The 72,089-nt window shown below is 34.7% G+C and overlaps 3 protein-coding genes and 1 long non-coding RNA gene across 5 annotated transcripts; all 4 read left to right on the top strand.

Annotated features, from left to right (window-relative positions):
- Nucleotides 1–11,808: 11,808 nt before the first annotated feature.
- LOC110724308 lies at nucleotides 11,809–16,687 on the top strand. Its single transcript, XR_002511950.1, has 3 exons — nucleotides 11,809–12,254; nucleotides 12,401–12,922; nucleotides 15,662–16,687. It is a non-coding gene; the product is annotated as an uncharacterized LOC110724308 (long non-coding RNA).
- An 11,248-nt stretch (nucleotides 16,688–27,935) lies between these two features.
- Nucleotides 27,936–32,429, top strand: LOC110724307. Of its 2 annotated transcripts, none has more exons than XM_021903730.1 (5): nucleotides 27,936–28,223; nucleotides 29,356–29,595; nucleotides 29,697–29,778; nucleotides 31,817–31,895; nucleotides 32,030–32,429. In XM_021903730.1, exons 1-5 carry the CDS (start codon nucleotides 28,206–28,208, stop codon nucleotides 32,094–32,096), a joined length of 486 nt encoding a protein of 161 aa, XP_021759422.1. In that variant the 5' UTR covers nucleotides 27,936–28,205; the 3' UTR covers nucleotides 32,097–32,429. The 2 variants fall into 2 exon arrangements, with proteins under 2 accessions (XP_021759422.1, XP_021759423.1); XM_021903731.1 differs by having other exon boundaries at nucleotides 27,943–28,220.
- A 532-nt stretch (nucleotides 32,430–32,961) lies between these two features.
- Nucleotides 32,962–39,022, top strand: LOC110724306 (nucleotide pyrophosphatase/phosphodiesterase-like). Its single transcript, XM_021903728.1, has 13 exons — nucleotides 32,962–33,258; nucleotides 34,008–34,094; nucleotides 35,273–35,367; nucleotides 35,627–35,699; nucleotides 35,915–36,037; nucleotides 36,145–36,240; nucleotides 36,636–36,765; nucleotides 36,977–37,058; nucleotides 37,184–37,319; nucleotides 37,465–37,670; nucleotides 37,786–37,911; nucleotides 38,028–38,337; nucleotides 38,430–39,022. The coding sequence occupies exons 1-13, from the start codon at nucleotides 33,037–33,039 to the stop codon at nucleotides 38,739–38,741; spliced, it is 1,998 nt and encodes a 665-aa protein (XP_021759420.1). The 5' UTR covers nucleotides 32,962–33,036; the 3' UTR covers nucleotides 38,742–39,022.
- Nucleotides 39,023–51,371: 12,349 nt separating this feature from the next.
- Nucleotides 51,372–56,273, top strand: LOC110724305 (probable inactive purple acid phosphatase 27). Its single transcript, XM_021903727.1, has 12 exons — nucleotides 51,372–51,638; nucleotides 52,530–52,621; nucleotides 53,252–53,324; nucleotides 53,416–53,538; nucleotides 53,628–53,720; nucleotides 54,076–54,205; nucleotides 54,371–54,452; nucleotides 54,562–54,694; nucleotides 54,821–55,026; nucleotides 55,151–55,276; nucleotides 55,383–55,692; nucleotides 55,815–56,273. The coding sequence occupies exons 1-12, from the start codon at nucleotides 51,438–51,440 to the stop codon at nucleotides 56,118–56,120; spliced, it is 1,875 nt and encodes a 624-aa protein (XP_021759419.1). The 5' UTR covers nucleotides 51,372–51,437; the 3' UTR covers nucleotides 56,121–56,273.
- The last annotated feature ends 15,816 nt before the right edge of the window (nucleotides 56,274–72,089 follow it).

The following is a 72,089-nucleotide window of genomic DNA, read 5'->3' as shown; positions in this document are numbered from 1 at the left end:
CATCCTTCAACCTCCAACACTTCTCAGTATTATGACCCTTGCCTTGATGAAACTTGCAATAAGCATTGGGATCATAGCTAGCGGTCCTATTCTCTGGTCGAGGTTCTGGAAATGGTCCAATTGGCATAATCAATCCTTGACCATGCAAACGGTCATAAGAAGCATCATAAGTCATTCCTAAAGGCGTTTAAACCCTCCTTTGCCTTTGGAATCTTTGAGGAGGAGCATTAAGGGCCAACACATCATTGATATTGATATTGTTGGTAGCATTATTGGGCTTGGAAGACGAAGAAGAAGGAGTGTCGTTCTTCTTGTTTTTCCAAGTGCTATTATTACTGTTGCTACCAACAGTCTTCATTATATCGTCCTCGATTTTGATTCCAATATCGTATACAACTTCAAAGGTACTCAAACGCAGAAACTTCAAATGTTGCTTGTACTTATGAGTCAGATTGGAAATGAACAAGCGAACCATCTCCTTTTCCTTGGGGGGATCCACCAAGAGCGCGACTGTTTCCCTCCACCTGCTTAGGTATGTGGTGAAGCCTTCATTCTCTTTCTGTTTGAGAATGGAGAGTTCACGTTCAGAATTCTTGGCCTGAATGTTACACTTGTAACGATTCATAAAGCTTTCAGCAACATCCTCCCAGGTCGCGACATGTTTTGATTCCAAAGAGTAAAACCATTGTTGACAGGCATGCTCCAAGGAAAGAGGAAACACTGTAGGGAAGAGTGTCACATCTACTCCCTTAAGAGCCATAGTCGTAGAAAAAGCCTTCAAATGGAAAAGCGGATTATCAGTAGGCTTGAATTTGGGAATATCAGCAGTGGAAAACTTCTTAGGAAGCTTGTCCCTTATGGACGAAGAGGTGACAGGTTGTTCCACTTAGGTGAATTCTTCAAAAATTTTGCTCATCTGTTCCTTAATCTTGTCCATTGCAACAGTAGTGACATTGTTTTGACTGTCTTGCTCTATCGTGCTAACTCTAGTGGTGAGTGTCTGCATCATGTTAGATAACTTTTCAATTGTCTTGTTGAGGTTCTCGATGTCTACCTTAGTAGCCATTGGTTGAAAGTAGACTGGAGATGGATCTTGTGGAGATGATTGAGGTGGTTTCCTTGTACGCCTCTTTGGTATAAGAGGTTGTTGAGGTATTGACTCGAACCGTAACAATCTACCCTTGCTTCTTGACCAAGTGTTGTGACACCGAAACAAACACACCTTTCATGACCAAACTTAACCTTAACCCATCCGGAATGAATTTTAAAAAAAAAATACTATAATTTTGAAATTCTTATTTGTTTATATTTTTTTAAAAAAAAACATATGGGAGGATACTATCCGACTTACTCCGAAAAAAAAATGACACAAAAAACAAGACTATCCTAAAATTCGGTCAAAAAGTAGTGCACGACTAAAGAAAAAAAGTGTGTGAATACGATATGTGAGTGATTAAGTGAGGTTATGGACACGTGTTTTGACCGTATAGCTAGACGTGACACCAAACTGGACACGGCAACCACATACGTACGCACAAAAACCGAAAAAAGACTGATAAGACACTTTTCCTGGGCACCGTGTCACGGTGCTGACTGTCATGACACAGTGCAGTCTACCGTCAGACGGTAAAAAGCCCCGTGTCACGGCACTGTTCATCGTGGCGCGACAGAACATGCCGTGACACGGTGCACAGTTCCAGGTCAGTTTTGTGATTTTTCCAGATTTTAATCGATTTTAGATCCATACTAATTACTATGTGAAAATAAATACCCTCGGTCATGGGTTAAACAAAAGAGTAAACACATGAAGGTTAGCACCAAATAATCACATTGCATTTAGGCACGATGATGTAAAAAAAGTTCGCAACCAAGAGTCAAGATCTTTGTTCAACTATTGGTCAAGCCTTGGGTGTCAAAAGGGTACCATGGTTACGAGTTTGGACGCGTTAGCAAGGCAGCCTCCCTTGAGGGTGTATGCCAACAGGCGGCTCCGCGAGTTTGTGATGAAATCAAACTCGACTCCATGGTTTGGGTGGATTTAATGACTCGGATGAACCCTTATTTCCATGAGCGTTTTTGGGTTGATAGAGCTTAAATCCCCCGGGGCTAAGACGCATGTAGAACACATAAGTTTTTTCAGAAAAATCGAAGGAAGTTGATTGTGAGAAGAGAAAATAAGCCACCGGACTGATTTTAGGACTGCCGTGACACGGTAAAAATTCCCGTGCCACGGTACTGTGCACCGTCAGACGGTGCACTGTATCGTGACACAGCAGATTTTTCCGTGGCATGACAGTCAGAAGATTTGACTGGTGCCCTGTTTTCCTTCGTGTGCAACCAAGTTAATCAATTTTTCCTACGGGACAGACCTGAATGCGACGTTAATATGCAGATGCAAAAATGCCAAATTAATCACAGGAATATATTTTCAAGAATCTTTCAAGTCTCATCCACTCATCTTAATTAAATATCAATCACTCAAATCGATAAATAACCAAGAATCCTCCCCAGTGGAGTCGCTAAATTGTAGGCGTCGCTCGAAGTGCGCCTACGTTAAAAGCATGTGTGAATATGCTTAGCACTCATACGAAGTGGGAATTGACATATACGATTAGGGACAAGGAAAGTAGGGAGCCGCCAACAAGTTTTTAAGGAACTTGTAAACCGTTCACGGATCATAAAAAGGCAACCACGATAAGGGACAACGATAGGCAACAACGATTGACCCGTGAAGGTTACACCCCATTCATAATCCATGAGATTACTAACTCCATATGGTTCGGAACCAAGAAAGGAGGATCGAGGATGATGGTACGAAGTGAGTCATGGAGTCACATTCGCCCGTATTGGCCTCAACTCGATTCTTATAGTGAAAAGTGATTCCTGCGATCTCAAAGGCATACAAATAAAATAATCAATTCGCTCCAAACTATTATTAGGCTAAATTGGTTGAATATTAATGCAACATATAATTCTAAAATATTAGTGATCACTTGATTAAATAACAAGATTAAAAAGGAACCTAAACCGGTTGTCCAAATTATCTTATTAGGCGTGATTTTCAATTACATATTCCCTTTAAACATGCAATATGGTGATCATAACAAAAATAGAATAAATATTAATATTGGAAGCAATTTAGCCATAATTCCAACAATATAAAATCTTTAGAAAAATAATAGAAATAAAAGGAACATAATTATTACTTTGATTCTGTTTGTTTGCAACTACAAAATAATAAACGAGTTAGTAACTTCAAGGAAATAATAATAAAACAATAATTAAATTAAATTAAATTAAGTAGAGTTGATTTGGGGCCAAACCCTCCAACAGTTCTACCTTTCACGCCTTGGCTTAAGGACGGAACCACGAGTAAAGTATGGACTCCTTGGAGTACTTGAAGAAGGAATTTTGAAATAAGAAGGGTAGGCTAGTGTTTAGGCTAAAGCATAGAAGAGAGAAAAATAAACTAGAGAATTAATTGATGCCCCGTACATCAGAAATGAGGGGGTATTTATAGAGAAAATGTGCTGAGGGAGCACACGGAACCCTAAAATGATAAAAACCCTAAAAAAGTATCCCGCGACACGGAAAACTGTACCGTGACACGGGAAGTCCCACCGTCAGACGGGAAACATTCCCGTGACACGGTGCATTTTTAGTGTGACGCGGGAAATTTTCAGTAAACGGGGAAGAAAACGCGTTAAGGGTTTACGCGGAAAAGACACGGAATTTCCCGTGTCACGGAAGATTTCCCGTGTCACGGGAAATCCCACCATCTCACGGGAATTATTCCTGGACACGGTGGGTACCTTCCGTGGCGCGGGAATTCCCAACCCTCTTTTCCGTCTAAATACATTTTTAACCCTAATTTCATTCGGCATTTTAAGTGCCAATTGATAATTTCGGGCCTTTTCTGACTTATTATTATTTGGGCTAAAATAAGAAAATAATTAAATAAAATAAATAAAACGTTTGGGCTAAAATTAAATAATAAATTTGGGCTGAAATTAAAACTATGCTTTTACCAAACATCAAGACTAATCCACGGACTGTTCAAAAATATGAATTTAATCAAATACGTTTTTTTAAGCACTCCCGGGATTAAATACTGAACCCGACCAATAGTGGCGGTGAAAGGTTGTTCATCATCGGGTTTGGTTTTGGGGAGACATTTTTAGGTGTGTACAACTCCCAAGCTCAAAAGTAGCCGTTTTAACCACTTTAACTCCATTGTGGTAGCGCACATACACCGATATTCTGCCTCCGAAGAACTTGTAGAGACAGTCTTCTGCTTTTTGGTCTTCCAAGAAATAGGAGACTTACCAAGAAATATAAGCCACCCTGTCAAAGATCTACGTGTCAAGGGACACGCGGCCCAGTCCGAGTCACACCAACCCTGCAAGGTTAATTCACTGTCTGAACGTAACAAAATACCTTGACTAAGAGTGCCTTTTAAATATCTGACAACTCGCAGAGCTGCCTCCCAGTGCTTAGATCTTGGAGCATGCATGAACTGAGACAAAATGTGAATCAAGTAGGCTAAATCCGGCCTAGTGACGGCAAGGTAAATTAACCTACCAACAAGTCTGTGATACGGTTCTAGATCATCAAGGAGAGGACCACTTGCCAAGCCTAGCCTATGATTCTGCTCCATAGGAAAACCGGCTGGCTTCGATCATAATAATCCTGCTTCTGAAATGATGTCAAGAGTATATTTTCTCTGGCATAGGAACAAGCCCGAAGTACTACGAGCCACTTCAATTCCCAAAAAATATTTTAGAGTACCAAGATCTTTCATATGAAAACAATCGCTAAGATATGCCTTAAAAGCCCTTAACGCAGCGAAATTATTTCCAGAAATAATGAGATCATCCACATATACAAGGACATTAATTTGCACAACACCCGTTGTATAAGTAAACAAAGAATAATCCGAGTACGATTGTCGAAAACCGTATGCCTTCAAAGATGACGTTAGTTTGGCAAACCAACATCGAGGGGCCTGTTTTGGACCATACAAAGATTTCCGAAGGCGACATACCTTATTCGGATGAGATGATTCAAAACCCGGGGGAAGTTTCATATATACTTCCTCTGCAAGATCACCATGAAGAAAGGCATTATGGACATCCATCTGATGTAGCTCCCAATTTTCAGAAGCTGCAATAGCAAGAAAAGCTCTTACTGTGACCATTTTAGCCACCGGAGCAAATGCTTCGGTATAATCAATACCTTCCTTTTGATGATTACCAAAGACGACTAATCTAGATTTAGCCGCTCAATGCTTCCATCGGATTTATATGTGATTTTATACACCCACTGACTTCCTAGAGGGCGTTTCCCGGGAGGGAGATCTTCCATTGTCCATGTGCGATTTTTTTCGAGAGTTTGAATCTCATTTTGCATTGATCGTCTCCAACCTGCATCTTTCATTGCCTCCTTAAAGGACCTTGGATCTTTGCCGAAAGTAATAGCTGCAATATAATTTCTGTAATGTGGAGAAAAACTGTCACAATTAATATAATGTGCTATAGGATAAGGAGTACCTGAGGGATGTCCTGGAGACGAAGTGTTAGAGGGAGATGGACTATTTGTGATAATTGTATGCATAACATAGTCTCGCAATTTGACTGAGGGGATTTTTGGTCGCATACCCCGGCCTAACTCTTCCTGTTGCTCGGTGTTTGAAGGACCCTGGAATGCATCTTGATGCTGCCGTGACGCCATAGTGGGATCCGTGCCCCCCCTTCGATCAGCAGGCACCAACCACGGGCTTCCTGTGGTCTGGTCTGCCTGGGCAGCTTGCTGTCGCAACGAGGCAGAGGACGCCGCGCCCTCCTCGCGGCTAGCAGGCTCCAGCCGCGGCTTGCTAGCGGACTGGTCTGCCTGGCCGTGATTACCCGCAGCTGATTGCTGTGTTGGTGGCTGCTCGTAGTCATGCTGCGGGTTTGGATTAAGAAACGGAAAAACATCTTCAAAGAATTTAACATCACGAGACACAAAAAATTCCTTTGAATCAAGATCAAATAATCTCCAACCTTATTTCCCAAACGGATAACCAACATAAACACATTTACGACTTCGACTTGCAAATTTATCACCCTTAGCTTTTTGATTATGAGCAAAGAAAAGACACCCAAAGGTACGGATTGTAGAGTAAGATGGGTGTGTGTCAAATAAAATTTCATAGGGAGATTTATTGTGCAAGAGAGGGGAGGGTGTACGGTTTATTAGGTGTGCTGCTGCAAGGACACTCTCACCCCTAAAATACAAAGGCAAATTAGCTTGAAATCTCAAAGCTTTACCTACATTTAAAATGTGTTTATGTTTCCTCTCAACTCGACCATTTTGTTGTGGGGTTCCAACACATGATGTTTGAAATAAGATGCCAGTTGCATTAAAAAAAATCACGCAAACAATTAAATTCGGTGCCATTATCACTTTGAACAATTTTAATTGTTTGAGAAAATTGTCTATCCACCATTGCCAAAAAAGACATAAACATACGGAAAACCTCCGTTTTATCAACTAGCAAATAAATCCAAATCGCACGAGAGTAATCATCAACTATAGTTAAAAAATAACGAGCACCACAAGACGATGCATGTTTATAAGAACCCCATAAATCACAATGAATTTTTTCAAATATTCTAGAGACTTTATTGTCACTTAAAGGAAAACTAAATCTAGGGTGTTTAGCACGAAAACAAACTTCACATGCTTTTTTTAAACTACCCTTACAATTATGAACAGGAGGAAGAAGTTTTACGACTTTTTCAGATGGAAGACCCATACGCTTGTGCCATAACTCTTACAATGCTGAAGATTCAGAGACAGCCACATGTTGCACCGAAGCCCGTCCTTCGAAATAAAACAGTCCATCCCGCCTAACACTCGTTCCAATCAGCTCCCTCGACTGGTCCTGTAACACAAATCAGGTACAAATAACACATGGTGAAGAACAATTTTCGATGATAATCAAACCGATCCTTCTTTTGTGGTGTTTATTGTTTTGCCGTTAGGAAGTCCCACCGGACAATGAGAGATGGTTCGAGTATCAAATAACCACTTGTCATTGCTTGTGACGTGTCTAGATGCACCTGTATCAACAATCCACAAATCGTTGTCAAACTCACCATTCAAGCGATCATCGGGAATTTTTGTATTACCGAGGAAACCGACAATTGCTCTCCATTGTTCCGCGGTAAATGTTTGTGATGAACCACCTGAAGAGTCCATACTGCTCGAATTAGAAGATCCTGTTGATGTTGCATTTGCCCGAGCTTGAGGTCTCCCTTTGACGCCGGATTGTGACTTACCACGTATTAGAGGGATTTGGCCACCACTCCGGGTAGCCCTTCAATTCGAAACACCCCGAAACAAAGTGGCCCTGTTTCTTGCAGTAGGTACACAACATGCCTGATTTATCAGGCTTGTCATCTTTGGCTGCGGACTTGGGTTTCCCTGTGCTTGTGCGAAGAGCAAAGCCTACGGCTTCAGGGGGCTGTTCGGCAGGTACCTGCTTAGCCAGCCTGACCCGCTCATCTTGCGAGACCAATTGGTATGCTCGATCATGAGATGGGGCGTGGGGGTCTTGTGACAAGATGTTAGTTCGAGTCTGAGCATAGAAGTCCGTATATAAACCCATTAGAAACTCATGAAGACGAGTTTCCTGCCGACGTTTTTCATGTTCCAATCCTGCATTACAATTCTGACAGCAAGAACAAGTAATTATCGGCTCATGATTATTCAATTCCTCCCATAAGGCAGTCAATTTACCGAAGTAAGAGGCTACTGTCATATCCTTCGACTGCTCACACTTCGCAAGCGAGGCCTTCAACTGTTGAATTCGAGGTCCATTGACAGTGGCAAAGCGCATCTTCAGGGTATCCCATAACCTCTTCGCATCCTTGTACTTAGATAGAGTACTTTTAACTTCGGGATCAATAGTATTCATGAGCCACGAAATCAACATAGCATGTATTGTGTTCCAATCCGTTGGAGTACACGGAGAGGATGGAGTTGTGATTGTTCCGTCAAGAAAAACAAATTTACGGCGAGCTTCCAACGCCGTTTGAACATCACTGGCCCATTCATCATAGTTCTCTCCACGAAGCCGGGTCGGAGTTATAAAATCCCCTGGTCTATCATGAGGACCAAGGTAATATGGAGAAGTTATGTCAATTTTGGGTGGCGGTGGTGGTGGTATATCATCACCGACCATGGTGGTGATTCAAGGTTTTTTTTTTTTTTTTTTTTTTTTTTTTTTTTTTTTAAAAAAAAAGTTCTCTGGAGACTGATACCATGTCAAAGTAGGGCTGAAAGCTTACCCTTGTTCATTGATTGATCCTCAAATATATAGAGTACATAGTTTCCTAAGCATAACAAATTAATATCTTCAAGATATATCTTAAGCCTATAAACTAGGAAACTAAGTATATGATAATAATCACAAATATATGATAAGATTTCCTAAATATATTCCTAACAGTCAGTGATACTAGTGTGTCAATAAGTATGATTTCTGAGTATTAGGTCCAACTGAGAATTATTCTTTCGTTTCTTGATTAATTTTCACTGTAATTGTGTGATTTAGACATATGAACATTGTAACATTGGTGTGTTAGTTATAAGATCTTAATAAAAACAGAGACTGCAATTTGTTTTTCTTTCTTTATAATTAGTAGCTTTTATCTCCATTTTCTTCTACTTTTCAATCATTACATCTCTTTACTACTATAAACACGGCCGGCTAAAAACTTATCTCACTAGATTTTTGTAAATTAAGTGTTCAACTTGAAACCGGATCAAGTTAGTATGACCAATGAAAGTTAATTGAAGAATTCTTTGATCAAAGTGTTCAACTTAAGCCGGATCAAGTGGAGTTAGTCAAGTAGTGTCGTATCGTGTCATCTTAAGTATAATTAATGTATGATGTATCTTAACCTGGAACAGACAACACTACAAATAACTTCGATATTATATCAGATCAACTGAATCAATTGGACTTAATGGTGCTTTTACTTTTGGTTTTTATACAAATTTAACTTATTGTGTTTTGTGATGTACTTCTAATGACTTGATTTTTACTAATTAAATTAAATTACTTTTACTATACTAAAATTAAATTATTTTGAGATGAAATATTATTTTCTTCAAATAAAAAGAACATGGCCTAAGCCCTAAGGTGACATGATTTTGCTATGACTTTGTTCCACTAGTAATTTGTAATGGCACATATTGACATTTGACAAGCCGTTTGATTATCAAATATTCATTTGCTTCAAAATAATCACATTAGTAGGTGTTTTATCTTATGTATAAGTATTCTTTAAAAAAAAAAAAATCTTATGTATAAGTAAATTGGTGAACTAACATTAGCATGAGAATTAAGGGCGAATTAGATTTATAATAAATTAAACATACATCAATTTCATGTTCCTTCTAATAACACATGAAACTTCTTCAAGAAACATCAACAAAATTAAATTTTACGGATCTTCTTCGATATTCAGCCGTCTTGTCCTTACCCTTATTTTTTTTTTATGCAGTACTAAACTCATTTTAAAAGTCACAAAAAATTTACGACCATCATTATAATTTTTCACAAGCTGTATGTGGTGACATTTATAATTATAAGAATACAGTCTATCATTATCAAATACGAAAAATGTATTCTTCTCAACATTGAAAATACCCGTACAAATACTTCTTGTAAGAAACGAGCAAGCCCCAATTACTCATTCTGAGTAACGAAATTTGTTACTCAAGTGGCATATATTGTAATTTTACACAAATTTTTTTTATTAATAACTTCTTTTTTAAAAAGAAACAAAACCTTCGTCTTCTTGAGAATGTTGAGTGCGCTTCAGGGCTTCACCACCACCACCAGTTTGCGCTTCACCACCATTACCCACGACCTCTGATCTTCATCCCCGTTGTCCCCCTTTTCTTCTTCCTTCCTCGATAACAATGGCTTCAAGCCCTAAACACCGCTTCGTGGCGGAACAAAACGAAACCCTCGGAACAAATAGTTTTAATTAGGGCCATATCCACCCCTTAGGGCTAGCATCTTGTTCTGGCGGAGGTGTTACTCTTGTGGAGGGAAGGAGGAAGAACGGTGGAGAAGAAGAAGGGTACTGCTAGGGCCAAGGATTACTGGTGGGAGAATGGAGGAAGAAGGAGGGTGTTGTTGAGGATGGAAGGAACTCATCCATTGCTATGAAATATGCTGTGGTCGTTTTTACCCCCAACTTAAAAGCACGAAATTACATCCGTGCCCCTTGAGTTACATTTGTTGTTACTCAGGATGAGTAACTTGTATTTCCCAGTAAGAAACCCAAGAGCTTTTTCATTTGAATCTCCGTCATACCATAGTAGCCATGATTTATTCCCACTATCCTCGACCAAAACCCATATGGAGGTACAATCCGAAGACATACCGAAAACTGCTATAGACTCACCAAGGACAAAACTAATTTTAATAACGAGCCCTGTTTGTTTAAGAGTATCAGAAAAATCCACTAAGTTAAATTCCTCTGAATCAAAATCGAACCACCCAAGCTGAGTATGTAAGCCACGAGGTTTATCCGGATCATATCCAAACCAATACACACCACCCTTAACATAAAATTTATCCCCATCTTTAAAACTAAGGCCTTGAACGTGTGCATCGATCATTTAATGAATAAACTGCGATTGAAAACTTGGGAAACTTAGGACTAACCCACCCGTGAGCAAGCAACTTATAATCCTTACTAGTTACTAGACGGAGCAAAACCAAGCCAATAACCTCTGCTATATCCCATCGATATAAAAGGACAAGGTGGAATCACAACGGACTTTCGAATACAAGGATTATAAATCATCATTTGAATGTTTTTATACTCTAAGGAATACATTAAACCCAATCCATTACAGCTCCCTATAACAGCGCAAGTGCGCAACTATCAGGAGTAGTTTCGGAAAAAACATCAATTTTCATGAATGTGTCGATACTATAAATGCTATATTCACTGAGTTTTCTTGATATTACGTACTTGTGTTTGTTGTTGCTGTAAATTTGATGATGCAAAAGAATAAAATCAAAAGAATCAATTAAAGAACACCAGGTTTTACAAACGCACCTGAATCTCATTAGGGTTTTCGCGGGTAGCCTTGCTAAGATAGTCGTCCAAAAATCCATGGATAAATCTGGCAATTTGTCCGCCATTGTATAAGAACAGGATTTGAAGGGAGAAATTGAACTTTAAATTAAAATAGGTTTACAAATTACTAATCGCATGTAGTTGCACTAGATTTAAGGGTCTTCATGTATACCTTATACTCGGTACAATATTCAAAATTTATTGGTTTATCTTATAAATATTAGGAAAATTTGCGAGGATGGTCCTTATATGAGGTCGACTTTGTGTGGAAGGTCCTTTTATGAAAAAGGTGGCAAGGAAGGTCCTTATATTAACTTTTGGTTGCCAGGAGGGTCCGTTGACCGTTCTCCGGCGTTGACTAAAATTTTCTGGCCACTTAAAACCATGTGCTAAGCACGTGAGCCCTTAACTCCCCCTTTTTTAATTATTTTTTTTCTTTCCCCTCCTTTTTCACGATTTTCCCTCTTACCCCTCAATTCCCCCTCTTTCAAACCTCTTAAACTTCTCTGATGTGACTTGCAGCTAACCATTGATGGCGAATTAATGGATTTTATGATTGTGGTTGGCGATTTACTCCAAAGGTAAGACTTTAACTTCTCCCTCTTCTGTCATTTTCATAGTAGTAAAAAATAGGGGTGTTCCTGACCCGTTTGACCCGACCCGCTAACCCACAAAGTACCCGATGAGTTTTTTTTTTCCCAATTTAGCGGGTCGGGTACCCGACCTGCCAAAATATAATATTCACAGGTCGGGTAATGGGCCGCGTTCTAAGTGTAGCGGGTACCCGTTAAATACCCTTTTTTTTGTTTTTTTCCCTCTTCTCTCTCCTCTCTCCTCTCCCATCTCTCAAACACTCACTCTCAAAGTACAAAATAGACTCGCACTTCTCAGTCGAAAAGAGGGGTTCTAAACACTCGCAAATGCCCATAGAGTGGTGCTGCCCCAGTAAGAAGTTTGTAAGGTGCTGCCATTGAATTTGCTTCATTAATAGGTTTGCGGATTCGACTTTGGCGACACCACCTTCCTCACTCCAAGCGAGCACTGCCCTCACCCTCAGGCAACCACTGCACGCACCGCAAATCACTTCGTTAGCTGCGTCATCAGGTTAGTTTTGTTTGATTTTTTGGGTTAATTTTATTTGCTGATGTTTGTTACTTTGTTTATATTTAATTTATTTTCAATTACATATTTAGGGTAAGTGATAATAGTTTTTGTTAATTTTTTTTTTTTGAATTATTTATCTTGTGTAGGGATTAAAGACTTGGTTTCAATTTGGAGCAATCAACAATTATCATTGATGAGAGTCATGAGACAATTGAAGCTTCAACTCCTCCATTTGATTTGTGGCTTTGAGATATTATTTGGAATTTGGACTTTGTAATTTATTTGGTTGTTTTGTTGTTTTAATTTGATGTAAACTCTCTGATTTAACTTTGTAGCAGGTTTTTTGTTTTTTTTTTTTATTAAAACACAGCAAAACAAACACATCAGTTTTACGGTTAAAATGGGTACCCGATAAGCGGGTACCCGCTTTTACCGGGTCGGGTAATGGGCCGCTTAAATTACTACCCGCACTTTGGGGTACCCAAAAACCCAGGTACCCGGTTATGAACACCCCTAGTACCAATTTTTTTGCCAAAAATAGCTAATCTTGCTCTGTAAAAATGGTGAAGAACAATCCAAAACGGGAAAGCTAGGAAAAAGGGAAAAGCAAGGAAAAAGGGAAAAGCAAGGCCCATATATTTTTCATTCAAGCGCATAACTAGGTGGAGGTATGTTTGTTCCACTTTTTAATTTTGTATTTTTTTGCAAATTGTGTATTAAAAAAAACTCAATGCTGGGAAAAAGCCAAACAATTTGGGTTAATTGCTTAATTAAATATTCAAATTAGTCTGTTACACTTGAATTAGTGGTAGCATGTGTTGTTACTTTGTTGAAATTTGCTCCCTTTTTTGTCTAATTTAATAAAATGCGAAACCCTCAACTTGGATTGTTGATTTAGATGCGGTTAATTGTGGAAAATTTTGTACTTAGATGCTTGTTTATGTGATTGGTTGTTCAGGTTTAATTGCCAAATTGAAGTGTTGATAATGTCAAAGCCAATTAACATAAGACTATATTATGGTGGTAATTTTGTGACTAGAAAGGGGAAAACAACTTATGAGTATGGTGACAGTGAGTTTTATGGTCTGGCATTGCACCCTAATGTAGAGGAAGTGTGTTACTTTGAATTTGTGGACTGGGTTAAGAAGGAATTAGGGTACATAGAAATGGGTGGGTTATGGTTTAGGAAGCATGGGTATAGCCTATTTACAGGGAGGGAGAGGTTTAAAGATGATAATGACAAACCAAAATTCTTGTGTGCACCTGAGAAAGATGGTTGGTATCACCTCTATTTGGTACATGTGCCTAGAATGAAGACCCTAGGAAGCTTTTGTATGGTCCAGGTGTGGGATTCTACAGTGATACAGAATCTGAGGGTGGGTCCACATCATTAGGTAGTTACATTTCTGCTGACTTGGATGCCACATCATAGAATAAGGATAGGGTATCTTTGGGGGGTGAGTCACAGTCAGGTCAAAGTGATGACATATGACAGAAAAAAGAGTGCATTAAAGGAGGGAGCACATGTTGTTGAATGAAGGACCCTAGATCTGGAAATAAAAGCCCACCCATTTCCACTTCTTCTCACAGCCCTGTCTTGAACAACAATGAAACTTCTTCCCCTCAATTGAGACACACACCCAGCCCTTCTCCAACCCAGTACAGCCAGCAACCACCTCCTTCAACCTAGAAAAAAAAAGGAAGTTAGTCCTCAAATACAGTCAACAGACACCACTATCTCTTGATTCCATTCCAGAAGTAGGTGAAGAGAGCTAGGTTCCCGATTTTCTCAGTGATGAAGAGGAGGATGATGATGTGGATTTGAGTGAAGATGATTTTGAAGATGTAAGTGATGATCATTTGTTTGCTACTTATGTTGATGAGGATATAACTGAAGAAGTAAATAGGAGTTTAGGGAGTATTCAAACTAGGCAGCAGCAGAGTGCTAGAGGTCATCATGAGAATGAGGTACAAGTGGAAGATGATGCAGAATTGAATGACAGTGAGGATGAGTTGGACAGTCCAGTGGGTTCAGATGATGAAGAAGTAAGGTACCCTGTTTTTAACCCTGATGTGGACTTCAAGAGTAAGATTAACCTTATTGTTGGCTTGAAATTTGGTTCTAATGAGGTGTTTAGAAAGGCACTTAGACACCATGGAATAGAGAATGGATACAATTACATGATTTTGCACAACAAGAAACAGAGGATAACTATATTCTGTGCCAAAAGGTGTGCATGTAATTTTGTTTCTGGGAAAATTTATGCTTGTGACTGTCCACCTAGAAGGAAATGTCTGTTTAGGATACATGCTAAAAAATTGAAAGATGAGGAGACTTTTCAAATAAATGCTTATTAAACCACAAGAAAATAGAAATCAGATAAGACTTTAAAAAAAATAAATAAATTAGAATCTTGATTGTTAATCTAGCTGAGGTTCAAGACTTATCATATGTCACAAGTCATTATGATCCAATTGCTGGATTTTTGCTCTGTTTCCTCAGTATCATAAACAACAGCCGTTTTACTGATAAGAGTTTACCCAGGGATAAGCCATCATGATTACCTCAATCATAAAGTTGGGGTGATGAGAATTGAACCTCCAACCTCTTAGTTGAGAGCGTGCGATCTCTAATTTTCTACCATCAAGTTTCCACTTGATTCTCATACCTTATTGCTGCATTCACATATTTCGTATTAAGCGTGCAACAATGTTATGCAGTTCACCAGAAAAAGCATATTTTATTGTTCCTTGAGTAAGGTTAATGTACCTAATAGTACAATGAGCTACATATACTTTAGTAATCCCTCACCAAATTGTCCTTCATGTTAGGTGTTTAACAAAGATGTTGCCTTTAGAATAAGGGTATATAAAGAATGAATTTCTTTGAAACTTTGAGGTCTCTGCAATTCTGTGAGGTTGTGTGCAATTAATCTTGCTAATAGTCTGAATTCTTATGGTGGTTGGCCTGTATGTCCTAGTTCTTATGTGAAGTCTGGTGCTTAGTTGCTCTTTCTGTGCTCAGTTGCTCGATTCTGTAGTCAGCTGCCTAACAAAGGTAATAAGCTCTTAAACCCGTATCCTAATTAGTGAAAGTGACCAGTTTCGGTCCTATGACATGCATGCATAATTCTGCAGAACAAAATTCAATGCATGGATTTGTGACTTAGTTCCTGCATCTGATCCATGTAGGGAGAGAACCTTTAGTTTGAACTTAATGCATGCAATATCAGTTAGCTAGTCATATATGAACTTTCCCTAGTAGGTATGTTTCTAGTAGCGTTAAAACATGTTTAGCATGGTGTATCAATTAAGCAAGTGTCAAATCTAGTTATTAATAATTCAATCCATGAATAATAAAATGATTACTCTCACTTGATCATTTCCTTTTTTTCATTTTTACACAGGAATTGAACAGCCCTTCATGGATGTAATGCAAGTTTGTATTCCTTGTTCCTCAATGGTGAATGAAAAACTATAGTTTTGTTCTGGCCAGTTCAATTTATAGTCTGCCAACAATGAAAATTGGACATAGTTTTGTTCTGGCCACTCTCTTTTGAGGTAAATCAAGAAGGTGGAATTAGCTATGTAAACTCTGAACATCAGGCTAATAATCTGCTTGGGGTCTGATACTCTGAAAATCTGAAAATTTGTTTGTCATCAATAATGTTTGTCAACTTGTTGTCTTGTGTGTTCTTTGTAGGAAGCAAGATCTAGATGGCAGAATATGAAAAACGTAGACAAGCAAGGATAGAACAAAATAGAAGCAAAATGAAGGATTTGGGGGTTACATCCATGGCTTATGAAATGAAAGAGTCGATGAAGGGCTCTAAATAAACGAAAAAGCACTAACTCTTAATATTGCGTTATTTCATTTTTGTTCTAGATGTTTGATATATGATGCTTTCACAAATAGGATCAAAGGGATCAAGATGAAGAATTGGGATAACAAGTGAAGATGCTACAAGAAGCACTTACTGTTACTGCTGTTTGGATGCTTTTACTGCTGGTGCTGTTTTTTGCTGCTGCTGCCGCCGCTGCTGTTTTTTGCTGTTACTGTTGTCTGTTGCTGCCCCCTGCTGTTGCTTGCTGCCCCCTACTGCTACTTGCCGCCACTGCTGCTGCTGTCTGCCGCCACTACTGTCTGCTATTTCTGTTTGCTGCTACGTAATGCTGTTTGCTGGTTTGTTACAGCTGCTGCCGTTCTGCTAGCTAGCTGCTACCGCTATTTGCTGTTATTAATGTTGTTTACTGCTATCGCTGACTGTTTTTTAGAATTTGGAAGTTTTCTTATTTCCTCACTTTTTGCAAGCCAGAGATCGTAGTTGCTTTTCATTCTGTTTGGATTATTACGAAGTATATTGTTTGGCCAAACATTAAAATTGGTGTTTATGAATTTTCTTATAAGACTTATGAAATTATTTCAATCCAAATTGTTGCCTATCATATATGTTAATTTCTTATTCATAGTTGTTGTGCATATTAATATTAATTTTATATTTAAAAAAACATTAATAATAATAATAATAATCTATTAATTAATTAGGTGCTACATTAGTTTGTAAAAAGTGATACATAATGTCGAAAAAAGTGCTATTATATGTCCAAAGATAATTGAAAAATGTTACCTAATAATCAATAAAGTGTTACATAGTTCAAAAAAGTGATAAATAATGTCGGATAAAGTGATACTATATGATTGAAAAATGGTACTAAAGATAAGTAAGTGTCCCATAAGAAATAAAAGGTATCACTTTAAAAATGATACTAATAATATAAAAAAATGTTACATAAGAGGGTTTATAGTAACACTTTTGAAGGTGTTACCATAGATTACCCAAAGTATTACATAAGACCTTAGGTAACACGGGCGGATGTATCACCCACTAAAGTGTTACATATTGTCTATAATAATACTTTTACCACTTTATGTAACACTTTTTAGGTGTTACTTAAGGTTAGTTTTGTACTAGTGTAAGTAAGATGTTAATTGATGAATCAGGATTACTTCATATGTGAATGAATACAAAACCTAAAATACAGAGAAATCTGAGTCTTTAAACACCAAGTCTAAGTAGACAAAATTCAACCAATAATAAGAATGAAAAAATAAGGTGATGAAAAGCCAGAAGAGGATGAAGAAGAAATATTAGTCCTACTAAAGAAATTAAATGAAAAATATAAAAGTAAAATAGCCTTGAAACAACCAGCAAGGCATAACATTGATATGGGATCATATTCTAATTTTGAGTTAAATGAAGATCCAAATAATCCTATTGATAGAAGGAAAGTAATTGGGTATAAAACCAAAATTGTGAGTGAACCAGTATATGAGGATGAAGTTAATATGCAAATGGAAGCTTTTAATGAAATATCCAGTATAATCCTAATAGCATCTATATTCCAATTGATATATGCATTGAGGATTACAATAAATATAAATTATGCGCATATATTGATAGTGGTTGTTCTACATGTTTTGGAAAGAGGTCATTATTTCCAGAATTCTTGTGGAAAAGGCTAAAAATCCTATGCAAGTTAGAATTGCTAATAATAGTGCCATGATGCATACGGAGATAATTGAAGATTTAAAAATAGAAATTGGAGGAGTTCACTGTGTTATTCCTATTTTATGGGCAACTGATCAGCCTAGTCATGTTATGATAAGAGGAAATAATTTTCAAAGGTTATACTCTCCATGCACTCAAACTATTGATCAAATAATCTTTACTATTAATGGTCATTCTATTCCAATACAAAAAATAACAAAGGCTTATACTCATTAGACAATGGAATTTAAGTGCAGCCAGCGTGGTGATAGGGTTAATCCTACACAACGAGAGGTTGCACTTAGAATTTCTGAGTGTGATTCATCATTAATAAATCAGATAAATAAGCAACAAGAAAAGTTATGCGAAAATTATATTCAACAAATCCTTTAGAATATTGGGAAAAGGATAAAGCATTTGCTAAGATAACTCTAACAAATCCTAATAAGATTATTAGAGTGAGACAAATGGTTTATACCTACCAAGATATTCAGGAGTTTGTTGAACAAATAAAGAAATTGATTAATAAAAGGCTAATTAGGAATAGCAAAAGTCCTCATAATAATCCAGCATTCATGGTAAGAAATCATGCAGAAAAAAAAGAGGTAAAGCTAGCAGCATTAATTATAAACAGCTAAATAATAATACTGTTTTTGATGGCTATTTCATTCCTAATAAAATTGTGTTATTTAATAGAATACAAGGAGTCACATGGTTTTCTAAAATGGATTGTAACACCGATGATCATTTACCGATGGTCAATAAAATCCATCGGTAAAAAAATAATTTACCGATGGTTTTTTCAAGCCATCGGTATTTTGAAAAATACCGATGGTTTAACCATCGGTATTTTTTTTCCGATGGTTTTCATTCATTGGTAAAATCTTATTTTTTTAAAAAAAATAATTTTTTTTACCGACGATTAAAAGCCATTGGTAAAAAATAAAGGGAAATTCTCTTTGGTAAACCTCTAATTTTTACTTTTCTTAGTGGTAAATTGCAAAAATTCTTATTATCTTTAGTAAACCTAAATTATTGGTTACCATTGATAAGTGTTATTTTAATAAAATTCTTAACTATAATTAGTTTTTATTTTTTTAATAATTAAATTATTATAAAAATATTTTATTTTAAAATAATAAAATCAAACCGGCCCTTCCCCCACCCAACCTAGCCACCGGCAGCCCCTCCCCTTGCCTACGGCCAGGCCTCGGCCAAAGTCGCCCGACCTCCCCCACCCTCATTCGGCAACGCCCAACATCCTCCGCCCCACCTTCTCCCTTTCCCCGCATCTTGAAACGTCCCATTTCACCACCTGACGGCCACCGCCGACCGCAACACTAACCAACCCGAAATCTAACCTCCTTCTCCGACGACTCCCCTCCCCTTTTCGCGCGGCCTAGGAACCTTTAACCCCACCCAAAACCAACCGAAAACCAAACTCATTTTTTAGGTTTAATTTGGATTCAATACCCTAAATGGGTATGGGCTTTTTGTGTTTTTGGGTGGGGTTTAGGATTTATGTGCCGAAGAACAAGGGAGAGGGGTCGTCGGGGAAGAGGGACGATTTTCTGGGTGGTTAGTGCGGTCGGGGAAATGGTACATTATGAGATGCGGGGAAAGAGAGAAGGTGGAAACGGGGGAGGCTATCGCCGGTTGGGGTTGGGGGAGGTTGGGCGTCGCCAGGTGGGTGGGGGAGGACGACGCACCGGCGATGGTGGGTTGGGCGCAGGCCGTGGGTAGGGGTGGCAGAGAGTTGGAGGAATTGGTGATCTTGATGATGATGATGAGTTAAGTGAGGGTATTTTAGGAATTTTTTATTTTAAAAAAATATTAACCATGGTTAAATATTAACTAAATTGCTTCATTAAGTTCACCATTGAAAAAATATAACAAATTAAAGTTTACCAAGGATAATAAGAATTTTTGCAATTTACCAGTGAGAAAAGTAAAAATTAGAGGTTTACCAAAGAGAATTTACCGATGCCTTTTTCCCCTTTTCTCTTCCTTCTTTCATTCTCTCTCCCACGCCTCTTTCCTCTTTCCTCCCTTCTCTCTCCTCTCCTATTCTCTTTCATGCGTCTCCTCCCTCCCACACCTCCTACTTCTCTCTTTCTCCTGCCTCATTTCTCTTTATTATCTTTCTCGACCTCATTCTCTTCTCTCACCTCCGATTTATTTTTCTCATGGTTTTCGTGTGATTTATCGGCGGTTTTCGTGAGATTTTTGTGCGAATTTCGGCAACATTATTGTGGTCTTTTTGATCAAATTCGACCCTACAAACTCCAGATCTGGAGTTTTTATGGTCGAATATGACCATTTAAACCTTAAGTAGATGAATTTCAACCATAAAATTGAAGGTATGTTCGTTTTCGGTTGATTTCGTGTTGAATTTGTTTTTTTATTTGATTTTGTGGGTTGTTTGAGGTAATTTCGTGGGTTTATTGAGTTGATTTTGTTTTTGTTAGTTGATTAGGTTTTTAGTATGTGGGTTGATTTTGTTTTTGGTATGTTGGTTGTTTTTTTTTTTTTTGACTATTTTCTTGATTTTCATTTTATGCTTTGATTTTGGTTACTCTTGATTTATTGTCTTTCATTTTATGGTTTGATTTTCGTTTTTTCATTGATTTTCGTTTTTTTCGTTTTCTGGGTTTATTTGCATGTAGTACGGGGACGGACGATGGTTGTGATTGTCGGTTGGTGTTAGGGGCGGCGGTCGATGGTTTTGGGTGGTGGTGGTGGGCAGTTTGGGATGTATGTGTATGGTATGGGATAGGGGCAGTGGGTGGGGTGGGTGGGTGCATAGGGGGGTGGGATATTTTTTTAATTTTTTTTTTTAAATTTTACCGATGGCTTTTCCCATCGGTAAATTGAAAATACCGATGGGTTTTTTCCATCGGTAATTAATCCTGATGGTTTAAGCTATCGGTATTTTTGAAAAAATCCGATGGTTTTGGCCATCGGTAAAACCATCGGTATCCGGTTTACCAATGTCTTTTCCATCGGTATTTTTTATTTTTCCGATGAATTGTTATCCGATGGCCAAATACCGAAGGAAGCCATCGGTAAACAGAATACCGATGGCAGCCATCGGTAAACAGAATACCGATGGCAGCCATCGGTAAACAGAATACCGATGATTTTTTTTATACTTTTACCGATGAATTTTGTCCATCGGTATTTGGATCATTTCTAGTAGTGTAAGAGTGGCTACAGGCAAATTAAAATGGAAGAAGAAAGCATTCCATTAACCGCATTTAGTGCCCCTCAAGGGCATTATGAATGGCTAGTAATGCCTTTTGGATTAAAAAATGCTCCACAAATATTTCAGAGAAGAATGGATAATATTTTTAGAGAACTTAATCATTGTTGTTTGGTCTATATAGTTGATATTATAATATTCTCAAAAGATTTAAAACAACATAAGAATGATCTTAAAGAAGTAACTAAAAAATGTGCAGAGCATGGTATGATCCTTGGAAAAGATAAATGTGTTTATGCTAAATAAGAAATTGAGTTTCTAAAATTAGAAATTAAAGCAGGACAAAGAATACTGCAAAAACATATTCTAGAAAAGATTGAAAAATTTCCTGATAAAATTGAAGATAGAAAACAGCTAGAAAGGTTTCTAGGATGTTTAACCTATGCTTCTGATTTTATAGAAAATCTTGCTTTATTAAGAAAGCCATTACAACAAAAACTCAAGAAAGAAATAATTTGGAATTGGAAGGAAAGTGATTCCAAATTAAAATTGTTCAAGATTTAAAAGCTATGTGTAAAGATCTTCCTGTACTAACACTACCTACTAGTGAAGATGATTTAATCCTTGAAACAGATGCTAGTAATGAGCACTGGAGTGTTGTGTTAAAAATAAAAGAAGGAGAAAGACTTTGCAGATATAGCAGTGGAAGTTTTAATAAAGCTGAGTTAAACTATCCTACAATGCAAAAGGAAATCCTTGTAGTTATTAGAGGGATCGAGAAGTTTTTAATCTTCTTAGCCCCTAAACAGTTCTTAATAAGAATAGATTGCAAAGGCATACTCGGTTTTGTTAAAAAGAATTTGTCTATTATGCAAGCGCAAGGGAGACTCCTGCGTTGGCAATTATGGCTTAACCAATTCTCTTTTATAGTTGAACATATACACGGAACAAAGAATTCTTTGGCAGACATCTTGACCAGAGAATTAGCTAATGTTGTCCAAGAAGCTCAAGACTACACAAACACCTCCTGCATACCAACTTTAAAAGATGGATGTAGAGAGGAAAACTCTCATTGATGAGATCGAAAAGGCAATGGAGCGGGTTTCACCCTCCAGTTGGGCCTTAATGCAAGGCTTGATCATATCAGCGAAACAACGTTCACGAGATGGTTTAATTAAGGGTTGTCATCGAGCAGTCCAAAGGTTATTGATGTTCGAAGTAACAATTATGTTATTTTAGCTCATTCTTGATTACGAAATATAATATTAAACAAAATAAGAGATAATGATTTTAGAACATGGTACGAGTTGGTGGAAACAAGGTCCAGTAAATTCTTTGATCTTCGAGATCTATGGGGAAAAGAATAGAGTTTCCCAAAAACTCTAAAGTTGCATCATTGCGAATCTACCCATATCCTCTTAATCAGAATGCTCCATTCATTAGTATACATTACAAGGCTTGGGATTATGGAATGGTACATGATTTCTATGAATTCCCTACTCATAATGACTCTTTCTTTCCAAGACTTACAAAGTTCCAACAGTACTCATTCAACAAGGTTCGGAAATATTGTGATGACAAAAAAGAAGACTTTCAGCTAGGAGCAAGAGTGCAATGTGCTAATATTGAAGTTAAAGAAGGAAAAGTTAGTCCACCGCATTACTTGATAATGTTTGGAAAAGTGAGGTGTTGCAAAGATCTCATACTAATTCGTTAGAAGACTGTTAGAAATCCAACTGAAGCCAGAGCACTGGGATTTTTCTACATTTCACAAATATCTTAACGATGTTATAAACAGGAAAGAAAATCCTCCTGTCATATTTCATGTTGGTAACACAACAATTGTGGCGCCTAACGAGATGAAAGAATATTTAGTAGATGGCATAAACAACACCGAGTCAATCTACATATATTTAGAAGATATTGAAAGTGGGAAGTTTCTGTCATTTGAAGGCCATGAGTATCTGTTTGAAGCATTCATGAGTTGGGATGAAGAATACACAGCCAAATGTGTTGTAGACCTTGGCATAGGAGAAGAGAATCCTATGTATGAAGATAGAAAAGATAGTGAGGGGAGCCTACAAGAAATGATGATGGATGAAATTATGAATGCTTGAGCCCACACCAGCAATAATTCAAGGAATCTTCACTGTAGCCACATTTGGCTACAGTGAATGCTAATTGTTGAGTATCTTTGTAAAAAGCAATGGTTGTAACTTTGCAATAATTGTAACTTTGCAATAATTGTAGCCACACCAGCAATAATTAAAATCCTATGTAACTTTGCAATAATTGTAGCCACACCAGCAATAATTAAAATCCTATGTAACTTTGCAATAATTGTAGCCACACCAGCAATAATTGTCTCACACCAGCAATAATTTTGTCTCACACCAGCAATAATTCTACACCAGCTAAATCTTCACTGTGGCCACGTTTGGCTACAACAATAATTTAAGGAATCTTCACTGTAGCCACGTTTAACTAATTGTTTCTATCTTAAAGTATCTTTGTAAAAAGCAATGGTGTAGATCAGAGTTGCTTGCTGAGTCAGAATTAAAATCCTATGTAACTTTGCTTCCTTATATAAAGGGACTTAGGCCAAGAAGTGAAGGCAGAGTTGGAAGAGTTAGCTAGAGAATTACTCTGAAAGATTTAGAGAGTCCTCTAGAGAAAAATACTCACCTTAAGAGAAAGATTGGTTCTCCATCTCTCTTAAATTAGAGAAAACTCTAGTTCAGCTTATGTCTGTTTAACCTTTCAGTTTGTGTGTTGTAATATATGAGTGTTGTAATCTTTTCAAATTAATTAAAAGTTTCGTTCAAGAAGGGAACGTTATCCCCTTGAACCTTATATATCAAATGAGTTATCTTTCTGTTTAAGATTTTCCATCATAAACACAGTAAGGGTTGTTTAATTAGAGATTACGGTCTAAGGTAGGAAATGAATTAGATCTGTGCTGAGCCTGATCTAAGGAAGACAAAGATAGAGTTAGCTACCTTGGTAAAGCCGGAAGCTCAGAACGCCAGAGGTTCCATTGTCGACTAAGTTCAGGTATTGGTCAAAACTCTCTAGTTAAAGAATTATTATTGCGAAGCATGGTGGGCTGTTAAACTGCTAAAATAATTTATTTTGATGTATAAGTAGTAGAGTTGTAATAATTAGTACCGATAAAAGTCATTAATCAAGAAACAAGTAAACAACAAATTGATATTAATATAAATAGGTTCATTGGTATCAAAGAGGTGTTCGATAGTATCAAAAGAAATACCATCTAAGAGTTTGTTGGTATCAAAGAAGAGTACCATCTAAGCTTAACTTGGTTGTTGTTGGTATACCATCGACGTTAAAATCAGTAGCAAACCACTCACAATAAAAGTGTCGGTTATAGTACATTTGGTCCCTACTTGTAGAGACCAAAGTGGTCTTAAGTAGGTAGAGACCAAGAAACGCTCAGGGTAATTTTGGAAGTACAAGGAATGATGTTAAAAAAGTAATGGTATAATAATCTTTACATACTATTCAAAAATAGTAACAAGAATAACATTTTGGATCTCCAAAATAGGAAAACATGAACTATGTTATGAGACGGAGGAAGTAGAACTTTCGATTTGTTTAATTTATTTGGATCCAAACCCTTTTATTAAGACTCAATTCGAAAATCAAATTTTTCATGAAAAAAAAAAATTGTTTCTTTTTGTAAAAAATTACTAACCAAATTACAAATTTAGTTTAGATGAATTAAAATTCAATTTTTATCCCAATAATTGACAGCTCGACACCCTATAAATATGAAGTAGTGATGGGAAGGAAACATCTATACTAATCTATTAAAAGACATTCATAAAAATGTCCATGTGCCACGTAAATCCTTTTATAATATGCCACGTTGCTTCACAAATAATTCGTGATGCCACATCACCTACTCAACATCTCTTTATGCCACATCACCACCCAATCAATCCACATTACTTCAATACTTTTATATAAAAATGTAATGTTAAGAGGATTTTAACCCCTTATCACTTATAACAAAAGTGGCTTATTAACCATCTTATCCCATTATCAAGCGTGCTATAAATATTAAAATAAAATGTACATAAGTGTAAAACACATGATTTAATTATTTAATAAAAAAACACATTCAATAATATAGATTTCATATTTCAAAATCCTTAAAAAAAATGCCCCAATTGCATGATTATAAAAGTAGCAACCCGGGGCAACACCCGGGCTACTCACTAGTTAAAACCTAAAAGTAGTGTTTTTTAAAAAAAATTTGACTCATACCATATCATGTCCAATTCTTAACACAACCAAACACTTGTTATTAAGTGTAAGTTCTAATTGTAATTATAAAAAAAAAAAAATGTGTAAGTTCCAATTTTAATTCATACTACTCTAATCTCAATCCTGATTTCAAACTCATACCTCTTTGCAAACCAACCACCTTCTACTTCATGTTAGAATAGAGTCCAGTTTGAACATTTTTATATCCTAGGGTGACTAATGCACGCACCATACGTAGTATGTTCGAGGAGCTTGTTCATCTTGACCTTATACCATAAGTTTAGTTGTTAGCAGTTAATATTAATTAGGGAAAATACAGTTAAAATTATTTTTAGAGATATTAATATTCTATCTTCACACTAATTTTAAGAGTAAAACGGTTAAAATATTTTTTAATATAGAGTCCAGTTTGAACATTTGTATATCCTAGGTGGCTAATGTGTGCACCATACGTAGCATTAGGGCTGTACACACTTTGGTCTGAACCGTAACCAAACTATACCAAACCGTATTTTATATTAGCGGTTTGGCTTGGTTTACGGTTTATAAAAATACGGTTTGGTTTCAAAATTTTTGTAAATACGGTTTACGATTTGGTTTGGTTTTTCAAAATTATGAACCAAACCAAACCGTAAACCAATAAACTGTATTTTAATGTTTGTATAATTTTTAAATAAATAAATTATTAAAAAAAATAATAATTTTTAGTTTTATTAAAAATTTGTAATACAATTTAATTCATTGGGCTAATTATTTAAACTTTATTATAAGTTAATAATGTATTATTTGGCAATTTTTTTAAAAAATGTTGTCTCAACAAAAACTGCAAACCAAACCGCACTAAGCCGTTAATGAAGTATATTATGGTTTGGTTTGATCTGGTTTCAATACTATTTGGTTGAAAAATTGACCAAATCGTATTTTTGGTTTGGTTTGGTTTGGACTCAAACCGCACCAAACTAGACCATGTTCACCCCTACCTAGCATTTTCGAGGAGCTTATTCATCTTGACCTTATACCATAGATTTAGTTATTAGCAGTTAATATTAATTAGAGAAAATACTGTAAAAAATATTTTTAGAGAAATATCCTCACACTATTGAGTTAAGGTAAAATACAATCCTTGAATTTTTGTATTTATAGCATTTTAGTCCCTCAACTTTTAAATGAGGCAAAATGGTACCTCAACCACCAATGATTCACTTTTTAGGTACAAATTAGCTAACTAAGCATGGTTTAGGGACCTCGGTGCACATGTGGCAATAAATTTAATGATTTTAATAGCAAAGTTTAGGAACCTATAGTGTGAGGTGGATAATGTAATTATTATAAACCAAAATTGAGGGACCTATAGGGTGAGGTGGTGCTCCCATACAAGAATGATTAAAATGTTTTAACCCATAAATGTAATATAGTTCTATTTTTTTGAGGGAAATGTAATATAGTTCTATTAAATTAATTTGATTTCAACAAAACCAAATTAATTTTAGTAAAAATTATTAACTTTATAAAAATATATAAGTGAAAGATATTTTAAGTGTGAAATTCTTGGTTACAATTTACTTTCTCTCACTAAAATATGTTGATAACTTTCGCTAAAATCTAGTTATAATACGGAATTTGTTTGTGAAAGAAAAATTCCTTCTTAGTTCTTACTCATTCAGCTAAACTGATTTAGTTAATAATCTAACGTAATTATTATTTTCTCCTAGAAATTGACACAAGATAAATAAAAAAAAAAACCGTAAAAATTGTCACACAAAATGTCCAGAAAAGAATTGAAAATCATTTAGAAGATAAACACGTAGGAAAAAAACAACCTTTAAAGTTGACACACAAAAACCCAAAAAAATTGAAATTCTTTTAGAAAATAGACACATGAAAAATAAATTGTCAGGTTGAAAGAAAAGAGGGTGGCATTTTTTTTATTTATTTATTCTAGTCTTCAATCTTTTCATATTTCAATTTAGTTTTATATTACGAAGTTTGGGTTTTGTCTTACTCACTCACTTTGAAAATTACATTACATATTCTGTTTTTTTTTTTTTTTTTTTTTTTTTTTTTTTTGGGGGGGGGGGGGTGTGTGTAAAATATATATAAGGGGTAAGGATCTAGGATTTGAGGATGTATGGTTAATGAGTTTAGTTGAGATATATTGTAAAAAATTTGATTATGAAAAAAATGGAAGAAGAAAAGAAATGATAGAAAATAATAAATATATCATGATTATCAAATTTTATTAGGAATTTTTATTCTTCAACTCACTTTATATTTTATTCTTGCCAACTCACTTTATAGATATATAATTGGTAAAAAAAAAAAAACTTACTTTATAAATCCCTAAGCTTTAATTTTGTTTTTATTTAATTTAATTAATTGACGTTTGATCTAACAAGTCCTTAAACTTTTGCTTAAAAAACATAAAATAAAAAATATGACACATCATATTAAATGGTCCCTAAACTTACTTAGGTGGATTAAAAGTCCCTAAACTTTGCAAACTAAACTTTTCCTCCACTAGTAATGGTGAGACTTGGGTGGTTGAGGGACCATTTTACATCATTTGAAAGTCGAGGGAGTAAAATACTACAATAACAAAATTTAGGGACTGTATTTTACCTTAGCTCTGTTTATAGAGAGGTACTACCTATAAAATTGATCCTACACAAGTGTGGTCGTACTCTCACAATATTTATAAGATTAAAACCGTTAACATTAATAAATAATGTAAATAATTAAACAAACAATTTCAGAGGGTATATATAAGCCTTTGCTTGAACTTTGTGAAGAAAAAAAAAAAAAAAACCTTGAACATTTTTACATTTCATTAATTTGGTACTCACACATTTTAGGGTTTACAAAAATCCCAAATCTTAGGATTACTTATCTATTTGTGGTGCGAGAGCATGCATGACTGAAATGAAGGTGGTTAGTTTCTCTTTTCTTCTCTCTTTATTTTGGTCTTTTTATTCATTCTTACTTATTTCTGTTTTTTATGGAATTATATGACTTTTGATGTTATTAATGGTAGTGCAACCTAATATATGAGCATTTTTCTTATAAATTTGACTAAGAAAATGTAACCTAATTTATGAGCATTTTTAGTTCAAATTTGATTAGGAAAATTGATGATTTAGGCCAATTGCAACGTCAATTTCTTGCCATTGGTTTCAAATTGGAACCTTAAATCTGCTGATTAATTTGATTGTAACAATTGTTGGCGCAATCGTTGTGATATTTATTATGGATTGGCATAATTAAGAGGGTAATTTGATATTCTAGGTATTTTATGAAAGAACTCATGTCATATTACAAAGAAATTTTATGAGTTGGGATATATGATGGGGTTAGTTGATTAGCAGTGATTGTATTCCCATTTCGTTTTCGAACACTATTAACAAGAAAATCGGAGGATATCGAACTATAACAATCAGACCGGCGCTAATCTTATTGATAATAGCTCAAATATTGTTTATGATAGCTTTTAATCATCGAGTTATTTATGGAATACACTAAATTAGTTGTTTAGAAGATCTTTTTTTTTTTTTTTTTTTTTGTTTCATTTGTAATTAAAATATACACTAGTTAAGCTATTGTGAAAATTAGTATACATGAAGGACCAAGATTATCTAAACCGATTTTCCGTGATGTAGCTACCCAAGCAAATGGAAGAAAAGGGTTCAAACTTCTTGTGTACTTACATTATACCTGCAGAAGTGCAGAGGATAAGATACAAGATTCAATTGATTCTTTGGGAACCCTGAAATTTACTGACCTTAGAGTAATTTATGACTTACCTTATATCACATGAGGAACTTTAATACATGAGGTTTTCTATTTTTCCTTTATATATGGAAGTTAGTTGATTTAGTTGCAACACTACGTTTCCTTCTAGAGCCCTCTTGACAAAATGAGAACAAGATATAAAACTTTCTTCTACCTATTAATCTATTATATTCATCCCAGACCTTATTATTAATTTACCCTCGTTCTTCTACTCTATATTTTAGTCTATATTAGCTGACTATTACTTTTATACTTTTTGGAACATTTTTTACAGGAGGATAAACAAAGTAACCGGGGTGAAAACCCAGCTCGGTTTCAACGTACAGATCAGTGGCGTCCTGTTTATTCTTGGTTGGAAGCATTGGATTTGGATGAGGTTATTAAGTCTAAAGACATTTCTGACTGGCTGGCTGCAAATCCTGAGGTCAATGAAGAGTTGGGATCAAGACATTCTCGTTATCATTTGATGCACTACATCAAAAAATGTCATATGAAGATACTAAAGAAACGGAATGTAATTATATCATTTTTTGCTTTTTTTTATCAGCTTATGCATGTGCAACCTTAAGCTATTTGCTCATGTGTGTGTACTTGTTTTTGAAATTTGTTGTATAGGGTGGGCTGCAGAAGCCTAGTGAATCAGCTTCCTTGAGTGTTGAGCATCCCAATGTGCCAAAACTGCCAGCCACGATTACTTGTATGTTTCTGCTAGTTAGCACATATGTTCTTTTAGATTGCTTCAATTATATTGTTTGAGGATGACACTGTCATGATGTTGATGTCATCCATGATTCATGTCTCTGTTTTTTTTATCAATTACTTGAGAGTTAACAGAATGAGGATGGATTGGGAACTTGTTATTCCATTTCTGATATATGCTCTTGGATTCTATGTTCCTCCCATACTTTGATCATCTCTAATAAACTAATGTTATTATAATTTATTTTTCTAATGATTTAAGATTGCAAGGAAGAGATGGATTATTTCTCCTCTGTATGTTTATCCAAACATTAAGGCATAGAGATCTGAATGCAGTAGATTATGAATGCCAATTCCCCTTTTTCATCTTCCTCAGCCCCTACAGATCAATCAATCAAAGGTTTCGAATTTAAATATAATTGAAAATTTATACAGAGCTTTCCTATAATCTTTGTTATGTCCATTTTAACACTTCTGTGGCCATTTGGGTACCATTATACATCATTATATTATGTTAACTTTTATTGTTTGCTATATTTTTCTTTTTTAGCTTGAGTAAAATTTGTTTTTCTTCTGACATCTGGTAGCAGCAGCAACCAACCTTCCAGCTATATATTTATCTAAGATATTGACTGTTGCTGCAAAGTTCTGGATAAAACTCTGGGAATTGACTCTTGTGAATCAGCATTGAAAAATTAATTTGTCTGTCAATGTGAGCAAGCTCATGGAGAGTTGTTTGTTTGTTTGTTTTGTTTTGTTTTTTTTTTTTTTTTTTTTTTTTTTTGAGAAAAGGAAATGTTTTATTAATCACACCAACAACACATTACACAGAGGCTGCTAAGCCCCTAAGCATTTACACTTAAGCCAAGCTGAATCTCTAGCCTCAGCTTTACAAGAAGCTAAACTGCTAATCCTATGATATACATCAAAACAATTTCTACTAAGTACAACTTCAGGTCCATGAATTCTAGCATTCCAAATTGCCTCATTTCTCTGTTGCCATATGCTGTACATAAGAGCTGTGCTCTGCATCACAGATTTTTGAAACCTGTTCTTAGCCTTCCAGCACCAATTATTACACTCCTCTAAGCTCAAAAACTACAACTGCACCTGAAGTCTTCCTTGCAGAAGCTGAATTAATCTCCGACTGTACACATCATGTGGAGTTGTTTTATTAGACTAAAAATTTATGTCCTTAATTAAATGTTGCTCTTGTGCTTTAAGATTTTTAATATCAAACAACTTTACTGCTGATATTATTAACTATTTAAGGTGTTTTTGGTTGTAGCTTGTAGGTTTTTTTTCACCCCCCTTTCTTTCATATAATATATTTTATATATATAGTGACAACATTCAATACAAGACATGAGCTAGATTTATATGAAATAGAAATTCTCTTCTTCCACATCTTACTGCTAGCTAACGGGCACGATTAACTTGAGACCTTTGCACTTTGTACACCCCCACTCCATTGCAGCTTCTTTGCTTGAATAAGACTAATTAATAGTCCGAGAATTATTCAAGTCTGCTGGATTTCTAAAGATGTTGATCAAATTTCTTTCATTATTGACCTTGTAGGCATTAGGCAAGCAAGAGCTTCTTATTAATTTCCTTAGACTGGTGATTGCTCAATAGCCCTTTGTTAAATGGCAATCCTTGCTTCACCTGCTGGCTGCTTGAAGATTTTTTTTTCCACGCTCACTCTTTTTAATTTTTTTGCTTGTCTGAGTCCAGGAGGCTTATAATCATCTTGCCTCTTTCTTTGGTTTGGGAGTCTGCATTAAACATCTACCAGGACTACCACTGACATCTTCTTGCTTTCTCATACTGCAACTCTGCTAAGAGGAATTATGGAAAAATTCAAACTCTAAGTTTCTATGTTGGACACAATTTGCTCATCTCTAACACCTCTGTGATAATAATAAAGTTCATCACAGTTATGAACTGGGCAAATCTAGCTAGGATTATGTACAACTGATTCTTTAAGCTTCTTCTTATCTATGCTGATTATATTTCTTCTTGTTATCATTTGACAGCTAATCCATTGACAAATGTGCCTGAACACAGTGACCTTTATCATGTGAAACGACTGGAAGCTTTGCGCAAATATGAGATGTTAGTACTGTTGCTTGTCTTGCTTGATTGTTATCATTCATGTGTCCATCTGCACAAAGTATTGTGATGTTCAGTGTATAATGCATTTTCTATACTCACCCCTTTTCTCCCTGTATATTGCAACATTTCTGCAGTCTGGTAGAATTTGAGAAGCAACTTTCTTCCATGATTGCAAAGCAGAACACTGCTCAGGAGTCTTGATCAAGCTGGATGAATCCGCATTTGTTTTCTCCTTTTGAGCACAAATTTAACGGATAACGTGGAGCGGATCCTTGGAAGTTTGTGCTCATCGGTGCTATCTGCTATGTCTGCATTCAACAATTGAGGCCTTCCTTTTCTCATGATATTTCTGTAAAAAATTATGGTGACAAAATGTGGCTGTACTAGAGTTTAGACACCTTCACCACATTCTATTTATGAGGCTAAATCCATGTATAGATTAGAATTGCCAAATTTATTTTTCTATGCTTTACTAATATACGAAGTATGTAGTATCAAAATTTACATTCTAATGACAAAAGTTGTGAGAGCTAACTTCTGCTGTTTCGATGGTAAGATAGTACAACCACCTGATTTTAGGAGATGCCAAAATTCCTAATTTTTAAAGTTGAAGCTTATCAATATAGAGTATGTGTAGTGGTGACAAAATGGTCAATTAAATTCCTAAAGTGTGATTATCTTAAAGTATGTCTAATGAAAATTCCCCAAAACCTCAGCTACATTACATACATGATACATATTAGTGAATTTTTTTTATTATTTTTTTAATTATACAGTAATTTTAAAAGAAATTCAAATTTAACAAATACATAATGTCTTAAAACCAAAAATTTCCTTCTCAGAAACTACAATTGTCAAATAAATCTTGCACGGTTAAACATGGTCGTTTAGATTGTGGATCGTAGATAGACAACATAGTACAAGATATTGACAAATTCTAGTCCACGCTTTGCACATTCCTAATTTCCTACCTACCACTAAGACACTAATCATTGTTTTATTTTTTTTGGCTCACGTGTAGGAATGAATGTTAATGGCTATCCTTTTACCACGTTGGATCACAAAACAATCATAAAACAATAGATATTTGTAGGAGTACTAAAACAAAAACAGTCCTCATATTCGAGCAAAATTGAAGAGGATGAAAATTGGAACAATAGTTCTAAAAATGGAGAATGATAATTACAAAATAATCCAAGTTTTTCTGCTGACAATCTTACTCTTGAAATCTCCAAACTATAGTTATGGTCACAAGCATGGTGACGGTGTACAACCATTGTCTCAGATTAATATTCTCGGCACAACTCTTGATCTTCACAAACAAGTTCATGTTGATGTTTCTCATGCTCTTTTGGACTCAAAGGTAACCATTTTCCTATTATTCTTAATCTTAGTATATACAAAGTACATGTTAATTATTATTACTATCTTCGTTTCTTATTATTTCCAACGATTTGATATAAAATAAAGAGAAAAAAATGTCTAATCGTGCAAATAATATGTAATGGAGTTAGTATATGAAGTTTGTCATTCCCTAGAGTAGACAGAGCAATTAAAGTTGGATATGAGGATCATGGAGTGGTTGGACGGGTTTGTACCTTCATCTCCGATCCCCCAGGGGTTAACCTGGGTTCGATGTTCACCCCACCGCTCCTGTGATAGAAGGGTAACCCAGTATCTTATTGTGTAATATAATTAAGGTTGGATATTACATGTACTTATGAACAAGTATAAAAAAGTTTGTACGGAGGAATAACCCGTGGTAGTCATTTCTTGGTTTCACCCCTACCTCGTATCGTAGTTACCGTTTGAATTAGATTTTATTATTTACGTGGGATCATTAAGTAATTGAATAATTTTTGTTTAATCCATGCCTTTTTATTTGTTATTCCTTAATATTCTAATATAATATATAGTCATATTTGCTTAGTTAATGGTATTATTATGGGTTGGTTGATCGTTGACAATTTTTCTTAAACACTTTTGTTAAGTCTCCAATGTATTCAATCATGACATTTTAGAATGGAGTAATAATTCTTTTTCTATTGAATTTAAAGAATGTAGTTTATATATTCGATCATGTAATATACTCCCAAATTTGTTTTGTCTAAGGAAAATGAGGCCGAAATTAAGTTACCGGCGGTTCAAGAAAAGGAGAAGATCAAGCTGAACGTCCTAAATTATGAAGGAGATGAAGAGGTAGTTTTGCAACTGAGATACTTCTAAATTACTATTGAGATATTCTTGACCATATACGTTTATTTTATGACATGTGTTGGGTATAATGTTGATTTTTTGAGTTTAATATATGACGGTCCAAATGGTATAACACCTTCTTATGTTGGGACATTCTGCCTAAAATTCTATAACGAGTATCTGTTTCTAAGTGAACTTTTTCCTTACTAGCAAAATACACGTGGTAAAGCAATTACACAAGGACAACTTAGATGACAACTAACTTGGTTGATTATAGTTTTGAGGATTGTAGTTATTAGTCAAAACCTGAGATCAAATCCTGTTTTCATCACGGCCTTTGATGACTATTTGTACGCTTTGAACTGTTAGGAACTCTTCGCATTTGTACACATTGGCTTATCAGCTAGCTGGACTGCAAAGCAAGATTAGACCTAGTATGACTGTATGAGTGAAGAGATTAAGCCTCTACTATAAGCATCTAAAATGAGCTGGATTGTGGGAGTAGTGTCCTTTTTCAGTTAAAAGTTCTGTACTTTTGTGTTTAATACTGTGCAGTACGAATATATATGGAAGGGTTGGAAGCTGACTTTGATGTATACACTCGTAAGATCTTAAGAAGGCTTGAGAGTTTCTCGAACAGACAGTTTAAGAAAATAAATCAGGAATCAGAATATTGTGAGTTGAAAAGAAGATTGAACCATTTTGCAAAAACTTAAGTTTCCTTCTTAACTGATTTTGATTGTTTCACCTCAGGACTATTTCAACTGTTAGTTTTTTTAATGCAATCAACTAAGAGACTTCTAACTTTCTAATCTGTTTATACTGGAGTTCTGTTGTAACATTAAGCTTATTACTAAGGTGAATAGGAATTATTAAAAAAAAGTGTAACAAATTTCAATTGATTTTTTGTAATGATTTTACACAAACTGAACTTTGAGACTTGTAGACTTGAGTTTTGAACTTGGAGCCATATCAATCATTCACGGTTACAATAGACAACTGTCCTACAAGTTCTGTTCTACTATAATACGATCTTATTGATTTAATTAAGCAATAATTTATTATCACAATAATTTGCAAATTGCAATGTAAATTGTACAACAGACTGTCCAATACTTCGTTTGTGTACTCTTAATAGCAATATATATTTCCAAATTTAATCTTTCGTTACAATTTGACAGACTTATGGCCATCTTGCGAGGGCAACTGTGAATATCAACACCGATCATCCCTCTTCAGATGATTGGGTTGCAGTTTTCTCCCCTTCAAATTTCAAGTAAGGCAACAAACATCCAACTAAAATTGGATAGAAAGTCTTATATAACAATGTAAATTTGAAACTTATTAGCTCGAGAGCACAAGATCTATGAAAATGACACTAACAAGAAGGATAAAGCTATACTTTTAATGTAATACTTTCATTTTAGTTCATATCTTCTCTGATTACAGTTTTATTTTCTTCCCAAACCAGTAATTCGATTTCCATAAGACTCGGCCTGCTTAACAATATATAATTGGTTTCTGTGTTTGGTTAGTGCATCTACATCTTGTCAAGAAGTTGGTAGCAAAAGAGCTGAGGAGCCATATATATGCACCGCGCCTATAAAGGTTAACAATATGTAATTCTACAAGCCTTGCATGAGGTACATTAACCAATAACTTATTGAGAGACATAAGATTAAGACCATAATATGTCACTGACCTCTCACAATAAGTTATTGGTAAGTTAGCCTTATACAAGATGATGCCAAATGTGTATATATTGGACTTTTTGTTGAACAAGGCGACAAAATAACAAGAGAATTAATCTCTCTATCTTTCAGTATAAATATGTAAATTACTCAAGTCCCAATTATCTCAAAACTGGAAAAGCTACTATGGATTTTGAATTGATCAATCAACGAGCTGATTTTGCATTTGCAGTGTTCTCTGGAGGATTGTCTAATGTAAGTTTAACATATACTTTTTCAATTTTTACCACTTTGCCTATCATTTTTTTGTTTGACAGATATTTTTCCTATCATACTAATGCATCAATATTTGATTTTTGAAGCCAAAACTTGTGAAGATTACAAAACCTATATCACCTTTTCCAAATCCTAAAGCGCCGCTTTACCCACGCCTTGCTATGGGAGAGACTTGGGATGTGGTAAGTTTCAATCAGCCTACTGCATTCTTGCACATATAAGGCAATCAGAATTGTTTCTATTGTCGTTGCATGGTAGTTAAAGGCAACTCGGGCTATTCATTTCACCTCAAGTACCTATGTTAGATTCTTAACATTTCAACATCAGTATGGACACTTGACACACTTTGTCTTGGACCTAAATCATGATGAAGTATGTATAATACAATAGCCAAGTTTTACATGCATACTCGATTTTTAGTAACATGGTACTACAACATGTTGTGACTTTCATTCATCACTATTGTTTGTGTGTATCAATTTCTTAGATGATTCACTCCTGTTCTGTAATTGATCTTCTCAATCTCAAGATTCAAATTTAGTCTTATACGAAGTATATCACTCTTGTATTTTTACAGATGACAGTAACATGGACAAGTGGTTATAACATAGATGAAGCAGTCCCTTTTGTGGAGTGGGGGCGTCCTGGTGGCGCTACCATGCAATCACCTGCTGGAACTTTTACATACATTCGCAGTCAAATGTGCGGTATGCAATTTTCTTCTATAACAACATCACCTTGATCTAATATCTTCTTGGTTTATACTTTGTCGTGCTAATACTGATACATAAGTTACTCATGTTTTATCACCCAACTTTTTTTGTTTAGATTTTGTCTGAGTTTTCTTATCTTGTAACATTTTCAAAATTTGTGCATTCTTATATGCTGTTACTAAGTTTTTTGGTTGTAAATGTGAAGGTTCACCTGCACGAACTGTTGGATGGCGTGATCCTGGATTTATACACACTAGCTTTCTTAAGGATTTGTGGCCAAACACAGTGTAAGAGTTGATGAATGCTATTAACTTCAGCTGAGTTATAATACTAAAAGACGTAAAAGACTAGATAAACTACCACTATCAACTCTCACCTTCACAAATGATTATGTTCATTGGTTTTATTTCAGATACACCTATAGGATGGGCCATCTCATATTATCTGATGGTTCATATGTTTGGAGCAAAAAGTATCAGTTCAAATCCCCTCCAGTTCCCGGAGAAAGCTTTTTACAACGTGTTGTTATCTTCGGTGACATGGGAAAGGTACAATACATTAGTTCAATGTAAATATAAAGTATCTAGCATAGGGATAACAGTCAGGTATAGTGGACACTTTCCTCCTCCTGCTCTAATTAAGTTAGTTGGAGTTTGATCGACGAATGAATTAACTGCATAGTTTCTGTCTTAGGGTGAACGAGATGGATCAAACGAGTATGCTAACTACCAGCCGGGAGCATTGAATACGACAGATCAACTCATCAAAGATATTGATAACATTGATGCTGTTTTCCTTATTGGAGACTTGCCTTATGCCAATGGATATGTCTCACAGTGGGATCAATTTACTGCACAAGTAGAGCCTATTGCATCCGCCGTACCCTTTATGGTTGCAAGGTTTGTGTGCTGTATCAATTGAATCTTTATATGATTTGTCATTTGAAAAAAGGTATTGTACAGAAGCATACAACAAAGAATGCATGCTAATGTGCTTGGTTCATGACTTTTTCAGTGGTAATCATGAACGCGATTCACCAGATTCAGGATCATTTTATGCAAATGATGACTCAGGTGGTGAATGTGGTGTTCCTGCAGAAACAACATTCTATGTTCCTGCTAAAAACAGGGCAAAATTTTGGTATGCGAAAATAATATAAATAGCTTTGTCACACAAGATATGGCCTATTCAAATCATTTGAAAGACTGAAATAAAGTTAGTCTGGCAACAAAATTGACACTTATGCACTCATACAGGTACTCAGCAGATTACGGAATGTTCCACTTCTGCATAGCTGACACTGAGCACGACTGGAGGGCCGGCACAGAACAATACAAATTCCTTGAGGAATGCCTTGCATCAGCAAATAGGCACAAACAGCCTTGGCTGATCTTTGCTGGTCATCGCCCCCTCGGTTACTCCTCTAATAAATGGTTTGGCCAAGAAGGCTCTTTCGAAGAGCCCATGGGTAGAGATGACCTACAAAGACTATGGCAGAAGTACAGGGTTGATATTGCATTTTGGGGTCATGTCCATAATTATGAGAGAACATGCCCTATATATCAGGTACGTAATTCTTTCTTGTTTAGCATCACATTAGTGCACACATGTTAAGAATTTAAGATGGTTTTAAAATTTCGGTCATTTGTTGAGTGCAGAACCAATGTGTGAAGAGCACAGATGAGACATCTCATTACTCAGGTGTGGTAAATGGTACCATTCATGTTGTTGCTGGTGGAGGCGGCGCTCACTTGAATGAATTTAGTCCTATAAAAACTATCTGGAGCATTTACAGAGATTACGATTTTGGATTTGTGAAGCTCACTGCATATAACTACTCGCATCTAAAATTCGAGTACAAGAAGAGCAGTGATGGCAAGGTTTATGATTCCTTCACTATATCTAGAGATTACAAAGATGTACTGTCTTGTGTTCATGATAGTTGTGCACCGTATACATTGGCTAGTTAAGATGGAAGGAAAATTCTTGGACGAAAGTTGGTTGTTACCTATATAACGATAGTCATATTAGACTATCAACGTGACAATCAATGTTAGACTTAAGAAATATGATTTCACTTCTACCATTTTGTAATTTTCTTTTGGATTGGCTCGTTTGTTAATCTATGTAGATATATTCAATGTTCAAACATTTATGTAGGTTAAACAAAGCATCACAATCAGATGTCAAAAAAAAAAAAAAAAGTATATTATTCTTAATAAACTTGCTTATGCCTTTAACTTCGATAAAACTTAAGTTATGCCTTTCACTTCGATTTAACTCTAATAGCCAATTGATAGTCAGTAATAGATGGTGCTCTTGGAAGTATATACTATATATGTACTAATGTTCAGCCAAGCATTTTTTTTTTTTTTTGACGAAAAGCCAAGCATTTTGTTGAACAAATTAGGGACCTAGTACTTCTTCTCTTCAAATTAATTTAGATACTTAGTAGATTTTGTTTAAATAAGAACTAATCACACTAGATAAAAAATATTCAGATTATAATAGAAAAATTCAGATCAAATAAAGTAGACATTTTAAACAATGATACCGTAAGAAGAATCAAACTAGATCAAACAATTTCATACCAAATCAAATCAAATCTTAGAATATTCAAACCAAATCACCTTATTTCAGGCAAAGAGAACAAGTACTTCTACGTACTTAGTACTCCCTCCGTTTTAAAATACTTGCTCCATTTCTATTTTTTGCACTATTTATTTGTCCTACTTTGACTAATGTTTGTGATTTATACATAAGAAAAAATATAGTCTTGTGGGTACTTGTTGGAATCATCTCAATAAATAAATTATTAATTTTCAATTGTTAGAATTTATATTTATTGATAATTAAAGATATTAGTAATCAAATATTAATATCGACATACATGTCTAAGAGAAATGGAGCAAGTATTTAAAAACAGAGGGAGTAAGACTTTTCACCAAAGTAGTGACAGCCTACACATTTGGTGAAACACTTGGTTGTAATAATTTGGATTATAGTGTGGGCCTCTAAAGTTGACATAGTATTTGTAAATAATTGCTGGATTTACTTTATATATACAGACACACGCAAATTGCGTGTGCAACATAAGAAATTAATATGCATGACTCGATTTTTTTTTTCCCTAAAATATTATCTACCTTATTCTAATAAAAAAAAAAAATATTAGTGGGTTTATAAATTGATGAAATCATAAAGGTTAAAAGGTAAGCTATGAGTACATTATAATGTTCATGCAAAATATGATTTCTCTAAAAAAAAAAAAAAAAAAATTAAAGGGTTGTAGTTGTTTTGTTTTATTTTTTATTTTAAATAAATGATAGTTATATTTTTTAAATTATGATAGTTTTCTTTTGAAAATTATAAAAGATGAAAGGGGTATTTTGGGGAAGTGAAATTTATCACCCAAAACCCCCTTTCACTGTATATATATATATATATATATATATATATATATATATATATATATATATATATAAATAAATAAGCATCATGGTTTGTGAATATATTAATACACATTATTGCAAAAATATCAAACTTTACTTTGATCATTACATTACACTGTGCTTTTGTCAAAGAGATCAAGTGGATATCAAGTGGATGCCCACTTTGGTCGATTGCTAGAAAAGAACAGCACCACCCTCGTGATTCATGCTATATTGCTAATTTTAGACGTATTTCATTTAGCAAGCGTTATTATGTACTTGGAAAATTTCGACAATGGAACGAATATCGCTTTCATATTGAATATCTAAAAATCAATAACGTTGCAAAAGATAAAGAGTGATTAACTGATTATGATGCTCGAAATAATAAGTTCAGAGACCAATTATAATAACTCAAATTTTCTAATCAAAATGTACGTTTTTTGTTTCAAAACTAGCTTTTTGACCCGTTCAATGCACGGGTTGTTACCTGGGTTAATTATATGAAATAATTGCTTTATTTCTAAAACTTAAAAAAAAAAAAAAAAAAAAAAGACCGTGGATGGTAAAACTGTGAAAAAAGATGAAGAAATTTATTTAGATATATATACATGAAGATTGTGAAATATGAAAAGATATATCAGTTTAAATTATATTTAAAGTCTAGGAGATGAAAAGATTATTTTATTATAATTCATATGTTTATGTAATGAGTACTAATTAATTGAACTTTATTTTATTATAGTGGAAATGGAACATTTTATTTTCTTACTTGAATATAATATATTAAGGGAGGTGACATGTGTTATATGAAGTATTGAGTGACTTGTGATGTCATGTGTCATATAAAAAAAATTATGGTTTGTGTTTTAAATACTAAGTATAGATAGATGATTGAGCTTTTATATATACTAGTTTTGTGCCCCGGGCCCGGGTTGTTTATGAAGTCGATTTAAATCTATACAACGTGGCGCGACAATCAAATTTTATTTTATTGAAAATAAAACTCTAAATTAACAATTTTATCCTAAAATTCTATCCAAATTTGATTCAAAATAGAATTCTAAACTAACAACTTTAAAAAAAATCGGGTGTACAATAATTATTATACATTCATTATAAAGATAGCTTTATAAAACTTTTTATAATGAATGTACACTTTATTAGTAAAACTTTTTATAATGAATGTACACTTTATTAGTAAAACTTTTTATAATGAATGTACACTTTATTACCTCTGAAATGAATAAAAGTTACCCTAATATGCATAAAAGTAACCCAATTTAAATAAAAATTATCTACACTTATTAGTAAAGAATTACATTTTAAATGACTAAAAATCAATTATTAATGATTGAATGTAATTAAATTACCTTTATAAAACTTTTCTTGTTGTCTATTTATATAAAAATTGTATTATGTTTAAATTACCCAAAAACAGGCAAAAAGTTACCCTAAAATTAGCTAAAAGTTACCCTTATATATACTGCTCGATGTACACTAATATTAGTGTAAATCGGATGTATACAAAAGTTTTTTTTTATCTTATGAAGTGTATTTAAATCTATCCAACGTGGCGCGACACTTGACGAAAAGTTAGAATGCCAAGTGTCGCTGCCTCATGAACTGGCTAAAAGTTTAGCTTATATATTAGTTATACGATATGATATATTTTTTTGAGGGAATAGTTATATGATATATATTATAAAGTATATTGTTGAATTGTTATTGATATAAAGTTTTATAATATTAATTTTTTATACTAGTGTTTAATTATATATATTAGGTCAAATTAGTGCATTAATATATGTGTCAAATTTGATTATATCAATTATCAAGAAACAAAAGAAGTATGTTGATATCATGAGTTCATTCATGACCATATCAATAACTCGCAATTTTTATTTTTGTGGAAATATTTATCCATCTCTAAAAATAGGTAATGAACCCGTAAAAATAGTAAAGGGTAGTGAAAAGCATTACTACAAAAAATGATATTTGTTGGAAAAAAAGGTAACTAAGAATTAAAAAAAACCCTAGCCTCCTCTCTCTACTTTCTTCTAAACTTTAGCCTCCATCGTCAATTTTGAAGGGGCTTCCATCGGATTTTACCGGTGGAAAGCCCCAATCTTTATTTTCTTTTAAGTTTTTTGTTTCTTAGGTTACAATAATGTCTCCCTCGAAAGAAAGGGTTTATCTCCTTTGAAAGACAAGGTTTTTTCGATCTCCTTCGAAAGACAAGGTTTTTCGCACTCCTTCGAAAGACAAGGTTTTATTTGCGCTTAATTTGGTCTCTGGTTGTACGGGGCTACTATTGATTATGGCTCGGATTCGGGTTACGGAATCAACACAAGAATTTAGTTTCTCACAAAATTGCGAAGCGGCGGCGGATCCACTCAAAAAGTTGTATGAGACAACCAACCGAGAATGTGCCGAATTGTTATATTTATGTATTTGGATTCTTAGCCCTTCCCCGATTAATTCTTATTTGATTTTGTTAAATTCGTTTTCATTATCGTTAATTGTCAATTGTAGATGTCGTATGGCTGTTATTAATGAAATTTAACGTCCTTTAAGACTTTTTTCAAAAAAATAATAATATACAAAATGATTTTCTTCAAAAAAAAAATAAAATAAAAAAATATATATATACAAAATGATACCACACGTTTTATATTTCTATATAAGATTAATACAAATCTAATATATATATATATATATATATATATATATATATATATATATATATATATATATATATATATATATATATATATATAAAGGGGAGTTTTTTCCCGAGTTTTTAGAGAGCCACGTAGGATCTAATTTTCTCAACGCGCCATGTAGGATTATAAATCTTAATAGTAGCCAATTAAATAAGAGATTATTAATTTCTTTTTAGAATTAAATAATTCAAATGCCATGTAAGCAAAATTGACGAATGAGATTTTTAAGTTTAAATTAATTAAATATTATATATTATCTTTTAATGTTAGGAATCTATATATTATACTAAAATACAAGTGCCTCAATGTGAGGATGACAAATGTCACTCTCTCATTGGCTTATCTTATGTATAAAATATATCTATATAATTACTGTTTACATATTTAAGCATAGTTATTTTTGTTAAACTTCAAACAATAAAAGCAAGTTTCTATACATGAATAAGATTTTCATTATTTCCTAACATAAATATTGATTTAATTTTTTATACTAAATATATACTTTCCAATACTACAAATAATCCATAAAATCTTTCCAATCTTTATTTATAGTTAACTTAAAGAATAATAACTAATTTGAACCAATATGATTAAAGTGGCATAATTAAGGAAACAAATATTTCGTATTTTGAAAGACTAATATTGTTTTTTTTTTATGAAAATTAAATAAAATCAATAATATTTAGTTTGAAGTCAATTATGAAATCAATACAAACATTTTAAAAAAAAATCAGATGTACAATAAAATATTGTACACCTATTATAAAAGCTACCCTGTAATGAATGAAAGTTATTTATGCTTTATTGATAAAAGTTACCCAAAATAATGTAAAAGTTTTTGATACAAAAGTTTTTGATAAAGATACAAAATAGTGTAAAAATTATCTTTATCGTTTTTTGTACTCCTTGACAAATACTGAATGCTGAGCCGAAATGTTGTCTTGGAAAAAATACATAATCCTGAACATAAATTTAATTTTAATCGGCCTTTCATTTTCTATACAATGTCTTTTACAATGACCTTTTGTTTTTCTTGCATAACAAAAAAAAAAAAAACAAAAAACAAAAACAAAAAAAAAAAAAAAAAACAAAAAAAACAAAAAAAAAAAAAAAACAAAACCTCTGAACCAATAACCAATCTAAACAAGAGGAATAAAAGTTAAATTGAATTAGACATTTGACGGAAAAGGGATAGATATAAAATGTATTATATCTATTACTCATGTTTTAAATTGTAATATTCGTATTAACAATGCAATTACTTATGAATTTTTTTTAGAAAAACTAACATTTTGATTTAAAAATCGTGCATTGCTCATGTACTATACTAGATATACAACAATCATGTGCAATAATTTATGTTGTTTCATATATAATAATACTTTTAACTATAATAGTATGTGTATATAATATAATATTTTTTATAATATAAAAAAGTATACGTATATAATATAATATTTTATAACATGTATCCTCCATACCAAGTGTAGTCTCAATCACCACTACACCAATTGGTTGTTGGTGTAGTGGTGATTGAGACTACACTTGGTAGGGAGGACCTGTGTGCTCCCCTGCAACAACAATCGGAAGGGAAGTGGAACCTAATAACCTAGAACTGATCCTCAAATCTGGAAAGGGTGAACCGGATAGAACACCCAAAACTCAATGCATATATGACGGGAATTAACTTATCCTTTATCTATCTTATACAAAACTCCAAAGTCTATTTTTTTTTTCAAAATATGATAATAACATTTGTAAATTTTTGTTAATATGAAAGATATAAACCTATCAAAATGTATATATAGTTAAATTGTTTAATAACTTATATCGAATGCGTAGTTTTATTAAAATTATTTGCATGTAATCATTTAATGTGTTGGATGTTGTGTAGCTATGCAATGTCCAAAACTTTAGTAAATGGCTAATAGTCTAATAAATTCTAAATAGAAAAATTAAAACAAAAGGAAATGAAAATAGTAAATGGCTTTAAATATTGAAATAAACATAACCTTTTAAATCAATTTAGCGAATTCAAGAGACAATTTTAAGGCATTTAAAATTAAATGGGGGAAAAAATATGTAAAAAGAACATTTTTAGATATATAAATGTCCATGCACTATTATAAGAGTTTTGTTAACCTTTTTATAATTAAGGTAGGGATAAATCTTAGTAATATATACTTCGTATATTTTATTTATATAAATTTATCAGTATCCATACCTATATACGAAGTATTTGTGTCGTATACTATATTTAATCAGTTGTTGGTTATATATATGACTATTATATAATATATAGTTTTTGGCACAATGCTTAACTTAGGAAAATATATGTTCTGGTAGGTCAAATATAAGGTTATTATTGTGTCTATAGATTTAATGAGTGCGACGGGTAAATAAAACATGTATATATTAGATTGATTGTAGCTACTGATGCGGATGGTATGATAAGAAAATTTTAGTTTTTTCTCAACGGGAGATATAAATAAATTAGTCCATTTCTTATATAGCTATGTGGAGTATTATTCAATTATTTTTCAATTAATAAAATAACATTATAAAAAATTAAAAGAAATTCAAATAACATAAAATACTATTCAAATATCGTTCCTTTAATTTTTTTTTTATTGACCATTAGTACAAGTCCTTTAATAGTAAATGAATTACCTTTGTTTTTATTTTTATTTTTCCTACGGGTTTATTAATTTGATTTATAATCCGTACATCGCACGGGTACTATGCTAGTTTTATCTAAATATATAACAAATTTTAGGCTCATAAATACAAAAAAAAAAAAAAAAATATTTTTAAAAAAAAATCAAACAAACCGTGCATCGCACGGGCTTCATCTAGTGTTAAATATATATATATATATAATTTTTTTTTTTAAAAGATTGAATTTAAATATTCTTGGTTAGGTAGTTGTAAAGTAGCTTAGGTTTACTCACGAGTGCGCATAAATCTTGTAAGACATGAGCCAAGAACAGGCGAAATTTGGGCGTTACAACTTATAAACAGGGTGATTTAGAACTTGTAGCAATGTGAGTCTGTGACGATCATATATGGAAGGAATGTATGTGTAATAACTAATAATAAGTTCTATTTAATCATTCTTAACCAACAGTGTGAAATTGAATAGTAAGCACGTACATGTTCTGCTCAGCTTATTTTTATTTCACTTCGACTCCAATCACTTTAGTTTCTATTTTTCATTCTCTTATAAATATTCAATTCAGTTCAGTAAATTAAAACATGCCCTAAATATAAGATTAATGAGCAACTAAACATATATAACAGCTAACAAGAACTAAATGTTGTTCACAATCTAGTGTGGTTTTTACTGTTTAGTCAAAGTCTAGGAAGGAGGTTGAGGTGTTACAGTCACAAATAATGTGTATCACACTTTTTGCTAAAGCTAATTTTATTTTAAGGGTGACAAATAATGTAGAAGAAGAAGGTCCTTAAAAGTCTTGAAAATACTTTTTTTTTAAACACATGTCATCAAAATTGATGATTAATGTTTGTTTCTTCCCCTCAAACAACTTTATTTTTATTTTTTTACTCTAGGTTAAAACAAATTACTGGTATCTTTATAGAAGTAAATATGCAAACTCTTCATCATTAAATTTTCACCCAAATATTTGTCCTTTTATTGGGAATTTTTATTTTTACAATAAAAAACAAAAATCATTTATTATAATTGATAAATAATAGCACCATATAAAAATATGTTTAAGATCAATAATGCCATTTCAATTTCCAACTTACTTATGGAAATACACAAAGTCTTATATGTGGTTGGCTAGACGGTGGTGCCATCCATCATGAGAGTTAGTACGTGGAGACTAGTGATTGCATCAATATCAAAAGTCAATAAAAACTCTTAAATAAATCAAGTGGTTCACATTAATTTATTGTGGACCAAAAGTAATATAGACACTATGGTTGTCTTTATTAATAAAAAAAAGATCACTATGCTAAAATAAAGGTTTTTATATTAAAAAATACTTTCTCTGTTTTTTTATTTTTTTATTTTTTTTCCTGTAGTTGCAATACTTTCTCTTTTCACGCTTGCTGATGCGTGTTTTGAATCGTCAATATTTTTTATTATCACTATGTGAAAATTATAAGTTTTAGATATTAAAATTGTACAAATCGAGACGAATCTAACAAGATCCTAAATGACTATATTTTTACTTATGTATAAATCGTCAAAGCTAGTCAAAGTGAAACACATGAATAGTGTAAAAGTCAAACTATTGCAACTATATAAAAACAGAGGAAGTAAAAATTATTATGTTATTATAAAGGTCTAAAGAAGTTCATTTTTTTGATGAAATTTTTACGGCTATTTCACCAAATGCCACTGAGCAATTTAAAAATTCACCAAATGCCATCGGACTTTTCAGAATTCACCAAATGCCACCTAGTTTTAAAAAAATTCACCAGGTGCCATTAATGACCAACGACCGTTAACTTCGTTAGTAATTAGGGGTTAATCATGACACGTGTCATGATATAATTGGACCATTTATCTTAATTTATTAAAATAAAAAAAAACAAAAAATTAAAAAAAAACAAAAAATTAAAAAAAAAAACCCCAAAATTTTCCCAGCCACCGCCAAACCCTAGCCCCTCCCCTCATCTCGTCGGAAAACGGTCGGCCACCACTTTAACCACCAACAATCGGCCGGTCGACCCTTAAGCTCCCCACCTGACCCACCCCGACCCCCTAAACCACCCACGCAGCTCGTCCCGACCCCAAAAACCACCCACACATCCGCCCCGACCCCAAAATACCACCGGTAAAAAGCCCCTCATCCCTTTCCCCACCCTCGAAATCGGTCGTTTCGACGGTGGGAGAAGGGAGGAGGGGCTTTTTACTGGTGGTTTTTAGGGTCGGGGCGGCTGCGTGGGTGGTTTTTGGGGTGGGCGATGCTCATGTTTGCGGTTTTATGGGGTCGGGGCAGTTTGTGAGGAAGGTTTTGGGGTCGGCGGAGGGTCAGGTGGGGAGCTAAAGGGTCGACCGACCGATTATTGGTGGTTAAGGTGGTGACCGGTCGTTTTCCGGCGAGATGAGGGGAGGGGCTAGGGTTTGGCGGTGGTGGAGGTGGCTGGGAAAATTTTGGGGTTTTTTTTTTGTATTTTTTTTAACTTTTTTTTTTAATTTTATGAATTAAGATAAATGGTCCAATTATATCATGACACGTGTCATGATTAACCCCTAATTACTAACGGAGTCAACGGTTGTTGGTCATTAATGACACCGGGTGAATTTTTTAAAAATTGGGTGACATTTGGTGAATTCTGAAAAGTCCGATGGCATTTGGTGAATTTTTAAATTGCTCAGTGGCATTTGATGAAATAGTCGAAATTTTTAATATACTAAACAATATGAATATTAAAGGTTACTATGTTAAATTAAAGGTCACTATGTTTAACATAATATAACATGTTAGGTTCACAATAATTTTAAAATTAGGCCGCACAAGTTTTAATTAAAGTTAATATAATAAAATTAAGATTACTATGTTAAAAGTAGGGTTACTATATATAATAAAACGTCAATGGTGCGAGTATGGACCTCACGTTCTTACAAGTTATTCTACCTTAAAGGGTTGAATAAGGTAGGTGGAAAGAAGTTTTCATCTTTGTAAAGTTTATATCTTTTCCTTTTTCAATTCATTCCCTTTTAACTTTTTCCGATTGTTTGCATATTACATTCCCTTTTTAATATCATTTTCAGATTGTTTGCACATTTCATGTGCTTTTTATTATTTTTATAATAGGTTTTTTACATGTGTCTTTTCTAAAGGTAGTTATTTTCATTTTAAAAAAAATAAAATAAAAAATACTACACTGAAGTTTGTATATTCGACGAGGTTCATCAAACTCTTTGATAATTAATATCTTTAATTTTAGTTGAAAATTATTAAAAAAAATTAATTTATAAAAAGTAAACATTGTGCAAACAATGTACTTCCTCTATTTTTTTTTTGGAAGTGTCTCATTATGATAAATTTAAAATTTTAGACAAAAGTGTAATTAATTTCAAGCTAGTGTAGGTGTATATTTTCAAACTGAAGTTCCAATATTACAAAATAAAGGAACATGCACCTACTTAATTTTTTTATTCATTGATACAAAAAAAAAAATAAAGAACTTGTAACCCTTTCCATTTTTATTAACAGTGTAAATTTTTTTTATATATTCTGTAATAAATTTAAATTATTTACTTAATTTTTAAATTCTTTAATTTTAATTAATTAAGACTTACTTTTTACTAATTCATCTATGCATTTAGTTTTTGAGGCTACTGATCAAATATTTTTAATTTTTTTTAATTGATGTTGCTCACAAATTCTTATGTGTAGTTGGTGTGGCAAGCTATCATGGGAGATACTTCATTATTAGTGTTATAGCAGGGATTACTCGTTCAATGTTACAGGGTTACTTCGTTATCAGTGTTATAATGGCTACTTTATCAGTGTTAAATTATATGGATTACTCGGTCAGTGTTACAGAGGAAAATCAATAAGTGTTATGTGAGTTACTTTGTTATTTTATAAGTGGTCAAAGTGCTCATTTTTGCTAAATTGAGATAATTTTAACTTATTTCACCAAAAAAAAGTTTTATAATTTTAGCTTAACTAATCTGAAATTAGTACTCCAATATTTTAATATGGAAGCAAGTTTTATATAGAGCTAGTATAGTTAACACTATAAGTACATCCAAATACTGTCTTTTAATATAAAAAAACTAGTGTGTGGCCCAGGCGATGTCTGAGGTTCTAGTTTTTAGTTCTTTAATTTGATAACTATATATGTTCTGTTGTTTGTATAGTTAGTGTGTGGTTCGGGTGTTTTATATATATATATATATATATATATATATATACTCATATGTATTTATTTTCTAATCTTGTGATATATAAATAAAAAATATAACCTCTAATTTACTTAATATGTTAAAGGAATATATAATGTTAATTATGTAAAATTTAAGACATTAATCAAAGTTGAATGAGATGGTAAATGTATGACCTTTGTATATTTTGGAAGTTACAGGTTCAATTCTCGCCCAAAACATAGTTTAATTAAATGAAATGACAAGCTTATATGGCGCGCCATGTGGCACCATTCCTTTGAAAGGTACGCCTTTTCATATATAACTATAGATAGAGATATATACAATTTAGACACTTACACAGTTACACCGTAATAAATTAATAACCGTATAATGGATGACCCATATATAACTTATCATTTGCTCTCATCAAGCTTGCTAGTTGTAAACATGTAATTGATTAGGGATTTGCCTTATAACCTTGAGGTCATAAAGTTGAATCTTTCTAATAGCATTACTTGAGGAAGATGCAGATCTCTTATAGTATTTCTCCCGCAATTTCAAGTGTCTGACCTCTAAGTATAGAACCAAAAAAATTATGAGGGTAGAGGTCAGATCATGATCATTCTCCTTAGTCCTTACCATAAAAAAAAATAAAAAAAAACAAAGAAAAAAAAACAATTGTCAATTGTAGACAGTGGCGGAATCCGGATTTTAATAATGGTAGATCAAGATTAATAAATGTTGAGTAAGGGATTAGAACCCATAACCTTTTGATAAATAAGGTAATGTGGTAAATAAGGCAATGATCCAACCACTAAGCTGGTAATAAGTTAAAATACTATTTCGTATAATACTCTCTTTGTATTCTATTTAAATAAATATTTACAAAGGAAAATTTGCAAATTGCAGCCATTTAAATTTCGTATTTTGCAAATTGCAGCCATTTAAAAATAAAATTGCAAATTGCAGCCCAAAAGTTCATATAAATTGTAAATTGCAGCCCGATTTAACTTTTTCATCGGTTTACAAGTTGAAAAATCTTTGATTAAGGTTTTAGGGGCCATTTTAGACCTTCGGGATCCGAATTGAGCTCGGAATTAGCAAAAAAATAACGCAAGTATCTCGTTTTGTGTAACAAAAATGTATCGATTTGTGGAAAACTGTAAATATGAGACACTTACGTTATTTTTTTGCTAATTCCGAGCTCAATTCGGGTCCCTAAGGGCTAAAATGACCCCTAAAACCTTAACTGAAATTTTTTCTCATGTAAACCGATGAAAAAACTGAATCAGGCTGCAATTTACAATTTAAACGAACTTTTGGACTGCAATTTGCAAAAAAAAAAATTTAAATGGCTGCAATTTACAAAATACGAACTTTAAATGACTGCAATTTGCAAATTTTCCATTTACAAACTTTATAAATTTATTACGACACGTAGTGGCTCTGCCACTAGACATAGACATAATGATTATTTAAATGTACGACAAATCTATAAGATTCACATGCACATAAAAGCATACAATTAAATTTATTTATTAACAAGAGATAGTACTTATTAAATATCTAATACAAAATGAAGGACGTGTGTATAAATAAAGCTAATAACAAGAGCTTGAACACAGCCAATTAATCACTCTATTATTATCAATAATCATGGAGAAGAGCTATTCACTAGGGAAAGCTCTACTAATTGTCACAACCATATTATTTTCTTCTTATTTTTCAAAATCTTTGGCTAAAAACCATGCTCATCATGGTGTGCAACCATTATCCAAGATTGATATTCTAAGTACAACTCTAGCTCTTCATAAGAAAGCTTCCATCAAAGTTTCTCCTTCTTTGCTAGGTTTGAAGGTATCATACATCAATCTTCTCTATATTCATGCTTTTCAAATTTTCAGCTAATAATCCATTATATATGTAAGTCCTTATATTCTTTGCACTGATCTTTATGTGCAGAATGTAATACTCTTACGTCCTAAACAAAATAATAAGGCGCGATCACTTTCATCAGATTATATTATACTTCATCCATCCTAAAATTCTAGTTATACTCACTTTTGCATAAAATTTAAGGTGATAACTTGATAAGTAGATTAATGATTTTATATGGTATCTTATTAAAAAAAAGGGTAATGCTATACATAGCCTTTAGGGCTATATATAAGCATTGAATTTACTCTTGGAAAATGTATAAAGTTAGGAATCCATGAAAAAAACACGCGCAAATCGGTGTAATTAGTGTGTTTTTGTCATGATTTTCTAAATTTAAACAATTTTCAAGAGTAAATTAAATGCTTATATGTAGCCCTTAGGGCTATGTATAACATTTTCCAAAAAAAAATAGAGATTTTATTTATTACAGTATTTTTTTTTTCACAAAAGAGATTTGATAAGAGTAATTGGAGGGAGTATATTCATAATTAAATGAGAGAGTTATTATTAAAAAAAAGAAAGGGGTTATTACAATATTGGTGGGGCCATTTCTACCGGAATCGAAGGATAACAAACCAAGTACTGTAATTTTTTGTACATAATTGTTGGATACTTGAACTAATGTATAGATTTTTTATATTAATTTTTGGTGCAAACTTTGATGCAATACTCCTTATTTGGTAAAAACTTTTATTTATAAATACAACTTCAAATTTAATTAAACCGAGTATAATTGATATTGAATAATTATTGATACTTAAATATTATTAATGCGTCGTATAATAATTAAGTGTTTCCAATTGGTTGCAGAATGAGGATATTGAATGGGTAACTGTGAAGCTCCGATCACCCAATCCGTCTTCAGATGATTGGATTGGAGTTTTTTCCCCGGCTAAGTTCAAGTATACTATAATTCTTTCTTCCCTTTAACAATGCTTTATAATATTACTTGTTTTTGTTTACATAAAACCGTTTTAATATTATGCAAACTTTTCTCACTAAATTAAGTTCAAACTTGATGATTTGTAATTTTTGTACTTAAGTTTATTATTTTCAGAGCTTAGATAGTTAAATTTTGGACTATTGAGGGAACACCTAACATATAATCTTGTTTGGACCATGTTATTTAATTTGAAAGCAAATATAAAATTAAATAAGTTGAACTAAACATAAGTTCCCGTCAAAAAAAAAAAAAAAAAAAAAAAAAAAAGTGGAAATAAATTAGAGAAACTATAATGGGGTAAAGAGATTTTGGTGATTAAAAGTCATTATAAGACGTATTCTATTACGGATCTAGAAAGAAATTATGTTTTTTATTTATAACGGAGGAAATATACTACAGAGTATTTATGTATTTTACAAAAATTTGTTTTAAATTTATAATTGTTGTAACATGAAACATATAAACTACATACTCTTTGAGATCAATTATTTTATTGAATTTGAGAAGTTTTAATTAACATGTATTGAAATGTCAAAAGCATTCTCATCTTTTTGATTTAATGATTATTTTTATTTTTAAACATGAGCAGTGCATCAGCAAATTGTGAGGAAGTTGGTAACTCAAGAGTTCTAAAACCTTTTATTTGCACTGCACCCATTAAGGTAAATAAAATATATCAAATGAAATTTTAGTTCATTAAACATTATCAAGTTTAGATTATAACTTAATCTTTTTGTTATTATTGAATTTCAGTACCAGTATGCAAATCACTCGAATTCAGATTATACAAATTCTGGAACAACCACTTTGAAGTTTCTATTGATCAATCAACGAACTGATTTTTCCTTTGCGTTATTTTCTGGTGGATTGTCTAGTGTAAGTTTCTCAATTTTAAATGATAATATGATATAGTTACATTATTGCTACTATGTGTTTATATTGATGTTATGTGTTCAATGTTGTAGCCGAAGCTAGTTGCAGTATCGAACACCATCTCATTTGCAAATCCTAAAGCCCCTGTCTATCCACGACTTGCTCTCGGAGAAACTTGGGATGTGGTATGTTTATACTTCAATGTTACATTCGTGTTATATTCGTATCATCATTTACTTAAACAATCAATCGGGTCAGTGTACTATTCTTAAAAAAAAAAATGACTATTATTCAGATATTGTAATATAGTAAGTGTGTCGTGTGACAATAACTCAATAAGTGCTGATGTATAAAATAGTATTTGTATTTTGTGATTTCATTAATTTTATCAGAGAGACTTTAACATGAATTAGCAGAATCTTAAAATTTTTGAAAGCTAATGTTCTGTAAAATTCATTTTCCTATAGTTTTTGGTACGAAATAATGTACTAAACCATTACTAGAGTGGAAGATTTAACTATCATTTCTGTAATCATGCAGATGACAGTAACATGGACAAGCGGCTATGACATAGATGAAGCAATTCCTTTTGTTGAGTGGGGTATGCCTGGTGCTCACACTACGCGATCACCAGCAGGAACTCTGACATTTACTCGTAACCAAATGTGTGGTATGGTTCTTCTTCACTTAATCACTTATAATTCAGTATATCTTTGTATTCATTTACCTAGAAAGTGCAAACATTTCAAAATCTCTTTCATGAAGTGCATGCTTAATCAATATTGTTAAATTTCACGAAATAAGTGTATAAGAAGTGTCTTTGGCTATCATGTAGCTGCACCTGCAAGAACTGTTGGTTGGCGTGATCCTGGATTCATTCACACTAGCTTCTTGAAAGATCTGTGGCCCAACATCAAGTATGCAAACATTGGTTTAGTATACACTACTATCACGATTAATGATTAATTATATGATCATTATAACAACTTTAATCCTTAAATATGTCATTGATTTTATGTTTTCCAGGTATACATATAGGTTGGGTCATCTCTTAACTAATGGTACATATGTATGGAGCAAGAAGTATCAGTTCAAGTCATCTCCATATCCCGGACAAAGCTCCTTGCAACGTGTTGTTATTTTTGGTGACATGGGGAAGGTATTACATGTATACAATGTATAAAAAGTTGGTTAAATGTTTTGAATCTACCCGTCAGAACAATACTATAAGCAACAAATAGATTTGCAGAGTGCAATGCCTGAAATCAATTTTTGCTTCTTTTAGGCTGAACGAGATGGATCAAATGAGTATGCAGATTACCAACCAGGATCATTAAACACCACAGACCAGCTAGTTAATGATATTGACAACATTGATGCCGTCTTTTTAATAGGGGATATGCCATATGCCAACGGATACATCTCTCAGTGGGATCAATACACTGCACAAGTAGAGCCAATAGCATCAGTTGTACCCTTTATGGTGGCAAGGTTTAACCTACTCTTAAAAGCAGATTTGCTATCTGCTTTTTAGTAATAATATTATTAGTGTTCTGTAAAGTTTTAGAAATATCTATAGCATATTAGTATACTAACAAATAGCTTTTTTCATCAGTGGTAATCATGAGCGCGATTCACCAGATTCAGGATCATTTTACCAAACTGATGACTCAGGAGGTGAATGCGGTGTTCCTGCAGAAACAGAGTTTTATGTTCCTGCTAAAAATAGAGCTAAGTTTTGGTAAGTACAGACGGCGCAATTTCATGGTGGCCTGGTGTTTGTTTGTTTCCTGTAATCTCTTGTAAAAGAACACTTACTCACCAACTATGCATATACATATATACAGGTACTCAGCAGATTACGGAATGTTCCATTTCTGCATAGCAGATACAGAACATGATTGGAGGGAAGGCACTGAACAATACAAATTCCTGGAAGAATGCCTAGCATCAGCAAATAGGCACAAACAACCTTGGCTTATATTTGCGGGCCATAGACCCCTAGGGTACTCTTCGAACTCATGGTACGGCCTGGAGGGATCCTTCGAAGAGCCAATGGGTAGAAGTGACCTTCAAAAGTTATGGCAGAAGTACAAAGTTGATATGGCATTCTGGGGACATGTCCATAACTATGAAAGGGTTTGCCCTATTTATCAGGTATCCATAATTTTGTTACTTCGCAAAGTATTACCACCTAAAACTGGCCTTTATAATGTCATCTGATTTATTGTATGTAGTTATTTTTGTTTACTGATTAGAACAATGATGGGTTCATGCAGAACCAATGTGTGAACAACGAGAAATCTCACTATTCAGGAGTTGTAAACGGAACAATCCATGTTGTAGCCGGAGGAGGAGGAAGTCATTTGTCGAAATTTAGTACATTAAAGACAGTGTGGAGTATATACCAAGACTATGATTATGGGTTTGTGAAGCTCACAGCGTATAACCACTCGTCTTTGCTGTTCGAATACAAGAAGAGTAGTGATGGCAAAGTCTATGATTCTTTTACCATCTCTAGAGATTACAAAGATGTTTTAGCTTGTGTTCATGATGGTTGTGAACCTTACACTTTAGCAACCTAGGAGAGATTTAATTAAGGAAAATGTTTGTACCTTGAAAAAGGATGCAAAGGTCAATAGCCGCCTCATTCAATTTGTAAAATGGGAAAAAGGAAAATGAAATAATGAATATTCAATTGGATTGATGAAATGGGAAGAGAGCCAATTAGCCCAAAACTCTGATAGTAGTTGTAACACCCTAGAAATTTTTTTCCTTCAAAGTACCTATTTTGCTCTTTTAAAAGATCAAAATAGGAAAATCTAAGACATTACCACCACCGTGAAAACGGCTAAGACAACTGTCAAATACACACAACGGAAGACTATCTTAAAAAACATTCAAAACAATTCAACTTTAAAAGTCAACCAAATGAAAGTAAAGTCAAACTAAAGTAAAACGAAGTCAACCTACAACTTGGAACCATTGTAGGCCCTTATTAAACCAAACTGTTAGTTGAGACGAACGCTACAAGAGGGGGGGTGAATTGTATGTGAGTTCCTAATGGCTACTTGTTGAAGCATAAAGGTTTTGATGATGAGGAACTTAAACTAAAGCAAACTCAACTAATAAAGGTTTTCAAGTGTGTGATTAGTTTAGGTGAAGTTGATTTTGGTGATGGAAGAAGTAACTGGAACTAAGAAGACATGACGAGATCTTTATTGAAGAGTTAAACAAATCAGAAGAAGAGTTCTCTAACAAGAACTAAGTTCCTTAACAGGAACGTTCCCTAACAGAAATGTTCCCTAAAAGAAACTTGAAGACAACAAGCTTAAGTTCTTTGGTGGAACTTAATAAGCTTGGAGCCCAAGTAACCTACCTGATCAAAAGCGCGGCGCAACAATAATATTTAGTTAAGGTTTTTATCTTATAAATTATTGTTAATATGTTAAGTAGGTTAATGCACGAAATTTATTAGAAGCATGACAAGTTTGTTTGGTAAATAAAATAATATGAAAAATTATAAAAGATAGATTTTAGGAAAAGATTATCTAAAAAGATTATTTTCTTTAAATCAGTTTGTTAAAAAGATAAACAAATACCTTTTTAATCTTATTTTCTGGAAAAGGTTTTATTCCACTTGATTTACATAAAACCGTGTTTAAGGATAAGTTAAGTTAACTTATTTATCTTTTAGAAAACCTACTTTCTATACGAGTAATACTTGTATCAATAGTAGAGAGCAAAATGGTTTTAGGTTTTTGTGAGTTTATGCGTGGAGAAATCACAGTGCTATGATTGAGGAAGTTTACCAAGCTTCTAACTTGTCACATTAGTTTCGGATTTCGTGCATTGCTTACCTATCATACTAGGTGTCATACATTTGTATTGGTTGGGTTATTTGGTTGAGTTTGTAGTTTGCTTTTTATACAGTTTTGTGTTGGCTTCTAGGTGAAGCTGCGAGTTTTGTACTTAGGTGGTACGAGTAGTTGTAATTTGGCAGTACGTGTAGTACTTTGGTGGTACGAGTGAATCTAAGTGTGGTACTTAGATTGGGTATGATAGGGTCCTATAAAGTAGCAAGTCTAATGAGGAACTTGTGAAATAAAGGTTTGTGTCTAATAGGTTGTAACTTGGTGTTTGCCCTATTATAGTGAAGTTTGTGTGTTTGAAATCCCTAAGGTAAGGTCGAGGTTTTACTTCCAGTTGGGCCCTGGAAGGTTTCTTTGTAAAATCTGTGTGTTCTTGCAAGTTCCTATATGCATTGTTTTATTATTCCACAAAAGTAGTCAATAGGAACTCAATACAATTCACCCCTCCTCTTGTATTAATCATCTAAACTAACAATTGGTATCAGAGCCTGGTTCTCACGTGTAAGCAGATAACTTTGTTGAGTAAGTTCCTAGAGAGATGAATTACAAGGAGAAACTTGAAGAAGGGTATTCCACCCAACGTCCACCCATGTTCAATGGTAAGTTTTACACCTACTGGAAGAACATGATGGAGATATATATCAAGGCTGAAAATTACCAGGTTTGGCGTGTCATTGAAACTGGTGATTTTGAAATAACTGCAACCAATGACAAGAAAGAGGTAGTTCCTAAACCTATTTCTGATTATTATAAAGAAGATTATCAGAAACTTGAATTAAATGCTTTAGCTATAAAATATTTGCACTGTGGACTTGGACCTCATGAACATAATCGTATCATGGGATGCAAGTCTGCTAAGCAAATTTGGGATCTACTAGAGATAACTCATGAAGGTACTAATGAGGTAAAACGTTCTAATATTGATCTATTGATGTCTAGATATGAAAGGTTTGAAATGCAATCAAAGGAATCTATAGAGGAAATGTTTACTAGGTTCAATGATATTATTAATAAATTGAATTCCCTTGGAAGACACATTCCTATTGATGAACAGGCTAGAAAGATCTTAAGGAGTCTACCACAAGATGAACGATGGAGATCCAAGGTTACTGCCATGCAAGAAGCCAAGGAATTCACGAAGTTTAACATGGAACAACTAGCTGGATCATTGATGACTCATGAACTACACCTGAGTTCCAACTCTGAAAGTTCCAAGAACAAGAGTCTTGCTCTTAAGGCTCAAGACTCAGAGGAATCGGAAGCTGATGAGGAAGAAATGGAAATGCTAGTTAGAAAGTTCAAAAGGATGATGAACTACAAGAAGTTTGATAGGAACAAGAAGTATGCAAGTTCCAGAAACACAACTTGTTTCAAGTGTGGGTCTAAAGATCACTTCATTAAAGATTGTCCATTACCAGATGGTGAGAAAGGAAAGACAAAGGGCAAGGAGAAATCCAAAAAGTCAAGAGTCTATAAACCTTACTTCACCAAGGACAATGTGAAGAAAGCCATGTTAGCTGCTTGGGGAGATTCAGATTCAGAGGAAGAGGAAGATCAACTATTAGAGGAAACTGCCCATCTATGCTTGATGGCAAAAATTGATGAAAAGGCCAAACTGAAGGAGCTAGAAACTGAGGTATGGTTTCTTCAAAAAGAACTTAGTCATTTCTCTAAAGAAAACCTAATATTTGCTGTTTTAGAAATTCAAGAAGAATTGAAAGAATTGCATAAAGCTAAACAGCAAAGTGATGAAGCTTTGGTTACTTTTAAAGAAAACAGTGAGGGGGTAGATAATATGAAATTTGATATTCAATATAGATTCTTTAGTTTGTTTGATGATAATAATTATTTGAAATAAACTATAGATAGGTTGAAACATGATAACATAATGTTGAATGTGGAACTATCCTTGATGAAACTCTGTCTTGATGCTCCTGATTCTGAAGTTCCTCCACTTGCTCAATATCCGAATTTTGAAAAACTAAAATATGATTTGGAAGATATAAAAGCGGATAAGGCAAGACTTGAGGGGGAACTTGAGAAAGCCAGGAAAGGCAAACAACCTATAGAATACAGAGTTCCAGATTGGATCACCAAAGCTCAAACCAAAAGAATAGAAGGTTTGGGTTTCAAAAAGAAGTTCCAAAAGGAAAAGAAGTATGTTGACCTGCCTAGTAGTATTGTTTGTTATTTCTGTGGCAATACTGGACACAAACAGGTTAAGTGTCCTAAGAAAGAAAAGAGTACACAGAAAAATGAAAAACATGTAGAACAGATTTGGATCAAGAAGAATGAACCTGCTACTGTTACACATAACCCAAGGAAACCTGGGTTCCTGACACTAACGTTTGATATCTCATGCAGGTTTCATTGAGGGGGAACAACACTTGGTACCTCGACAATGGTTGTTCTAAGCACATGACTGGAGACAAATCTAGATTTCTCTCACTAGATGCCTACTATGGGGGAACTGTGACCTTTTGTAGGGAATATTTCAAGCGTTAATCCCTAGCTTGAACCCCACTGTGATCATACACTAAAGTACGGTGGCGTCCAAAGGGAAATAAGATAGAGCAAAAGAGTTCCCAACAAGTTTTTTTTAGGAACTTGTAAACCGTTCACGAGGTGAAGGTTATACCCCTTAACGATCCATGAGATCGTCAACTCCAATAGGTCTTGAACCATGACTGGTAGTTCGGGGATGAAGGTACAAATTCAACCTAAAAGAGATTGAACCTACCCTAATAATAGGCCTCTACTTTATTCTGATCGTATTCATGTGCGCTTTCTGACTAACATGCAATCAATAGGATTACCCTAAACCTGTTTATCTATGCTGGTTGAATATTAATGCACAAATAAAACTATTATTGGCGATCACTTGAATTATAATCATATTAACCCTAAACAAGATTATTAATTATCTTATTAAGCGTGATTACAAGTACCAATTCCCTTTAAACATGCATAAAAGGTGTGATCAAGCAATAACAATAAAAATCAAGCAACACAATAATAATCATAATAAAAATTATAAAAATAATCATAATATTCATCATAAACATGTTAAAGCATAATAGCAAGATCCTAGGCATGATACTAACAAGATTAATAACAAACCCTTGCATGTTACTAAGCAATAAAAATCAAAGCTTTAACCCTAACATGATACTAATAATCATAAATATTAGGAAGAACATAAAAGACATCATACTATTAATCATACTTGATATTAAAGTTACCCTAACATGATACTAGGAATCAAAATAACAATCTAAGCATGATTTCTACATCATAATATCAATAAAAACCTTTAAAGCACTTACTTGGATGCCTCGTACCTTTTTCTTATAACAAAATACACGCGTTAGAGCTTCAAGGAAAATAATAAACAATTAATTAAATAATTGAAAGAGAGATTTGGGACCAAACCCTCAGAAATTAAACCTTTCACGTCTAGGACGAAGGCAACTTCGAATTTGGCTAGGTGTTTCTAGGTCTTGCGAATGAGGAATTTTGTATTTGAGAAAAGGCTAGTTTAGAAAAGAGAGAGAGAGAGAGAGAGAGAGAGAGAGTAATCAAGAAAATCTTGATAAGAGTTGGTGAATGAAAACAGAGTTTTTAGGAGACTATTTATAGAGAAAATCAGCCAAAAAGATAAAAAAATCAAAACAAAGTTCTGACGCGTAAAACGAGATTAGTGCCAGACGCTGACATTAGCGCCAAGCGCTAACGCTAGCGCAAGGCGACAAGCTTAGCGCCAGGCGCTAATGCTGGCGTTTGGCGCTGACTAAAATATTGACGCGTTTTCTAAAATCAGATAGAAATTGCCGTACAGGAGGATAAAATCGTATTTTCCTCAAAAACATTCTTTTATTCTGATTAAAACTCTAAAAAGTCAACAAAAGTCAATTTATCAATACTAATTGAATTAGGAATGAAAAGAACCTTCTAGAATTAGAAGACTAAAACCATTCCTAATTGCATTAGGAATGATAAATTCATATTAGGCCCTCCTCTAGATCATTGGGGCGCATATGAGGCTCAAACCGGGCCCAGTGTAGTAATTTGGCCATAACTTCCTCAATATTCATCGGAATTGGGCTTATAATATATCGTTGGAAATCACTTTTCAAGCCTTACCCAACTACACTACTATTGGACCCATATCATGGACCAACCAAACTGTATTGACTGTTTTCTTAAAATAGGTTTTCAAAAACAGAGAGAGGAGAAAAGAAATTAAAACTATCCGCAACACTAAACTTTCCACACTTTAACTTCATTCGATTATGATTCGACGTAAAAAGTACTCATCACTGGGTTTGATTTTGGGGAGACACAAATGGGTGTCTACAGAAGCCCCCACTTTAATTGAGTTTGGAGAAACGCACGTTTCGAAAACAAAAGTCAAAGTATCGATAGGGACGGAGAATGATCCAGAACGTTTTGCGATCCTAAATCATTCTTGTAACGCCGATACCTGCAAAAGCGTTAGTTAAACAGATAAAAGAGTTAAGAAACACGTATCTTGCACCGTTGAGCACACGTCTCTGAAGTAACCGATTTGCTGTTGTATTACTGTTTTGATGACCTCCTGCAAGCTAGAGAATGCCATCCTGCTTGAAAACTGCTACGCTTGTAACTGCCTCCAATTTCCGCCTTGATAATCTTCTGCAAGCCAGGGAACACTATAGAAGACTGCTTCGCTTGAAATGATCCTCTTCCGCTTTGTGACCATCTTCCACATCTTAGGGAACACGATCGAAGACAACTTCGCTTGAAATCACCTTCAGTTGCTTGTGACAACTCTCCGCAAGCTAGGAAATGCTGCCGAAGATATCCTCGCTTGAAGATATCCTCATTTGTTGCAATAATTTTCCAAAGAAAATTATGGAAGACCTCCACTTGTCGATCTTTTAAAAGCTCGCTTGAACTTTGCGTCCGTTATGCCTGTACGTCGGCGCTTTTGCTGCTTGTGAACCTGTACGTCGGTGCCTTTCTAAATGAACCAGTATGTCGATGCCTTTTGTGATGAGCCAATGCTTAGGCTCTTTAAGCTAAGTGAGACGATCTTTCATCAGGTCGATCACTTTATGTAATCAAGCCGATTACTAAAAATCGTGTAAAATTGCTTAGAGGGGCTAACTGGTGTACCAAGGAACCTAAAAATATACTGCATAAGGTTGGAACAACCGTACTGAGTGGCTGGACGTACTGGCGCCTCTGAAATAACATTAGTGCTGCTTATCTGGCTGTAGCGCCAGACGTTGGAGCTAGCGCCAGGCGCTAAAGCTTATCGACTGACGCCAAGGTCTGACGCTTGGTGCTAGAGTCGGGTTTTCCTTAAATACCCTTCTCTTCCTCATTTTTGCTGTTGTTGTTCGTGTTTCTTGCTCAAGAATTCTCAGAACTTCATTTGATTCGTTCTTGCTCGTTTCTCAACCAAATTCGCTCAAATTTGTTGCAAATCAAAGCTTATTCCATCCATTTTCCCGATCTATGTAAGTTTCCTTCAAACTCACACCGATTTTAATGAATTTCGCATGTGTTTATCCACGAATTTCTTAAAAATTTAAAATTAGAATTCCTTAATTCTCTTTATTTATCAAATTTTATGCCATGAAATTGCTTGATTATGTTTATATATTGCCTTAGTAGTAATTTGAGACTTGTTTGACTCAATTTGGTGAAGAAATGAACAAATCACCATTGTTGAACCTCTTAAGGTCGGGAAAACAATGTGGCTTGTTCTTGATGTTTTTGCTAGCAATTTTTTTCCAATTTGTCACAATAATTATTATAGTATTGCAAGAAATTATTTGGTTGCTTGAAAAATGTCGTGCATGCTCAATTTGAATTTTTGCTCTGTTTTAGTACTACGTACTCTGATTTTTTTTGCGGACATAGTATCATGCAGCTAGGCGAACCTTAGGTACTATGGAACCTTAATTTATGATAATTCTGCACAATGTAGCATGGCTAGACAGCGAGGCTCTGGTTCACGGTCCCGAGATGTTCGACGGGAGCATGAGCCCGTAGAGGACGATGCTGAACCATCCACTTCGCTCAGCCGACTCCCTGAGTGGGATGAGCGGACCTTGTACTTTTCTCCCGTCCACCATATCTCTGAGAGGGTGAGACGGGGCATCACAGTTGGGAGGACACGCTGTCATGGTTCCGGTTGTGACGGCTTGGGCGATCTGTACAAGATGTACATCGCCAAAGACGATCAGACGAGACTTCTATGGGAGTCTTGCGGGCTTACTGGACTGTTCGAGACCTCTGAGGCCATGGTTGCCTCTAGCGGGGGTCATCACGTAGTCCGTGCTTTGGTAGAGTTCTTTTGGGACACCACCACAACTTTCCACTTCCCTTGGGGCGAGATGATGGTCACTCCTACCGACTTCAGTCTCATTACAGGACTGGAGTTTAGCTCCGTGGCACTGCTGTTTGATAGCGAGATCGACGTCTTTTCTCATGAGGTCGAGGAGGTGTTGGGTCTGATTGCTATTCGGGCTCGAGCTGAGGTAGAGTCGACTCAGTTCAGTGCTAGGGGGATTCGCCGCTCGACTCTAGCAGCGGCTTTTGACAATGGTGCGACTACCCGAGAGCAACGCATCTTTGCAATTATCTTGCTGTCAGGGACGTTCTCCCCTGACAAGGGTAGTAGGGCGCTGCTTTACTACCTTCCTGCCGTCCGCGATCTACACCGGATCGAGACTTACGACTGGGCCAGCTTGGCCTATGCTGATTTCATCCAAGCGTTTCGGGACTCGTTTTGGCACCGGTCCTTTGCAGGAAACATTGCTCTATCTGGATTTTGGAGGGTCGTAGAGGTAAACTTTATTCCCTATAAAGTTTAGCTCTAGATTTTAGTTAGTAGTTGCTGATAACTTTAGCTTCTTGTAGATCTGGTTCTACGAGTACTTCCCCTCAGCTGCGCTGGTGAGACCGTCGTCGCGCAGGCTTCCAGTTAGTGCTTCCTGGGGCAGTCGTCGTGTGGGGATGTCCACTGCCTATGTCCGAGATTGGATCATCTCGGTATGATTCATTTCTTATTTGATATTTTGTGATGCCTTAGCTAGATTCTTGCCTGATAGACACTCTTTGCAGGAGCTTGAGGTGTTGTACCGACCGTGGGTCGACTTGGCAGCCCCTAGGCTATCCGCGCAGTATTCTGCTGAGCGTTGCTATTTCTTAGAGACCTACGGAGTGGTTGCATATCTTGGAGAGACGCTTTCTATTCAACATTCCTCAGATACCTTTGTCGCTCCCGCTCCTCCACCACGTCACATGTTTAATGCCATGAGGTTGGTGAGCATGTCAGAGGGAGCCGATACCCCTTGGCGATCTTACACGATCCCTGGGCGATGCTATGGGGAGGAGGTACTACTGTTGTTAGCTCCACTTCCTGTACCTGCTGAGGATGTGGCGGTACAATTTTCAGCTTTTACCTTTCGTTAAGTAGCCCCCAAGTGATGCCTTACTGATTTTGTTTTGCTTTGTCAGGATGATCCTGCTGAGTTTGTGCCACCCCGTATGTCTATCTATTATCAGGTGACATATGGGCCGATTGAGGAGATGATTCCTTTGGCTCCTGAGGGCGAGCGCTTTGTGGAGCGGTCGATTCCTCGTCACCAGACTCGGGTAAGCTTGTTTATTTGCAACTTTTGTCCGTATATATAATGCATGTTTACTGGCTTTTTTCTTTGACTGTTCTCACGCGAGGTGGTTTCGGCGATGGCACGATGCATAGATGCCTTCCGGAGCCATCTTGTCCGGATGAGGAACGTGGCTACCTGCCGTCGAGACGACGCCATTCAGGAGGTAGCTTCCCTTCTTATGTTTTTGTATTATCGCTTTTATTTTGCCTGTTTCTGATTTTAATTTCTTTTGCAGGGTCAGCCCATTCCTTCTCGTACCCGCACGAGACTTGAGGTGGGAGGGATCCGGCGAGGTCTAGCTCGAGACGTCGCCGCACTGGTTCGGGTGGTCGGGGCGGTCGTTCTGAGGCTGTTCGTACCGAGGCGGTAGAGGGCTCAGGCTCTTCATCTGATGGTGCACATGCCGCGCCGGTAGGCCAGGGATAGGCTACCTCGGCTCTTAGAGGTGGTGGGATGTACGAGGTTTGCTCGTCATCGCAGCAGCCTCCGCACCCTCAGCCTCAGGTTGATCTTGGGTGGACGGGTCCTGTGTTGAGCTTTCCTCCTCCCGAGGAGACAAGAGATGGAGCCGGAGATGGTGGAGAGGTTACTCCTCGTACGACACAGTTTTATGAGATGATGGGTGTACGTCCCCCGGCGCCGTAGTTTGTTCCTGTGCTTTTTATTATTTTATTTTGACTTTGTATAGAATTTTGTCTTTTAATTAGACTCATTATTTAGACATGTTTTGTATATACATACTATTATGAGTTTATTCTTTATTTATCATGTTTTTCACTTATTATTATTATTATTATTATTATTATTATTATTATTATAATTATTATTATAATAATTATTATTATGTGCATGTTTGTGTGTGCATGGAAATGTGAAAAGTAATTTTGCGCAAAAATTCCGTCATTTTTATTATTGATGAAGGGTATCCGACTTTCTCCCCCCAAAAGAAAAAAGGAAAAAGGAAAAGTCAAATAAAATATTGGATTTATAAAAATTTGGAAGTTAATCTAAATAAAATCCAAAAAATAATATAATTAATATAATAGCTATATTAATTAAGAGGGAGGAATAAATGGATATTTAGAAAAAAATAAGGAAACCGTAAAGTCATTAGCAGACTCGAATTAAGTCGAAAACGCGGTTTTTTAGAAAGCGCGTACGATGAGACATATTAGCGCCAGCTGGCGCAACGCGTTTTGGTGTAGCGCCAGGCGCTACACTTAGCATTTGGCGCCAGGCTCTGGAGTTAGGCGCCAATAGTTGGCGTTTGGCGCTAATGAGCGCTGACTCCGAATCCTTCCTGGATTAAAACTGCTCCGATTTTGTGCATAAATAGCCCTCTGCCCAGCCGATTTTCTACATAATTTCAGCAGATTAAATATTTCTTATCTTTTAGAAAAATAACATCATGTCTCTAGTCTCCAAAAGTTTTACCAACTACACCCATGAATGGTGTCGGTCTCTTAATGCCAAAGAGAGAAAAGAATTAGATGTGTTTCACTTAGGGGGTATTTATGGTGTCAAAGGGGTAGATCTTGATTCGGATTTTATTCATACCGCTCTAGAATATTGGGACGTAGATACTCATTGCTTTAGAATAGGGTATGATGAAATTAGCCCTTTGCCAGAAGAATTTGGTGCTATTTTAGGCTTCCCTGCGCTAGATCTTGTAGTAATCCCTAGAATAAATGAATATTATTATAAGGATTTTGAACGCTTCTTTAATTTAAAAGACAAAGATCTATCTGTTTCGGGGTTTTCTGATGTCCTCCGGGAGAGTTACAATTCCGAGACTGGAACCGGACGCCTGTACCTGCAAAACAAACGGATGCTCCGGATGATTGGAGATCCGCCTCCGATGGTCAAGTTAGTACTTGATTAAGGAGTAATTAATGCGGAAATAAAAGTGATATGGTCTCTCTAGGTGAGAGTGTTAAATGTGCGTAATCCCCCTTAATGAGGATTAATGGGCATATTTATATGCCTTGGGATGCGTGCCAGTACTAGGTTTAGGTTAAACCTAAGGCTGACTGGGCCTCCCACAATGATTGGGCCTTGTTGGCCGGTTTTTCCATTAGACATGGAGGATGCCACGTGTCATGACATAATAGGTCCAGGGTGGACAAATAGGCGTGTGCCACGTGGCAAACCCTGACAGTTCCAACTGGAGGACACTTGGCAGGACCTGATTGGCCCACGTGGCGCATTCCGATTGGTGGGAGCAAAATCCCCTAATCACTATCAAAAATAGTAGATGGTAACATAGTTAATTTGAAAGAATTTGCTCGCCATTATTTTGATAGACCTTATTCTGAATCTTTCCATGTTTATAGAATAAGGGCTTTTCTGTTTTGCATGCTTAATCAATTTTTCCTTAATATTGGTAAAAATAATGAGGGTCAATCAATTATATCCACTGTTTTAGAACAAATTGAATCAGGGAGAAATACAATGCCTTTAATAGTTGGAGAGACCATGCTTAGTCTTGATGAATTAAAGAGAAATCCAAAAGCACCTTTTCGGGGCTCTCCAATTTTATTACAGGTAGGAAAATAATATTTTTAATTACAGAAATCAAAAATATAATTTTGTATAGTAATAATAATTTATCTGCATTGCAATTTTTACAGATGTGGCTAATGGAAAGACTGGAATTAATTAGCCTTCCGGACAACATTGAGAAGTATACTCCAAATTTCTTCGTGAGAAGGAAGAAACACTTCTCTAAGATGGGGCGCCATGAATGGAAGAAGGTCTTCGGGTCTTGTAATTTTGCCATCAAGTGGGTCATCCCTTGGTGGAAAATAGAAAAGATGGTTGGTGTCAACAAGCAGCCTTTTTGCCGTCTTCCAAGCTTGTCCCGTATGACTTTTTATTATCCCTGCAGGGTAAAAAGACAATGCGGCCTAATTAAGACTATTCCTTCCAATGATCTTCGTCGTCCCTACGAGTTCCCTGTCTCCCAGGAAGTAAACAAATTTGATGCTTATTGGAGCGCTAGACCTTTATGAGAGGTAATTACCTAAAAGTTCCCCCTTCTTTGCCCAATGATGTAAAAAAATGGCTTCTGAAGAAACCCTCAAAGGACGTGAAGAAAAGTCAGAGTAAAACTGGTGTAAAGAGCCGTCTAGGTGACAAGGTGATTCCTGTTAAGGAACGCTTGGGTGAAAGGATCGAGTTCAAAACACCTATTGTAGGCGTCGTTCGAAGTGCGCCTACGTTAGAGCATGTGTGAATATGCTTGACACTCATAGGAAGTGGGAATTGACATATACGATAAGGGACACGATTAGGACAAGGAAAGTAAGGAGCCGCCAACAAGTTTTTAAGGAACTTGTAAACCGTTCACGTATCATAAAAGGAAACCGCGATAAAGGGACAACGAAGGCAACAACGATGGACCCATGAAGGATACACCCCATTCATAATCCATGAGATTACTAACTCCATATGGTTCGGAACCACAAAAGGAGGATTGGGGATGATGGTACGAAGTGAGTCATGGAGTCACATTCGCCCATATTGGCCTCTACTCGATTTTTATAGTGAAAAGTGATTCCTGCGATCTCAAAGGCATACAAACAAAATATTCAATTTGCTCCAAACTATTATTATGCTAAATTGGTTAAATATTAATGCAACATATAATTCTAATATATCATGATCACTTGATTAAACAACAAGATTAAAAAGGAACCTAAACCGGTTGTCCAAATTATCTTATTAGGCGTGATTTTCAATTACATATTCCCTTTAACATGCAATATGGTGATCATAAAAAATTTAATAGAATAAACATTAATATTGGAAGCAATTCAACAATAAATTGTTAGTCAAATCAAATAATAAACCTAATCATGATACTAGCAACAAGAATAAAAATAAGAGTAATTAAGTGATTAATTACTCACTTTTCGCGTTTCCTTGAATTGCTACATCATGAATAAACTGTTAGTAAATTCAATAAAAATATAAATCAAATGGAAATTAAATTAAATAAATGTAGATTTGATTTGGTCCAAACCCTCAGTTATTTATACCTTTCACGCCTATGGTTTAAGTATAGAACTCTGGGTTAAGTATGAACTCCAAGGAGTGCTTAAGGGAAGTATTTTGGAAGAATAGGGATGCTAGTGTTTAGGCTAAAGAGGGAGAAGAGAATGATATGATGATCAAGCTTTTTGATTATTGGAAAAAAGGGGAGATATGACCTCTATTTATAGAGAAAAAAGAGGGTCGAAGAATCAAGAAAAGATATGAATTTGAATCGGATAAAATCTTGCGATAGACAGCAGTTTTTGCGGTTTTTGTTTTTATCATATCTTTTGATCCAGAAATCGGAATAAGATGAATAAGATATATTTTGAAATATATTGAAGTCTTCTTTCTAAACCAATTAAAATAAGCTTAAAATATTTTGTATAACAAAAGATATAGCCGAAATAGTGAGACGGTGTCAGTTTTGGATGTAGTTTAACATTTTACTCATATCTTTTTCGTTATAGCTCGGAATTGATATTATAATATATCATTGGAAATATAATTTCAAGGGATATCCAACCATATAAAATTTGGATAAAAAATATGTGGAACGAAAATAATATCTGTCTATCTTTGAACGTCTTTCAATTCGGATAGAAATAGGATTTTCAAAACGAAAAGTTTTATTCAATTTCAAAATCTTTAATCTTATCTTTTCAAAAAGGATAATTAGAATCTTCTAGAAACTTGTAGAAGTTTATAATTAATACTAATTGGTTTTGGAATTGGATTAAATCATTTGGACCCTCCACACGATCATTGGGTCGTAGGTATGGTGGGCTTAGATTCGGTTTGGGCTCAGTTTAATATTTTGGCCATAACTTATTCGTTATAACTCGGATTTTGGCTTATAATATATCGTTGGAAATCAATTTTCAGGACCCATCGATCTATTCAATCATTTGACCCAGATTATGGACCAAAATAAACTGGGATAAATGTTTTTTTTGAAATGAATGATTTTAAAGGACACGAAATGAATTATTTTGGGTTTAAAGGCACGAAAAGAGGAAAACAAGTTATGGTTTGGGGAAATGGGATAAGATTTGGGTTGGTTTATGAAATGAAAATATGGATTTAAGCACTCCAAGATTAAATACTCAACCCGACCAATAATGGCGGTGAAAGGTTGTTCATCATCGGGTTTGGTTTTGGGGAGACATTTTTAGGTGTCTACAGAAGCCCCCACTTTGACTGAGTTTGTATAAACGTCAGTTTCGAAAATGATAGTCAAAGTAGTCGATAGGGACGGAGAATGATTTAAGACGTTATGCGATCCCAAATCACTCTGTATACGCCGATACCTACAAAAAATGTTAATTCCACAGATAAAAGAGTAAAGGGATAGAACGCTTATCTGACACCAGTGTATTGGTGACAAATGAGTTTTGTATTTTCCTATGCTTGAAGGAATCCACCGGATGACGTTTGTTGAAATGATTTCCATGCTTGAGGAAAGCCGACAGATGAGTTTGGTAGCTTTCTAAGTCTGAAGAAACCTACCGGATGACACTTTCCATGCTTGAGAAAAGTCAACATATTATTTTAGCGTTTTTCTATGCTTGAAGAAATCCACCAATAATGCTTTCCATGCTTGAGGAAAGCCGACAAAGGAATTTGGCGATTTTCTATGCTTGAAGAAATCCACCGGATAATACTTTCCATGCTTGAGGAAAGTTGACAGATGATGAGATTGCAAGTCTCTGTGTATCGAGAACCTTGCGTCATGAAATAATGGTCGTTCGATTATCCCCGAACGTGGGTTGTAGATGGTCCACTTGTCCTCGGACGTGGGCTGTAGATGGTCCGCTTGTCCCCGGACGTGGGCTGTAGATGGTTCGCTTGTCCCCGGACGTGGGCTGTAGATGGTCCACTTGTCCCCGGATGTGGGTTGTAGATGGTCCGCTTGTCCCTGGACGTGGGCTATAGATGGTCCGCTTGTTCTCAGACATGGGCTGTAGATGGTCCGCTTGTCCCGGACGTGAGGTGTAGATGAGACCTGCAAAAATAAATTTGCCAATGGACTCGTATATATTGTGATTGAATTGACCACTGACTTGACCAAGTTTGACTTGATGTGACATGACATATGTATGACTTGTGTCTGTGTGTGTGTATATGTGTGTGTGCAGACACAAGCAAACGAAGATGGAAAAGCAAACATTTTCCGTCAATTTTTGTCATGAGTGGAGGGTACTGACTTTCTCCCGAAAAAGAAAGATGTGAAAACTGAACTTTTATTTTCGAATTTCCCTCGATGAGAAAATTTTGAAAAAGTTTTTTTTAAAATTCCCCAAAAGAAAAGACGCGAGAAAGGGAAGAAGCTTTGAACTTCCTCGTTGAGTAAGACAAAATGAATCGTATGGATTGAATTGCTTGTCTTGAAAATAATGTATGCATGATGCATGTTCTTAGGCCAGGAGGCTGAGGACAATTACATCATGTCACACGATAGATGAATGAACTTAGGTCATGGAGCTAAGCATCATATATGGTGTAAAGAAACGATCTTAAACGTCACTTAGGTCTAGAAGCTAAGCACGTATATAGATGACGTGATTATTGCATAATGAACGTTGCTTAGGTCAAGGAGCTAAGCATGATATGCTTTGTATGATTAAAAATCATTGATATATAAATATTTCTCAGCACATTATGCGATGCATGAAACAATGAATATTGCTCAGGTTAGGAAGCTAAGCAAGTATACAATGTTTCTTCTAATGAATGTTGTCTTGAAACATGCACAGTGTTGAAACAAGATTTCATGATAAAGGGCTCTTAAAGGGAAGGATGATTGATATGGATATGGATGTGTGAGTGAAGTGTGTGAATGTGATACTAAGGCTGGCTACAAGGGTTATGGCGATGGAAAGAGATGTGAGAAGAGTCAAAGATGATGACTCTTTAGGCTAGGTAGGCTAAATGATGTGGGTTCAAGCCCCCAAGTCTAGCTCTAAATGGGTAGAGGTAA

This window comes from Chenopodium quinoa, unplaced genomic scaffold (assembly GCF_001683475.1).
Source record: "Chenopodium quinoa cultivar QQ74 unplaced genomic scaffold, ASM168347v1, whole genome shotgun sequence".
Taxonomy (NCBI): Eukaryota; Viridiplantae; Streptophyta; class Magnoliopsida; order Caryophyllales; family Amaranthaceae; genus Chenopodium; species Chenopodium quinoa.
The sequence above is the reverse complement of the archived record's forward strand: the minus strand, read 5'-3'. Positions and strand labels throughout refer to the sequence as shown.

What these genes read in the sequence shown, in the direction of transcription:
- LOC110724305 (XM_021903727.1), top strand. Translation starts at nt 51,438, where the DNA reads ATGGAGAAGAGCTATTCACTAGGGAAAGCTCTACTAATTGTCACAACC. An exon ending in TCGGAGAAACTTGGGATGTG is followed by an intron (nt 53,721 to 54,075) that starts GTATGTTTATAC and finishes GTAATCATGCAG; the next exon opens with ATGACAGTAACATGGACAAG. An exon ending in TACTCGTAACCAAATGTGTG is followed by an intron (nt 54,206 to 54,370) that starts GTATGGTTCTTC and finishes GCTATCATGTAG; the next exon opens with CTGCACCTGCAAGAACTGTT.
- LOC110724307 (XM_021903730.1), top strand. An exon ending in AGATACTAAAGAAACGGAAT is followed by an intron (nt 29,596 to 29,696) that starts GTAATTATATCA and finishes TTTGTTGTATAG; the next exon opens with GGTGGGCTGCAGAAGCCTAG. An exon ending in GCTTTGCGCAAATATGAGAT is followed by an intron (nt 31,896 to 32,029) that starts GTTAGTACTGTT and finishes ACATTTCTGCAG; the next exon opens with TCTGGTAGAATTTGAGAAGC.
- LOC110724306 (XM_021903728.1), top strand. Translation starts at nt 33,037, where the DNA reads ATGAAAATTGGAACAATAGTTCTAAAAATGGAGAATGATAATTACAAA. An exon ending in TCTCTGGAGGATTGTCTAAT is followed by an intron (nt 36,038 to 36,144) that starts GTAAGTTTAACA and finishes TGATTTTTGAAG; the next exon opens with CCAAAACTTGTGAAGATTAC. An exon ending in GAACATGCCCTATATATCAG is followed by an intron (nt 38,338 to 38,429) that starts GTACGTAATTCT and finishes TGTTGAGTGCAG; the next exon opens with AACCAATGTGTGAAGAGCAC.